Genomic DNA, 67,242 nt, shown 5'->3' on the forward strand with positions numbered 1-67,242 from the left:
TGTCAAGGCTCATAGTGTCAGAGCCATGGCTACGGTGGTAGCCCACTTGAGGTCAGCCTCCATAGAGGAGATTTGCAAAGCTGCAATATGGTCATTTGTCCCACACATTTATATCTCATTACTGCCTGAGCAGACGTGATAGCCGGTTCAGACAGACAGTCCTGAAAGATTTGTTGGTGTCTAGAATCCAACTCCTCCACCCCCAGGCCCCAGTTTTGTTTAGTTCCAGGCTGCATCTTTGCAGCTAGTATGTACATATTTTCAGGTTAACTGACTTCCAGGCCTCAATGTTTTGAGTCCCTTTTCTTCTAGCATTGTTGTTTTCAGTGAACCTGGTAGCTAGGGATTCCCAGCTGTGAGAACACAAAGCCCTCCTTGTCCTCGGAGAAAGCAAAGTTACTCACCTGTAGCAGGTGTACTCTGAGGACAGCAGGCCAAGTATTCTCACATACCCTCCCCACCTCCCCTTGGAGATGAATTCTTTACTTACCATATATGACTGAGGGGCCTGTGCAGGGGGAGGGGACGCTACTAGAAAGTTCTTAAATGTTGCTAGTCAGCGTCCACACCGGGCTCCGTTGGATGATGTCACCTAGCTGTGAGAATACTTGGCCTGCTGTCCTCGGAGAACATCTGCTGGAGGTAAGTAACTTTGCTTTTCGCTTAGCTCCTCCTTTCCTCTAGAGAGTATACATATTCAGGTCTTCCAGTTTCTTCTCATATGTCTTTTGGTACAAGCCTCATACCATTTTTCTCACTTTCTTCTAAATCGCTTCAAGTCTTTATACATCCTTAGCAAGATAGGGCCTTCAAAATTGAACACAGTACTCCAAGTGGGGCCTCACCAAGTACTTGTATACGGGCATTAACACCTCCTTTCTTCTGCTGGTTATGCCTCTCTCTATGCAGCCTAGCATCTTTCTGGCTATAGCCACCGCCGGTCACACTGTTTCGTCATCTTCAGATCCTCAGACGTATCATCCCAAGGTCCGTCTCCCTGTATGTGCATATCAGCCTTCACCTCCTAGCCCCCTTGGATTTCTACTTCCCAAGTGCCTCACTTTGCATTACATTTTAACTGCCAAACATTAGACCATTCTTCTAACTTTCGCAGATCCCTTTTCATATTGTCCACTCCTTCCAGGGTTACAAATCTTGGAAGCAAAGTTAACAGGCTAGTAATCCATACAGGTTTAAAGCAGAACACACACAGAGAAACAGAAGAGGGCTTTAAGCAGAACAACCCAAATCTTGGTCTTATCCGCAAAAAGCAAAACTTACCTTCTAAATCTTAGGCTATGCCGCTCACAAATATATTGAATAGAATAGATCGTGGGGGGGGGGGGGGGGGGCAGCAGATTGGGCTTAGAGAGAGAGATAACAGACCAGGGAGAGGGGGTTTAGCTTTGGGTTTAGAGGGAGAGATACCAAACTAGGGGAGGGGGGTTGGGTTTAAAGGGAGAGATACCAGACCAAGGCAAGAGGGGAATGGGCTTGGGTCTGTGTTTAGAGCAGGGGTTCTCAGCCCAGTCCTGGGGACACACCTTGCCAGTCAGAGTTTCAGGATACCCACTATGAATATGCATGATCAATCCAGAGATGAGTGGGCTATGTTCCCCTACCAGCAGGTGGCATTAAAGAGAATGCCAGAGCTCTGCTATAAAGGATACTGTGCAGCAGCCTCATTTTCAGTATTCTCTCTACCTCAGCAGGTGGATGGACATATCCTGTGCAGCTCTCTGGATTGGGATTTGCGCCTAGCCTGTTCCCTCAGGTTGAGTTGAGCTAGGGGGTCGTGGCTGTGCTTGGCCAGTACAGGGTACACCTGGTGGTGCCAGGTCCTTCCCCTACCCCTTCTCTGCCTCCAGTCCCTTGTGGCATTCCATCGCTCTAATCTTCTGCTCCTTGACACTCCTGCCTCTTTCAAAAAAAAAAAAGCAGAGAGAAGTAGCAGAGCGATATAAAACAACAAGGTACCAGCTCTGTGCTGGCCACAACAGGAGTTGGCATTATATTGTCCTGTCTTTGTGCTCTGCATTTCCTTCTTATACCAGTGGGAGCTGTTCGTTCAATTTTGTTTGCCTCTCATGTCACTGAGCAGGGATGTTTTTTCCCTGTGGGTGCCCCAGTTCTACCATTGTTCTTTGCTGGCCCTTAATCTCGAAGGCTACCGTTTGTACTTGAGGAGACCGCACCATGATTTTGGCAGGCTCTGAGGCAGTTGAGCCGTTGCTGACACCATCTTGTGCCGGGGACTTAGTGCTTGGTACTACACGTTCAGTTCTCCCGAAGGCGCAGGCAGACCACTAGTGGAGGTGCGCGGGCTCAGTTTGGTAGGTCAGGTCTCTGACCCAGATTCCTGCTCTCAGCTGGGCCTAGTGGGGGGGGGGGGACTTTGTTGTCCCTACGTTTTTAGTCCCAGTAGACACTTGGTTTATTGGAGCCCACTCTCTATTTGCATTTTCCATCCCACATTCGAGTGTTTGGCTCTGCTCTCTAATATGCAGCACTTGATTTTCCACCTTTGTGTGGAAGTTGCGGGTAATTGAGTTTCAGGGACTGCAGGCCAATTGTCACGTGGGACAGCTCAGGTCGCTGGTAACATTGCTGGTTTAATGGCAAGTAATTTCATTTTTTGTCATGCCTTACAGTTAAAGGTTCTTGACTGTCACGTTTTCCAAAGCAGGAACTAGGATCGTGGAGCACTTGGGCCACTGCCGAGGAGCGGCCAGTGGCAGGCCAAACCACACCACACAGGGATAAGACAGAACTCTGCCAGGGATCGGCTAGACTTCACCTGCACCTGGCTACCCTTCCTCAAGAGTTGAGCCCCTGGGTGCAGGTGGCCGGCAAGGACTTGCAGGACAGGGCCGGAACTGGACCCCAGCAGGATACACACAGGAGGCTAGGCAGAATACTAGATAGGACTCTCAGCCCAGACAAGGGACAGAACTGAAAGCTGCAAGCAGCCACTGAAACTGGGAACCAACCACTGACAGACAAGAGACAGAACTGAAAGCTGCAAACAGCCACTGAACAGGAAGCAAACAACCTAAGAACTACACACCGGAATACAAAACAAGAAACAAGACTGGGAAACAAGCAATACAGAACAAGAAGCTACACAAAGACTAAACTAGAATCAGGCAAGAATTACAGACTATAAACTGGACTAGGCAGAAGTGCACAAGCACCCCAACATACCCAGGGCCTTAGGCGATGCAAAGGCAAAAGCAGAGAGTTTCCAAATGGCTAATAAGCCCAGCAGCATCTGAGATTCAGCTGCAGCAATCACCAGGCAGCTACGGTTGCTGTGCAGCGCCTCAAACAAGCCAAGCAAGTCTGGCAGGCTGGAAGATCCTGACTGGACTGGGCTGAAGTCTGGAACAGGAAACAGCACACAGACAATCCAATGCAGCCACCAGGTCTGGCCACCAGAGGGCAAGAGGAACACAAACCAAAGCACAGGCAGAAAGCATACTGAAGCACAGAGAGGCTTAACACACACAGCTGCAGTATAGTGGAGTAATCAGAGCCATGCTGGAAACAGCCAGCACACAGAGACAGAACTAACTCAGGAAGAATAGACAGAAGCCAGCTCAGAAGCTGACCGCCGGAAATAAGGCGAGTCTGAGAGGGGTCATGACCACAATCGTGACATTGACAAATGTATGTGGAGAGATGTTTTCTTTAATCTTCCCTGGTTTAATCTTCTCTACCGCTCCCCAGTACCTCTCGTCTCTCCCTACGCCCCCCCCTCGGGTACTCCGTTCTGTGGATAAATCTCTCTTGTCTGTTCCCTTCTCTTCTACTGCTAATTCCAGACTCCGTTCCTTTTATCTCGCTGCACCTCACGCCTGGAATAGACTTCCCGAGCCTGTATGTCTAGCCCTGTCTTTGGCCGTTTTCAAATCCAAGCTAAAAGCCCACCTCTTTAAGGCTGCTTTTGACTCCTAACCACTGCTCACTTGCCCTGTACCCTTTTATCCCCACCTCTTTAATTCCCTTACCTCTTAGTTGTTCTGTCTGTTTGCCTGTCCTATTTAGATTGTGAGCTCTTTGAGCAGGGATTGTCTTTTCATGTATGGTGTACAGCGCTGCATATGCCTTGTAGCGCTATAGAAATGATAAGTAGTCGTAGTTATGAGGGAATTCTCTGGTTTCCTGTGTTTAGAAGACATTTAGCAGCAGGGAGACGTATTTTGTAGTTCTCATCATAAGATGGTATTCAGGTGAAGCGCTATGCTGCCATCTGGGTTTGCCTGCACAAGTGCTCCATTCTCTTGTAACATGCATACATCCGGCCCTTATTGCTGTTGTATGTGGCCCTTTAGAATCCAATTTCTGCTGCTGGGTTAGTTCAGGATAATATCTTCTAAGGGTTAATGTGGCACATTGGATAGAAGTGAACTTCATTCCTCTGCCAGGGTATGTTGGACATGAGTATTTACAGCTTTTTGTCTTATATGCTTGCTGCATCTTAAACTGAAGGCAGTGAGGTGTCCCCTCCGAAGGGACACCACCTTGTAAGTGGTGGAGGGCTTCGTGTTTCAATGACTCAGAGGGCTATGCTGAAGGGTTACCCATATCAAACAGGCCTCTGAGGAGAAACCAGACAAAGAGTGTCCCAAATTAGGGAGAGGGGAAAGATGGTGACCTGAAGCTTGTACACTCAACGGCCCAGCTGTCCTCTGAAGTTCAGTTTTTGTTCACTTGAAATTTCCTCTCTGCATCGCAGTTGTCTTAACAGAGGAAGGGGGACAATGGGGGGGGGGGGGGGTCAGCCGCCGATGACCAGCATTTTGTCCCCTGTGCAGCAAGTGTGGGACCGCTGTGTGACGAGCTGCCCATAGATGACTGGATTGATGAGTCCTTTGATTAGCGCCGACGAAGGAGCGTCGATGCTCTGGACCTGGAAACAACTTCATCGCTCAAAAATCATTTAACCACCATGCCCAAAGGAGTGGAATAGTGAGTCAGGAGTGTATGCTGAAACGGAAGTCGTTTACAGCTGAACCCATGTCGGCGGTGCTACTCCTAAACCCTTAAGAGTTTATCAGCTTGGAGTTTTTGGCTCCCATGGAGGTTGCATTGAATGTCATCTGGAGGGTGCTCCAGGACCTGACGGTGGTAGAGAATGACTTTGCTTCAGATAGTCTTGTTAATGAGCCACATGGATAATCTAATCGAATCCTTTGAGAATATACAGCAAATGAAGTTCTACTGAAGTAGGAAACGGTTAAGATTTGAAAATGATAAAAGACCAGAAAATTTTGAACAAAATTAATATTGTTACAGATGATTAATATCGAGATTGTTGTTTTCCAGAGTTCCGGGTATGATCTCCTAATGTTTTTTTTTTTTCCTCTGAAATGATTCCTCTTAATAAATTAATTCAAAAGGAGTGAAGCCTGTGAAACTGGGATTACTTTAATCAGCAGGAATTGGATTGGAGATTCAAGGGTTTGTATTGTTAACAATTTCTGGTTTTAAAGGGAAAAAAAAATGAAATCAGGTGTATTACTTTCACTAATATTGGACAATAAGTATGTTTCCAATGAAATTGATGGACTATGCACCGTTATGGTCTTGAGAAGAAACCAACCAGATGATCAATGTGGAATAATGATTTAGATAATAACTGGGGATAATCGGGTTAATACCACGTTTTCTTTGTTTGCTGTTGTTTAAATTGATCTCCTTGTCTTGTTTCACTCTCCCTATTTATTTTGTGGTCTAAGAAAGAGAAAGATTGTATAAAATCCATTTATCTTGTTGAGATTTGTTTTCTTCTAATATTGTTTTAATGTACAATCATCTCTGTTTTACTGTTTTGCAAGTGATCCTTCTAAAATTAAAAAAATTATAAATAAATGATTTAAAAAAAAAAAGGCAGTGAGGTGTTTTCTTTACCCTTGGTTTCCTCCCTTGCTAGCGTTTGTGAGCACAGCTGTCCTGTATTGTTTAGTGTTCCCTATCCGGGGCGGTGGTTTCCTGGTACCAGGGAACCAGAGGTATGGACTGGCCTTGACCCATGTCTTCTGCCTAGCAGCTATGCATTATGATCACATTTACAACATATTTCACACTGGAGGTTCTTCTCCAAGGTTCTGGTGTTTGCTAGATTTACACCCTATTTTCCTGCTCTAGGCTTGTCCCGCTTTCTGCTTTCACAGAGCAGGGCGGTACAGATGGTATCAGGCCTTCTGCTGTTGCCTCATGTTTCGGGGGAGAAATGTTGTATTGGGGTTCATTGATGACGCTTGGGCTCTCCCCCCAGAAATTTCTTGGGTACCATGGTATTCCGGCACCTTAGGGTCTGACAGGGTGGCATTTTTCTCCAGGTGCAGTGGTTGCTCTCAGTAGTTTTGGGGTGGCTAGCTTTCCGCCCGAGGGTCTCAGGTGCAAGGCTGATTTCTTCAGGTCTTTAGAAGCTGTAAGCTCAGCTTTGGTTCCAATGGGGAAGTTTAGGAATACAAATCCATAAGCACATAAGTGTTGCCATACTGGGGCAGATAGAGGGTCCTTCAAGCCCAGCATCCTGTTTCTGAAAGTGACTAATCCAGGTTACATGTACCTGACGAGCTCTCGAAACAGTACAATACATTTTACGCTGCTGATCCTAGAATAAACAACGAATTTCCTCAAGTCCATTTAATAATGACTTATGGCCTTAATTTAAGGACGTTATTTAAAAAAAAAAGGAAGGGACTCCGCTAGCCTACGGCCCTTTCTACTTTCTATGCCCATGCAGGACGAGGTCAATTGATCATTTATAGGTGTCGCTACGTCACCTTGCTCTTTTCAGGTCCCTTGCTATGTGTATGAGTGCCGGGCCTTGCACCATCTCTGGGCGTTTGGCCTTGCCCCACTTTGGGGGTTCAGAATGGTTCTGCTGCTGGAGGTCATCCTTGGCTCAATCTGTGGATGTCGAGCATTCTTCCATCTGATCATGTTGTGCTTGTTTCCACTTCGGAAGCCCGTGCCCCGTGTTTGAGGTTCGTACTTTGCTCCGATTGTGGAGGTGGCGCCTGGCTCCCTCAGGCCATTGTCGTTGCTTTTTTCTTTACGTTGGGTCTTGCGCAGTTTCTGGCTGTGGAGCTATCTTCCATCTAGCAGTTGAAACTCTAGCTCTTTGGGTGACATGACTACACGCCCTGTCTATGGTGGGTGGGGTTATACCCTGCTCCTGGATGACTGGTTTTCCTGTTTGTGGATGTCGGGATGGTTCCTGACTCCAATTGGAGGCTTTGTTCTGTTGCCGGGTTTGGTTCCGGTTTTGGCTACAGACTTGTGCGCCATCTTGGGATGCCGGTGCTTCCTTCTTTCTTCTTACATCGAGCCTTGCTCCTTCCCAAGGGCAGGACTGACTCCATCGGCTGGAGTCGGGACATGCTCCGTCTCCGGATGTTGTTCAGAGGTCGGCATCTGGTTTCCATGCCTCTATCAGTTTTTAGAGCCCGGCCTTTCACTGTAGCTCTTTTTTTGAGTGGGCTACCATTTGGCAGGTAGCATTTTGCTCCTTTACCAGGAATCAAGTCTGGCTACACCTCGGGTCATGGAGTTTTACCATGTACCAGGCGGTCTAGTCAGCATCCGTCCCTGCCTGCTGAGCCGGTTATTTGGCTCTGCCGGTCGGGCTTGGCCTTGACTCGAGTGGTCAACTGGTGCTGTTTCTGACTTTAACACCTAGTTCCTCATCTGGCTTGTGGGTTTGCAGCCAGCTCTGGCTCTGCAGTCTTCCTCCTGCTCTGGCGGCCAAGCCCGGCTTCCCCACTGGTAGCCGAGCTAGGGACCCTTGCGGTTGGCACCCTTACTTTCTCTCTCTCGGGTTGTCAGGCCTTGGTCTTTTCCATGGAGGTCGGGCTGTGGACCAGCTTTGCTGGTGAGCCTTGCTCTTTACCAGGGGAGCGAGCCTGTTCTTCCCACTGACTTTGAGTCATGTGCAGTGTCCACCTAGCCTGCCCCACTTTCTCGAGGTTGAGCATTGTTCCAGCTTGGGGTACTGAGTCTTGACTGTTCAGTGACGGGTACACATGGGCCACCCAGGTCGTTTGGAGTCTAGCTCAGGTCTTGGTGAGCTGTTGCTCGCTGTCAAAGTGGGATCCTTGATGGCTGGCGTGGCTGTTCTGACACTAGGTGCCAGAATGCTCCCATAGTCTTGGCTCCCATCTTTGTCTGGAGGTGGAGCCTGGCACCCTCTGTGTCAAACTTTCTCGTCCTTGAGCTGAGGTGGTTCAGGCTACCTCCTTGCCTGGTACTCAGGTCGTTTTTTTCAGACTCTGGGCACTCCCGCTTCCCTTAGTTCTGTAGACCTTTCTTGCTTAGTCTTGAGAGGCCTGGTTGCACAAGATTTTTGCCCCTCATTCTGCCTCTGCTCCTGGGGTCTGGTGCCGGCACTGTCTCTTGAGGCCAGTTCTAGCTTGTTGATCCCACCCCACTTGGGGACTGCTTTGGTACATCCCACTTGTCTTTGGATTGATCTGTGGGACGCTATGGAAGGTAAAATAAGTCCTTACCTAATAATTTTCTTTCCATTAGTCCCAACAGATCAATCCAGAGGCCTGCCCTTTCTCGTACTTGTCTAAGCCATCCTGACTGGGTTTCTTTCTTTCTTCCAGATCTGTCTTGAGAATTTCCTGCATGGATTGTGTTATCTATCTCGAGGACATGGTCCTGTAGGAGGCTGGTACAGGGAAAAAGGTTACAGTTGCTGCAGACAGGGCCGCCGGCTCTTTCCCTGGTTGTCACAGAGGCAGGAGTGTACTTCATGGACCTATGTTCTCCTTACTGCTTTGGTATCAAGCATACTGAAAATGAGGCTGCTGTAAAATATCCTTTATGGCAGAGCTCTGGCATTCTCTCTATCTCCACCTGCTGGTAGGGGGATATAACCCACTCATCTCTGGATTGATCTGTTGGGACTAATGGAAAGAAAATTATCAGGTAAGGACTAATTTTACCTTCTGTGTCATTTTACAAGTGGAAATGGCTTTTATAAAATTGTGTGGATGTATATGTTAGTACATGTTAACTTAAGAGCTCTGTCTGTAGATGGTCCTGAGGTCTGCATTTGGGTGGAGCTGTTGTATACCTGTGTATTTTATTTTATAAAATAGGTGTGTGCCCACATTAGAGTTCATGCACATAGTTGCACTTTTCTTGAATCAGGTGTAACTTTGTGTGAGAGCAATTGTGTGCTGTTGGGGATTATGTAGAGCGCCTGTTGTATAAAGGCAGCTAAACATGAACCTTGTTTTTTTATAAAATAGAAGTGTGGGTTGATTTTTTTTTTTGCGATTAGCCCTCTGTTGTAATACAGGCATGCATCTGGTGCTGATTATCCTAGCCCCCAGGCCTGCATTGGAAATTATCCACTATAATTAGACAAGGCATCCTGAAATAAGAAAGATTTTAATTTATTCTTCAGTGCTGCAGGAGTGTTCTTCACGAAAGGGTAGTGGTATTAGCGTTCCAGAGGGAAGGCCCAGTGACACTGAAAATCCTGGACTGGTGTCTAAACCAATGATATGAAAATATGGAACTACGGAAAGCAGTGATGCTCTGCTGATCTTAGATCTAAGTGGAGTATACGGAATCGTCAACAAGGTTCTCTGTTTGGTTAATGATCCTGTCTAATCCTTCCAAGACTCAAATTTGCATATTTAGAGTCACTAGGCATTCCACATTTTTCTTTCTTTCCCCTCATTGCTGGAACAATCTCCTCTTTCTCTCCTCAGCAACTCCTCCTTTAAAAGTTTAAATCCGAACTCAAGACTTGGCTTTTATAGCAGGCTTTTGGAATACCAGAAAGATTGTTACCAGCCTCCCCTCCCTCCTTTTTGTTCACCTTCCTTCTATATGATGTTTTTATTTCCTCACCCCCCAGTTCCTTTCTCTACCTGTTTTCCCTTTGTCCCTCTTAGGGGCTCATTTCAAAAGAGAAAAAACATCAAAAAAATGCATAAATCTGCATTTGGATGTTTTTCCTCACAAAACATCCAATTGGTAGTTTCAAAACCAATTTTAGACGTTTTTTCTATGAAGCCGGTCAGAAGTGCATTGAAATCACAAGGGGCGTGTTAAGGACAGGATCTGGGCATTTCTAACACTTGGACGCATTTCTGTCATAATGGAACAAAACAAAACCATCCAGGGCTATAAGTTGTATGTTTTGGTCTAGACCTGTTTTATTAATGAATAAGCCACAAAATGTGTCCTAAATGACCAGATGACCTCCCCTTGCTCCCCCAATGTTCACTAACCCTCTCCCACCCCAAAAATGTGATTAAAAACATTACTTACCATCCTCTATGCCAGCCTCAGATGTTATACTCAGGTCCATTAGAGCAGCATGCAGGACCCTGGAGTAGTCTGGTGCAGTGCGCTGCAGACAGGTGGACTCAGGCCCATACCTCTCCCTACCTGTTACACTTGTGGTGGAAACTGCAAGCCCTCCAAAACTCACTGGAAACCCACTGTCCCACATATAGGTGCCCCCTTCACCTACAAGGGCTATTGTAGTGGTGTACATTGGGGGTAGTGGGTTTGGGGGGGGGGGGGGGTGGTTCAGCAGACAATAAGGGAGCAACGGTGAGATGTGTACCTGGGAGCATGTATTTGAAGTCCACTGTACTGCCTCCTAGAGTGCCCCATTGCTCTTCTGGGATGTCTGTGTGGTCAGTCTACTAAGAATGTTGGCTCCTCCTACATCTCATTTGATTGTGTGCATTTTTCACTTGGACGTTTTGTTTTTCTGAAAATGGACCAAAAAGATAAACGCACAGAGCACAAAAACATCTAGCAAATAGCCATTTTCAAAAAAAGGACATTTTTCTGTTTTCAAAGTGGCTATATTCCTCATTTGAATTTTGGACGTTTTTAGCAAAACATCCAACATTGGACTTAGACATCATATCGAAAATGTCCCTCTTAGTGTGACTTTCTTTCCTATTAAAAATGGAGTTCCTTTCCTTTTCCTGAATGTTTTGTAGTATTTACACTGCTCTGCCCTGCGTAGCCAGTTAGAACAGTATATCAAGCACAAATAAACTAAACTATAATTAGCATTCATGATAAGTAAAGTGGTATACCACCAGTATGATGCTGTACCTTATGGATTAAGAATAAGATTTTAGAAGTTATTCTGGATTCATAGGTAATCAGTGTTCCTCTCACAATAGAGGAGTTACATGATCATATTTTTTGGATTTTGTTATCAGTTTCACAGCCATGTTTTTCACTATTTGTAATTGTTTGATATCTGATATCTGTATACAATTATAAAGTGCATTGCAATAATCAAGCTGGCTGCTTATAAAGCTATGCACTAAAATGCAGAGAGCTGGTGTGGAGAATAAGTTTCTTACCAAGCAGATCATCCTTGGCTTATAAAATCTTTGTCGAACCAAACTAGAAATATGCGTACGAAAATTCAAGTTTTGATTATCACCACCAAGACTTTCATGGTTGGTCCAAAAGTGATTTTGCTACCTGCGGTTGTAAAGGGAGTGTATAATTCAGGGGGTTCCACTCTGAAAGAAGAGGGCACTGCAGGATTTTTCGAGGTTTAATTTTAACTTATGTAAGCTAAGCCAGTTTGCTATCTTATCAAGTTTGTGGCTCAGAGTTTGAATTTCTTGTAGACAGTATCTATGAATAAAATCTGTATGTTGTCTGCATCGACATAGGACATAAGGTCTAATGATCTGAACATGTGTTAGGCCAATAAAAGTTATCTCAATTTGTAAAAGATGTTCCCTTGTCAATGAGAGAGGAACTCCATGCACACATTACCAGCTGCCCCAGTCTGGTGGGTGATATGCCACGGTAAACTAGGCAAAGTCCCTGAAACGTAATAGTTGTGCATTTAATAAAACTAGGTGAAATATCTCCGAGCCTTAAATAACTGAACACAGAAATGAATTTAAAGAAACCTAAAATTTGTGTTTTGTAAAAAGTATTCCTTATCATCCCATTAGTCCTGTCCACCCAATGGGTTGTGACCCTTTCTGACCAGCAGATTAAGGTACTGAATCTGAACTTTTCCAGTGACATCACCAGTATAAGGGCTGGTGCCTGCTGGAATCCTTCACTATTTTTCTACCTGCAGCAGGTGGTAAAGCTGGGCTGGTGCTGTAGGTAGGTCCCTAGGGCTGGTCTGTGATCTGGTTTGCTCCTGGGGTTTGGACCATGGTCCTTATCCGAATAAAGCCTGGAGTCTCCTGCCCCAGCTTCATCCCATGGGCTCTAGCTCGTTGGGTTAGCTGGGAAAGGTTCCTACAGGGCCTCAGTTCATAGGGGAAGCGGGTTCATTCAGTTGGTCGCATTGGTGGTAGTAGCCCGGAGGTAGCAGTGGCTCCGTAACTGGGTGGCAGATGTGGCCTCCAAGGCATGGCTCAGTATATTGCCCTTTCAGGGGTGCCTTCTCACCCTAAAGACTTGGTGAAGCTGGTAAAGGATCTGGGCGAGGTGAAGCCTCAGCAGCTGCCAGAGTCGGCTTGGATCTGGCCTGGCAAGCCCTAGCCTCAAGATTGGGGGAGATTTCATCAGGATAGAAGGCCAGTTGGTAGCTCCTCTGCCCCCAAGGGTATTAAAGGGGCAATCCTTTTCTGGGTGTGACAAGGCCCAATGACTATGGGCCTACACCCTGCCAAGTTCCCAGTGATGTTCAGGCTGGCCCCTCAGTGGTGGTGTTGGGAGGGAATGTAACTCACCTAGAGCTACTACTGAAAATGGTGTGAGCAAAATCTAAATAATAAATAAAGTTTAGTTTAAGATCAGGCTTTTGCTTCTTCCTTGATGTAGTGCATTCTTTGATATCTCATTTCATCCACCTCAGTGCTTAAGGGTTTTTCGTTGGTCTTTGTTTTTCAGTTCTAGTGCTTTTGAGACCCTTTGGGAGGCCACCTGAAAGGGTCTACCTTTAAAACAGTTTCCTTGTGGCTGTTGGAATTGCTAGCATTGTCTTTTAGACAGCTTCCTATTTATGCCTTTGAAAAATGTAATCTTTTTGAACATTGCCTTCATGTTGTCTTTCAGGTAGTTTCAACATTTCTGCTTAATGAGGCAGTGTCCCTTCAGGTTTTACTGAATCCGGATGGAGGACAAAACATAGGATGTTCTGCATAAACTGTGTGGTTATTGAGCACAACAGAGGCCTTGAAGTACCGATCGCTTCTTTTGGCTGTTCAAGGGGCTTTCTATAAGGTTGTGATATGTCAAGTGCATTACCATGGACTCCATTTAATGGAGTTGTTTTCAACCGTATGAAAAATATAGGGTAGTTAGGTAATGTTTGTGTGAGACAGCAACCATTTTCCATTTAAATTTGTAAAACCTTTTAGTGGAGTTTTTCCTGGAAGCCAAAATTGTCAAGCAGATTCAGAATCACTAGAGCTACGGTTACTCTCTCAACTGCTAAGCTATGAGGGCAAAGGATTGATAGTGGGGTGTAATAGAGGCCCCTGGTCCTGCACAATCAACAGTGGAGAGTTCCCTAGTTTCATGAGTGCTCTTACAGAATGTTCCAGCCATTAGGAGGCTACAAGAATCCTGGTTTCCCTGATCATACCCAAGAATCATCGCTATAAGGGACTGAATGATATACCTACATTTTTATTTCTTACATTATGGCACTAGTATGGTGCTCCTTTCTTATGGGAGAAAGTCTTTTGCCAAAATTGTGTCAAGCAGCACTCCTGTGCACTCCAAGTTAGATGGCTTAAATGGGATGTGGCTAATCCTAGTGGCTCCAGACGGTTGTACCCATGGACATTTGGGCTCCTTCTTGAGATTTATTCTTGATCAGAGATAGAGAAATGAATGCAAAGTTTGTGTAGATGTACTGCTTTTACAGTATTCCTCCTCCTCTTTCTAAGAGCACAACATACCTTGAGTATATTTTCCCTAATGGAACAGGTTCAACAGTATTGGCTTCTAAGAGGGAAGAGAGTTCCTTGGTATTTGCCGATGTAGAATAAGACCCTGACACTCAGAGAGCAGTTTGGTGGAAGATCAAATTGATAGCTATCTGTACCCCAGACAGACATAAGTACATGAGCACTGCCATATTGTGACAGACCAAAATGTCCATCAAGTGCAGTATCCAGCTTCCAACAGTGGCCAAGCCAGGTTACAAATACCTGATAGGATCCCTAAAAGAGTAAAATAGATTTCATGCTGTGTAGTAAAGGAATAACAGTGGGATTTTCCCTAACAGTTTATTTACTTTTCTTCCAGTAACCCGTCAAACTTTTTAAACCCTGCTCCACTAACCACTTTTACCATACTTTCTGGCAATAAGTTCCAGAGCTTAAATTACACATTGCATAAAGAAATATTTTCTCCAACTTATTCAGAATATACTATTTGGTAATTTCATTGTATGCCCTAGTCTTTGTACTCTTGGAAACAGTAAACAAATTACTCATATCTACCCATTCCATAACAGTCATTTTATAGACCTCTCTCATATTTCCCCTCAGCCAGTCTCTTCTCCAAGCTAAAGAGCTTTTCCTATCTCCTATATCATTTGGTTGCCATTCTTTGTACCTTTGTTAAGTTAGCTATATCTTTTTTGAGGCATGACCAGAACTACACCAAAGAACAATACAACAGTATAATAGTTCCCTTATTTTCCATTCCTTTCCTAATGATTCCTAAAATTTTGTTTGCTTTCATGGCTGCTGCTACCCACCAAGCAGAGGGTTCAATGTATCATCACTACTGGCACTTCAATCCTTTTCCGGGGTAGTGACTTAATGTGGAACCTTGCCTCATGTAGCTAGTTTGGGTTGCTCTTCCTTACATGCACCACTTTACACTTGTTCATATTAAGTTATATTTTCCAACTGGATGCCCAGTCTCACCAGGTCCTCAATGATCAGAGGGTATTAGGGGTCAATCATTTGTAAATAAAAGCCGAGCCTCCTGGGCAAGGTCTTGATAGCGGAGGAGTGCCTTTGTGTGGAGGCACTACTGCGGGTAGAGGCAGCAGCAGCATCAGCGGGTCCTGTGATGGATCTTTAAATACTTTTGCCTTGCCGCTGCTCCCTGCGAAAATTTCGATAGCAGAGGAATTGTGCCTTTGTGTGCAGGAACTACTGTGGTTAGAGTCAGCGACATCAGCAGCGGATGCTGTGAGGAATCTTCAAATACCTTTGCCTTACCACTGCTCCCTGGGAAGATCTTGATAGCTGTGCACTACTGCAATTAGAGGTAGCGTCAGTGATGTCATCAGCGGGTCCTGTGGGGGATCTTTAAAGACCTTTGCCTTGCTGTGGTACACGGCCATGGGGCCAAAGGAGCCCATCCCTTCAGAGCACAAAGGAGCAGGAGAGTTTCTTTTCCATGGGGAAGCAGAAAAGGAATGGTAAAAATGGCTGATTTGATGCCGGTAAGTGGTCCACTGGAGATGCATGTTTCTACTATTGCTTCTCTTCCCGGGATTCCTGCAACGGAAAGTTTTTCTGATGCTTCCTTCTCTGACGCAAGAACCCCACCTCCCCAGCGCGCAAGTGTGCGGGAGAAGTTGTTACCTCCAGAATTCGGAGTAGCAAAACTCTTGCAGCAGATTCTTCAGCTGTTGAGCCTTTTCCTGCTTCCCTTATGATTTCTCAGCAATTATTGCCTAGTCCAGTAAACTTTCAGCTGATTCTTTTTCTTCTGAAGTTGACCCTGTAGTGTTACAAGATCTTACTTCAAAAGATATTGGCTCTTCTTTGTCCCGGATGGGGAAAAAAAAAAAAACTTTGTAGGAGAACTTGTTATCTAAATGCTCAGTAGAGGCTTCTTCAGAGCATGAGAATCACATCATAACTCTTGAACAATCATTAAATAAAACTGATTCTCACGTCAAAATAGTTCAGGCTGTTTTAACAAATGTGACCAAAGATAACCTTTTCATTCATCTTCAGATGGAATCTATTGAGAATTTGCAGTGTGCAAGGAATTTGAGGTTGCTCAACTTCCCAATCATTATCTGCATTAGAACTTTTTGAGATGTATTTGCGTGATGTCTTACAAACTTCAAATTTTGACTTAGTTCAGGTTGTAAAAGCATAGTGTGTGTCTAGAGTTTCTAAAGAGACTAAAGGAGAGTGCTTTTGATGTGATTAACGCACCAGGTAGCTTCAATGTTTACAAGTTTTTGGAATCCTCTCAGAATACCATAACTAAATGTGCTGCTTTATTGGTGGTTTTGCAATCTGAAGAGTATAAGTTAGAGATTCTTAAAGCATATTTTCCTTTAAAAAAGGTCAGTTTTGTGGTTAACCTGTTCAATTGTTCCCTGTCTCCAGACCAACAACTTCAGAGAAAGGCCTTTCTATGTCTAAGGGCTAAGGTTTTGGCCGTGGGAGATGCTTTTTTCGCTCAAGTTTCCTTGTAAATGCCCGATAGACTTTGAGAAGTCATCATGTTTTTTTGGATCCTGTTCAACTGGAGGCTTTTCTGGCTGATAAGGTAGTTATTACAGACCAAATTAGGGCTGAAGTATAGATCTTTATTTTGGGGTTGTGACTAGGTTTTTTTTTTTTTGTCCTGCTTCACATACTGTTGATATTTTCTTATTGTCCTTTTTTTCTCCTCCTAGAAATTTTCCTTTTGATATGGACTTGATATTTGATTAGTATTTTTCCTGATGTGAAATTACTTTTCTTTTCCTGTATTTTTTTTTTTTTGCAATTAAAAATTTTTTTTTAAGAAAAGCTGAGGCTCCCACATACTGGAAGGAGGTCCATCAAGGATACTGAAATACTGGCTGTGTCTTCCTGGGGACTTAGGAAGGAACAGAGAAATTCACATGAGAGCAACAATAACCCCAAATGAAGCAAATACTACAGGAGACAATTCAATGGTTCTGTTGAAACAACAGACTAAGCCAGTCCTGCATAACAACAGCATGCAGTGGTGCTTCTCAAACGCTTCCAGAAAACTGCACACCTTTTCCTGTAGAGTCCTCCAGGGCTCAGTCTTCCCACATTGCGTTTTCAATATATATATATATTTTTTTTAAGCTTCTTTTGCCACTCTCGCTCAATAGTTAGGATTCTCACCTTATATATACATTGATGATATTCATCTCCTAATAGCCTTGCCATTTGGGATCAACCTTTTCAAGTCTATTTCTGCTGGCTTGAATCTGATATCTTCCTAGTTCACTTACAATACACTGTCTCTGCACACTCCCAAATGTGAGGCCATCTGATGCTCAGGTCATGCTGTCCCCCTTTACTCCATCCCCATCCTAATGGAATTGCCCTACCTCTCAAATTTTGTTACATTGTTTGGTGTGATGTTAAAGACAGACACTTTCTCTCCACATATTTCAGCTATGGTATGTGGTCTGCTTTTTTAACACTTTGGAAAATTCAATCACTTTGACCTTATCTTGATAATAGAGTACTGACCTCTCTTACTCATGCATTGTTCTTGAATAAACTTTACTATTCCATAGCGTCCCACAGATCAATCCAGAGACTTGTGGTTATGTCCCTCTACCAGCAGGTGGAGAGAGAGAGAACTTCAGAGGTTTAGTATATGTGGTCATGTGCAGTCACCTTAACTTCAGTATTCTCTCCATCTAGCAGGTGGATGGTCATGTCTTTGCAGCTCTGGATTGATTGGCTCCTGGCCTGGTCCCCTGGGTCTAGTCGAGCTTCTGGGGTCTGCGGTGACTTGGGTGCACACCTGGTGGTGCCAGGTCCCTCCCTTCCTCCCCCATCAACCCCTCCTCTCTGCCTGACTGGGGTTTGTGGTTCTCACTCTCCTGACTTTAAAAGGAGTCTGAGGTTTCTTTTGTTCCGGCATCCTCTCCTGCCCGTTTGGGCACTGTTTAAAAAAAAAAAAAATCTCAGTCTGATTTGTCCAGCACGGCAAGTTCATTCCGGTTTGCAGTACCGGCTAAATGGTGTGAGGACCAACTTGGCATGTGACAGCGATTCCCAAGGGGGTGAGTAGTCATTATCCTATCTGCGCTGGTGGGGCACAGCAAAAGCAGCTCCCAGTGTGGGAGCCACTGGGCTGCTGCAGTTTCCAGTGCTGGAGATCCACTGTACCGCCCAACTCCGTGGAGCGGTGTGCTCCTTCCCTCCCAGCTCATTTTGGTGGGTGCCATCTTTCTTGCCACTCCACATGGCAATGCTGAAGCCCCAGCGCTCCCCTGGGGCCTAATTTGCTTGCGATTGAGGAAGTTTTATATGTAGACTTTTCGGAAATGTGACTGGGGTGGATCACTCCCAGTTTCTTCATATTTGATATTTAAGGGCTTCTAAGAAAGGAGGCCTAGGGTGGTTTGCAGACTCCTGTGGGAGTCCTCGGGTCTCCCACAGCTTTGAGTCTCCCGGAACTTTCCAGGGGCGAGGTCGGAGACCTATTAGTCCCCTGCAGATGTTCTGCGGCAGCGAGAACCTTAACCTGCAGCTCGGAAAGTACTGTCTGAAAGTCTTCTGGTAGAGATGCCTGTCCTTCACTAGGTGATTTTTACACTAAGAATATTTCTGGACCCTCCTTGAGGAGGTTCAGGGTGTGTGTACATCATTAATGGAGAGGAGAAAGGGATCAGGATTAGGGATCCTACTCTAGGTTTTTCCCTCTTCCCCTTTCTCAGAGCATGGCAGTATACAGTTTGTTTAGTTAGTCAGGCTTAGGGCTATTGACTCCATGTTTCTGTGAGAAATGTTACATTTTGAGGCTAGTGCAGGCCTCTCACGTTTCTGTTTCCATGGTAATCCTGCACCCTCTGTGCTGCCTTGGTGGCATTTGCTATGTGTGTACTGTTTATATCAAACTAGTTTTATGCAGGAGGGTGGCTGGCCTTTCAGCCTGAAGGTTACAAGTTCATGGCTGGTTTTATCCATCCTATTAGAAACTGTGGGCTCAGCTAGGTTTCCAGTGGGGCATATTTTATTTGATTCTGTCTTATTGCTTGCAGGGGCAAGCAGTTCTTGCATGACTGGAACAGTTATCAGAACTCTACTGTACTAAAGATTGCCCTTCTCTCTCTTTGCACACTGATACTGGCCACACTGCAGCTTACTATCTGTAGTGGGCAATGGTGCAACAGCCATATTCTGCTACACCATCTGTCTCTGGATCTCAGCCACACTTGTTAGCTCCAATGCGCAGCAGTTATAGTGCACAGTCACACCAGCCAATTCTTGTCCCTATCTGCTAGAAGTTAGCACTGGCTTAGGCATCAGACCCAAGTCACATTTGGCAACCTGCCTTTTGGAAGTAATCTTGGGACTGGAGAAGATCTAGGGCAGTTGAGTAAAGACCTGAGGGACTTCCAAGTCTCGGAGACTGCCAGAAAACGAGTTTAAGGATGATTTTTAATCCGCTTGGTTTTGTCGTAGGTTTTGTAGGGCCAGGAAAACCACTTTCAGGATTTCCACTTCCACTACAACAAGCCACCTGGCTGCTGGTAGAATGAGCTCTGTTTCAACTCCAGGTCAACCTATGCCTGCTGCATCTTCATCATTGGAATGGATGGAGTCTCAGTTCACTCCTCAGGCAGGACTCCTGTACTGGTTTCAGGAGGAGTGGACCAAGATTACCTCAGCTCAGATGTGTCTTAGTTTTTCTATCGCACAGTTACAACCTGGACTTCACACTACAGATTTTTCTTGGAGTCTAAATGCAAGCTGTCAGGCAGTTCTTGCCACCTTGCCAACATTTCTTCCTTTAGGCACAGTTGAGTCTGTCCCCAGTTGCAATTGGGGAATGGGAAGTTGTTCCTGTTGCTTTGTAGTTCCAACCAGGGAGCTTCCTTCCAGCTGAGTTTGGACATCATAAGAGTCTAGGGTGTTTACGGTTCAACTTTTCACAATGGGAACCTTGCAGTGTGTAATAGTTCTGTCTGGTGAAGAGAGCTTCTAGCCTCCCTGGACCTCAAGGAAACTTGCTTTCATATTCCCAGTGCTGCTTGCTGCAGAGGGATCTTAGCGATTTATGACCATGTCATTCAGCCTTTCCATGTTGCCGAGGACATTTTTGCAAGGTCATGGTGGTAGTGGCAGCTTTCCTTCGTGTGGATGGATTGACAGGTTCATCCATACCTCGTGACTGGCTGATTTGCAAACGTCATCTAAGCTACCTACTCGTCTTCAGTCCTTAGGATTGGTAATCAGTGTCATCAAGAGTCAGCTGTTTCCCTCACAAATCTTGGCTTATCGGGGGGGGGGGGGGGGCGCGCTGTTCCATATAGGCTTGGGAAGTCCTTTTTTTCCCCTTTTGCTTCTTAGCAACAGATGCCAACCCAAGTCAGGTTTTACTTTCCCTACCAGGTCCAGGATATGGGAATAGGTTCAAGTTATGGGCACAAGGTTCTTTCTTGGACATTCCCCCATGGGCCCGAGTCCGTATCAGACCACTTCAGGGGTTCCTTCTCTGCTTTGGTCCCCATCGCTACAGTTCCCTTCAAGCCAACTTAGTCTCAATGGGTGATTTTAACACAGCTTTCTGCTGATATTTCAGTTCTCTCTCCCTGGAGGTGGCTATCTGCAGCTTGCAGGCTGCTAGGGTGTGCCATAGCTGGCGGCAACAGATTTCGGATCCCTTCCAGAAGGCAGACAGTTGACCGCCTCCTCACTTGCCAGATGAGTCGAGGTCTGCTTAATTGCCAGTTTTCTTCTATGATTTGTTTTGGGCGTCAAATACGTTTTTGTCGGTCACAGCCTGTCATTTGATGTAGTTGTGCTGCTTGATGGTGAATGCAGCTTCTAACAATGGCTGGTTCAGCTCACTTTTCAGGGCAACTATTGTTTGAGGACTCCATGAAGTTGGTGGAAGACCTGGGTGACAGACTCAGCGTCTTCCTGAGGACATGTCTACGAGTTCTTTTCAGTGGGGTCAGGCTCGCCCTTATCTTTACAACACCAGGGCTATCATCCTGGGCAGCCTAGTTTTCTTTAGCAATCCAGTCCAGGCAGGTTCTCAGAACTCCCAACTTCATGCGAGATCCTCTGGATTTCTACTGGTGACAGGCACACAGTCCTGTCTTTTCTGCATACGGTGGTTTCTGCCTTCCATCCCATTCCACCTTTTTCTCTTCCTGCTTCTTGGATGTTCACCATATACTCCTATACTATTTGGAAGTGACCAGCAAGTTCCATTGGTCAACTCTTTGCTTCTTGCTTTGCTCGGGACCATAGGAAGGTACCATAAGAAGGCTTACCATTTTTAGATTGGCAGATGTGGGCATAGCGGTTTTGATGTCATGAGGAGCAGATCTTTTGTAGAATAGGTGTCGGTGTGAAGCTGAAGAGCTGTTACACATAAGTGCTATTTTATTCAAAATCCTTTTAGGAGAGCAGCTGCTCCTCTTGCACCCCACCTAGCTAAGTCTCTGCATAGTGGGGCAGTGCCTGGGATGACCCACTGAGCAGAAGTGACTTCCTACATAGCCTTATGCACTTAGCAGATGTAGCGGTGGCAGGATCAGAAGCAAATTCAGAACCTGAGAGCCTTAGGTATATAGGAAGGTGGCAACTCCTTACGAAACACCCACACTGCGGTAGAATCATCAGATTCCTGACCTGCTGAGCAGAAATGCCTCCCGGCATACCCTCATGTTGTCCTCTGGCTAGTCACAAGAAAGGGGATCTGGCATCAAGAGCTGCAGTGTGAGAGAGGCAATTTCTTCAGCTGGCCTCTGTGTGGGGCAGTCTCTCCCGTTGCGGGTGGCAGCACTTTCTTCCAGAGCGCAGTTGACTTCCTTTTCCATGTCCCGTCTGGCTTCCGTGGCTGCCCTTTATAGTTCGGCCACTTGGTCCTCTGTCCTGCCGTGGATGGCCTTTGCAGATCGCCCACTTGATCTGCTGTCCTTCCCTTTCCAGGCTTTGCAGGCTTGGTGTGGCAGCGCTAGGCATTCCAGATTTGACGTGGCAGCTCATGTAACTGAGGCCAGTGTATCATTGCTCCAGTCTGCTGAGGTTGTAGTACCCTGCCCCACTTGAGGACTGCTTTGGTACATCCCACAAGTCTCTGGATTGATCTGTGGGATGCTATGGAAGGTAAAATTAGTTCTTACCTGATAATTTTCTTTCCATTAGTCCCAACAGATCAATCCAGAGGCCCGCCCTTTATTGATCTGGGTTGAGTGTTTTCTTCTAGTTGCCTCAGTTTCATCAGATTCCTTCATTTGATTTTTGGCTACCAAAAAAAAAAGGACAAAACAAATCAAAACTACTACTACTACTAACTAACATTTCTAAAGCGCTACTAGGGTTACGCAGCGCTGTACAATTTAAACATAGAAGGACAGTCCCTGCTCAAAGAGCTTACAATCTAAAAGACAAGAGAACAATCTAAGGACAAGTGTACAATCTAGAGGACGAGTGAACAGTTAATCTGATAGGGTGGATAGATTGGGGCATTCTATATTTCTCGAACCCTCCTGCAGGAGAGGTTGAGGAGCCCTGCATGGGCTTTATGCAGGCAGGAGAGGGCTTCCTCTTTCGTCTTCCACTGCTTTGGTATTGACAATACTGAAGTTAAGGTGACTGCACATGACTACATATAGTAAACCTCTGAAGTTCTCTCTATATCCACCTGCTGGTAGAGGGACATAACCACAAGTCTCTGGATTGATCTGTTGGGACTAATGGAAAGAAAATTATCAAGTAAGAACTAATTTTACCTTATAATGCTCTGTTGGTTGTCTCCCTTCTTACCAAGTTCATCAATTACAGCCTGTGCAGAACACTATAGTAAAGCTCCTGTATAAACGCTAAAAAAAAAATAAAAAAAAAGAGACTCCGTTTCCCCTCTATTATACAAACAGCATTGGCTCCTGGCTCCAAATTAACTTCAGGATTTGTTATATTACTCTTGCGTCACAGTGCTTATTACTTTATGATGCAACTGTTTATTATCTTTTGATCCCATATCATCCAATGTTCTTTACTTAAATCTTCCAGCATCAATTGTTTGGTTATCCCTACTGCAGCCCATGTGCAACATCTCACCTCCCATGAGTCAGCTTTCTTCTGCTATGACAATTCACTCTGGAATGGTCTTCCAGCAGATTTCAGCTTCTCAGCCTGCATTCAAATCTGCGTTAAAAGACTTGGCTCTTTCAGCAGGCATTTGAGTCATTACATGAGCTTTTCAATAGCCTCCTCCTTTTTACTAGTCATCTATCAACCCTCTTTCCTTATCACCTCCTGGGGCCTGTTATTTATGTATTTCAGTTAGTGGAGTGGATCAGGTGGATGTAAAGCGTCTGTTCATGCTTTCCAAAAATACTAGGACTAGGGGGCATGCGATGAAACTACAGTGTAGTAAATTTTAAACAAATCGGAGAAAATCTTTCACCACCCAACGCTTAAACAAACTCTGGAATTCGTTGCCGGAGAACATAGTGAAGGCGGTTAGCTTGGCAGAGTTTAAAAAGGGGTTAGATGGTTTCCTAAAGGACAAGTCCATTAACCACTACTAAATGGACTTGGGAAAAATCCACAATTCCAGGAACAACATGTATAGAATGTTTGTACGTTTGGGAAGCTTGCCAGGTGCCCTTGGCCTGGATTGGCCGCTGTCATGGACAGGATGCTGGGCTCGATGGACCCTTGGTCTTTTCCCAGTGTGGCATTACTTATGTACTTAGGTTTTATGTTGTGCTATGCTCACTCCTCCATCTATTGCCTCAGCATATTTGAGTATTTCATGTCCCACTCTAATAACGATTATGTAAACCACCTTGAAAGCTCCTGATGATATGGTGAAACAACAAATGCTTGTATGAATAAATAAAAATTCTAAGCTGGAGCTTTTTACTTGCACCAGGCTCCATTTCTTGAGCTCACCCATTTGTTAGGGTTTGTTGTCCTACTTGTCCTGAGAAGCAATTTGAAATAAGTTATAATATATTATTCTAACCACTAGGGTAGCGCTCTTTCCATTTGTCCCTGTACCAAGTCACTAAATACCTAACCCCAGCTTTGACTTGATAAATACATACAGGCAGGCAAATACATATATTTTTTTGCAGCACCAAGGTCTGGCTCAAATTAGATACCGTCATCTTGATTTTGATATTATGAAGTCAGTCTTTCAGCATAATTTGCACTAGATATTTAAAACCAACACAAGGATGGACTCAGCTGTTCCTACTGATCCAGAGCCATAAAAAAAGAAATTACAGTTCTTCAGGTACCATTAACTGCTTAGAAAGGTACCTATACTGCAGATACGTCGAATAAATATAAGTAGTAGTAGTAAATATGCTTCATAAGCCCACAGGTGATGTAGAAACACACAGTTGTCAGGCAGAAAAGGAAAACACAAAAGCACAGGGAGGAAGTGGCCTGCTATATGCAGATACAGATTTATTAGTTCAAAACTATTACAGTATTTGTGTGACACAGAGTTTGCCCAAGAGGAACAGCTGTTCATACATAAATGACGACAAGTAGAGGACTCTAGAGTGGTAGATTGTATACAAACTGTTACTGAGGAAGTTCCAGCACAAACATAGCAGCAGACACTCCCTGTTGACACACACAAATGCACTAAAGGAGAAAATTCCTGTTCTTATGTAGGGTCTAATGAAAACAGCATGTCAAAAGTCACTCTGCCCACACCTGGAATGGAGGCCAATTCCCAACAAGTCACAAAGTCAGGTCCAAGTGCCAAACCCTGACCTACAACTAATGCACACACTGCTGCACAGAACAGTAGGAAACAGATGACAATATTGCCAAGTACAGAAAGACCTTCCTCACTTTTATTAATCAGATCCCCAGTGAGCAGCCGCAGCCCCACTAGATACAGCTGTAAAACGGTTGTACCAGAAGGACTTGGGGCCTTATGGGCAACGCACAGCCAGGCCTTCCACAGGGGCATGCCTAAGATCTGCTAATGTAGCATGAACACACTCAGACAAGCCAGGCATCCTTGTGCAGTAGATGCACCAAAATCAACTTGTTTACAGACACAGACTAGCTAGGCATCCTTTTGCAGCAGAACACTTAAGACTGGAAGCTATAAACCTTTTCAGAAACAAAAGAAAAAATAGAGACAAAAATGATACAATAGGGCTATCACTCACACTTCAACTAAAAACAATCCTACTGGAAGAGCACAAGTTTGACTTCTGTTACTAATGCAGCCTGCAGTGAAGGGGGAAATAAAAAGCACAGAAAAAAAATATATAATCCCAAGTCCACTACCTATCTAGCAACAGCCTCCCCCCTTCACTTCTCCAGATAGTTAATTTGTCTCCCTCTACAAACCCCCGACAATGGCCCAAAGCCTAGCAACCAGCAAGGAAAACCAAAATCTGACACTAGTAAGAATCTCAGAAAATTTACAGACTTCACCGCTGCTGCACTTCCCAATTGGTACACAAATAAAATGACTCTCTAATCTTCATCAAGAATAAAAAAACAACCAGTTTAAAAATTAACTATTCAAGAATAGCTTTAGGAGCTGTATTGAGTAAACTGATTAAAGATGGACAGGAATTAATACCAAAAGGTATTTAACAAAGGGGTAAGAAGAACTGATCCCATGACCCAAGAGCAAAGACATGAAAGTGGAGCAGGACATACTCCTGCAAAGTCCTTCTCAAGCCAGTCCATGAGCAAAGCTCTCTACCCTTTAATACAGTTTCTCAAGCCAAACCTCTCAGACGCAACTGTGAATATCTTCACAGCCACAATAAATATGCATCCAGGGGAAGCAGTGGATGCAGATCTTTCATACATGTTCTTCGTTTAATATCCTGACAAACTAAGGGCTAGTCGGGGAATGCCTTGAGAAACACTGTTTTAGGATATGGCGCAAGCACATCTATGTCACGCAGATTCACTGTGAGAATCTAGAAAATCTAAGTGACTGTGTTCTGAACCACTGCAGATAAAAATGTATGTGCTTCAGATCACCAGATATGTACCAGAGCAAAGACTCTAAAGCCAATCTGCTTTCCAGGATAATCATAATACGCTTAAGAAATCTAATGCACTGAACATCCAGCAGCATATGCAGGTTTATTCATGCATATTCATTGTGGATATTCACTAGCCAGTCTGGTTTTCAGGATGAGTATTCAAGGACCTTTATGAGAACCACCACTCTATTCTTCAGCAGACACAGATGTATGGTTTTGTTCATACAAAGTTCTAAAAGCCCATGTCTCAATGTTACATCTAAGTACGTAACAGTAATCTACTGTACATGTCCATAAGACATGTACAAGGTCCATGTTCACCCATGTGATACTGGACAAATCTTATGGGATTCTCAGTCGTATCCTGTGACCCCACAGCAAGCCAGGTTTTCCGATATTCAGAATAAACGTTTACAAAATCCACATATATTAGGGATTTCATGTGTTATATGAAGGAAGGCACAATACAAATATATGTAAAATGTATCTCCTACACATTGTTGATATTCTGAAAGCCAGACAGGCTGTGGAGTCACCAGGACATGTACAGAAAATCATGTTCCAGTGCACATTATACACTTACACAAACGTTTCAATATCTGTGTCTAGTAATGCACTATTATATCAATTGTTGGTCCGAACATACATAAGTCAAACAGCATCCATATCTGTCCAAGTTTTTTCTTCATGTGCTTCAGAGGAAGGGAATGAAGTAGTTACGTGCATTGGCTATCCAGAGACACATGGATCAGGCAATGCCCCACAGTATTAAAATACCACAGCCTTCCCATGCCTCTGCAGTCATGAGAAAATACCAGGATATTCATAGCAGAGTCCCAGGCTCTAAGAATGGTTTATAGGGCACTATGCATTGCCATGATGTACATCTGGTTTAAAGCTAAGCCAGCATTTACAGCCTCCAAAGAAGAGTGTCTTGGCTGTCCCTCAAATACTTAGATGTCAGACTTTAGCTAAACATTTGCTGAATTCTGAAGGGAATTGTAGTTTATGGTCCTCAAGACCTGCAGCTAGCCAAAATTGGAAGAAGAATTTAAGACAGGGTAAAACACACCTCAACTGCAAATGAAGTTAATGGCACTGTAGCCCAACAGAGGCCAGTTCCATTTGAGTTGCAACCACAACTCCTAAAACTATTCTGAGCTCCTCCCTCTTCTGGCATTATACAAGGTGTGGAAGGCTATTCTTTACTGTAGGTAGCAGTACAGGAGTCCGAACTTAATATACATACAAGTCACAATACAGTGAAAAAGCCTCCCTTCTAGCTCAGCCAAGGGAGGCATAAAATAAGGGGGAATCCTTGATAAGGAGGTAGGTTTTAACTCAATAACCTCAATATGCACTTCCTTAATCCCTAAAACCTCAAGCCAGAGGTATCACCCCTCACCATATTTGTACAGTTATGCCAGAGGCTGCACGTAGAAGTCAGCTGAATTGTGCTCTTCCATGAAGAACTTTGGACAAAAAAAAAAAAAAAAAGAGGAGAGGATCCAGTGGAGCAGAACAGCGCAAAGAAAGAAAACCCCATGGGCCTACTGCAAGAAACTCCAAAACTCAGTCCCCACTTAAACCCCACATTGGGGTCATTATTGCACAAGTCCTTCAGCTCACACATCCAATAAATAACAAGCTTGCAGGAGCAGGTAGCTCATAAATACACTCACTCAAGAGTGATGGCACAAGACCAGCTCAAGTCCCATCACCTCCTGCTGCCGGCAGCAAGGGAATGCACATAATTAAGCAGCAATTAATCTGTATTCTATGCCGGCATCTACAAACCCTCCTGTAACACCCCCTGCAAGCAGCAGCAGAAGATACAGCTCATGAATTCATCGGTGAAAGAAGGGCTTTCTACCTGAAGCAGCAGTTTGCCTTCTTCAAATGGTGGGATCCCTTCACCCAGCCTAATACACAGGTAGAAAAAAGGCATTCTGTGCAGTACCTGCACAGTGCAGGTTAAAGAAGGAGGGAGGAAGTCATACTGCAGGTCCTACAGAAACCAAGCTGACATTAGATGAAGCAGAGCAGCCATCAGTGATGTGCAGCTGTCCAGCAGGGCTGGCAGGAAGACTAGGACACAGAGGAAACGAAAAGCCAGGGACAAGGCAGCTGCCAGTGCAGGCGAAGAGTCCAAGACTAGCATTGTCTCTCCCTGAACAGTTGTGGGGGACATCTCAACTGTGCCCATCTTGTGTATGGAAGAAAATGACCCAGAGTTCTCCCAAGCAGTAGTCCCTGTTGATATATCCATAGCTTGCTCCTGAATTCCAATGACTGGTATGACCATCTGAATATCACCACCAATGTTGTCTCTAGTTTCTGGGAAACTCATCACATCCTCCCCCTCATTAGCAACATTAAATGGGAAGACAAGTAGTGCAGCACTGGCGTCTGTCTTTGGCAATGCAATGTCCATAGTGTCTTCTTCCTTGGACAAGTCCCACCCTGCCCCTTCATGAGGACTCTCTGTTACTGTCCCTCTTCCTGGTTCATCACCATTACATTCTTTTTCTAGAAACAAAGGGACTTTCTCCAGACCTTCAGTGTAGTTTCCATCCGATACAGGGATCCAGTCTTTATCTAGTGACAAATCTTCCATAGGATGGGGTGAGAGATCGCTGCCTGGAATGACCTCCCCCTCCTCTTCCCCTGGGCAGCATAGTAACTTGTCACTGCTAGGTGGCACTCTCATACTCTCCTCGGGTTCTGCTTCATCAGACAAGCCACCTTCCCCATTAGTGTAATGTTGTGAAATCTCTTCCACCAAAAGGCTGTTTCGGGGCCTGGCAGGGCCTCCATATGCACTCTGAAGGGAGGCCCTTAGCAGCAGAATCCCTTCATCTTCAGGCCCGGATCCTATACTGGACTTTAGCTCTTCTTCAGCACGTAAACGATTCAGGTGGGAGAGGTATAGCTGCTCCATCTCCTCCTCCACTACCAGGTCCTCGCTGTCATATTCCCCAGCCACAGGCAGCACATGAGAGAGGCCCAGATAGCTCTGTTCATGCTGCACTTGTGCAAGTCTTTCATGGAACTGTGCCTGTGTGTGGAGGCCAACATCTGCTTCCCTGTTTACAGACATATTCTTGTTCACACCAGGTTCTTCTTTTCGCTCCTTGATTTCCCTGAATGCACCATTCTCAGATACTGTAGATGTCACCTCTCCAGCTTCTTGCTCCATCTCTAAGGTGGTGGGCAGCTTGCTCTGGTCTGCAGCACAAGTCTTTATTTCAGTATCCATTGGCAGATTACACTTAGGGAAGGTCACAGACTGGTCACGGTCAAAGTCATTCTTCTCCAGAGATGTACCAGTCACCATTAGCTCAGGAACCTGGAGACAAATACAGGAAAAAAAAAAGTATGGAAAATTATGACCAATCAGCAGAGAACAGATATAAAGCCTGGATTCTGACCACTCTAGCTCCAGCCCTCCAAGGATGTAAGGCATGCTATCACATTCAGAACAGCAGTCTAAGTCCCTACTATATCTACAAGTCTCAGAAAACAAAAGGTGTGGTCACAAAGCCCTCAACTTATGAGTTTTTAGCATCCTGTTCACTCTATAAGACCCTCCCTCCACCACCAGGCTATACAGCTTTCTGCCTGTACCCTGTGAAAGGCACCAGTGAGGGGGGGGGGGGGGGGGAGAGTTTTAATCTTGATATACATTAAAAAGTGAATGAGCAGGTACAAAGCAAAAAGCATATGGTGTAAACTGGCTTTTACATTCTTGGAGGCTCACAGCAATTGCAGTTTGGGATCTCGACAACTTCATAATACTGCTATACAGAAGACGACGGCCTAGTATAATTAGATGAAAAGGAGCTGCAGCTGAATCAGCGAGAGAGCTAGGCACAAGAGATGGTTCTACTAAGACAGACACTGCCACATGAAAAGCAAGGGATTCTGGGAGTTTCAAGTCATTCTATCAGTTTAACACACACTCTGGCACAGAAAGGAATGAGGTTCTGCAAAGCTCTATTACCCTCTTTCAATCACAAGCATGGCCAGGAGGGGATTAACTGAAAGCGGTAATCCATGGATTAAACGATCTTAAACAGATGTGCTAGTTATCCTCAGGTGTATACTGTCAGGACGTTATATTTAGCTTAACATTTTCCACAAACACATGCTTCTCATTACTCTCTGTATGTTTTAGTTTAAAAATTAAAAGGTGCAACTACAGGCTTTCATACATAAAGGTAAACAAGTAAACTTTAAATACCTAGGTTCAAATATTTCTCAAATGAAACATAGTAGACATGCAAATGAATTATAATTTCATACAACAGCTACAGAAAGTTACTTATGCTTTGATCAGGAGTGGACTTTATGAACTACATAAAATGTAGGAAAGGGGCCATGTATTTGAAATTTACCACCATCTTACAGTCAGCTTCTCCATTACTACAGAATGCCAGGTCAAGAGGTGAAGAGCAGGAGAGTTCTCCACTTCATCTGCTGCTACCACTTAGGCAGCAACCAGAAGGCAAGTACTTTAATTTAGCATTTAAAAAAACACACACACACACACTTATGGATAAACTAAAAAAAAAAAAAAAAAAAGAGAGAGGGGAGGGGAATCTTTAGACCTAAATCACATGACGTTTGTCCAAATTTTCTTCCCAAAATGTTTACACAAACAAGACAATGCCTGAAACAGCCATCTATAATTCCCCAAATACATTTCATTCCATAAGCATTTTTTTTTTTTTACATGGGCTGCTCCTCTTTTATACTGACCATTTATATTTAAACTACTGCCTAAATATCTTTCCCATTTTGAATAATAAAGGTTTACAATCTTAATGTGACCAAAAAAGTAAACAGAGGATTAGCCATCTTTTTTGGTGTCATAGTAGAAAGGATATTTTCAGAAGTCCAACTAAAGAATCGACTTCCTTCATAAATCTGAACAAACCGAACCACTTCTCCCACATATAGGCTCAAAGCAGCATACCAAATAGAAAAAAACATGAATAAAATTCAATTGTAATCTTTTCTGCTCTTCCCTGAAAGAACTATCCTAATTAACCATTTCCTAAAACATTAGGAGTTGGATCCAGTTATAAACAAGGTATTTTCCACATACATTTAACAATGCATTCTCCCCTCAGGTTTTCCTCCGCATTTTTGGCATCCAGATCGTGTCAGGCTGACCTACTATACCCCCTGTACAAGTCCAAGAGCTAATTGGGGAGGTTCAGGACAAATATATTCCACGTATTAGAAAAAAGGGAAAAAAGACTAAATGTCAGCCGGCGTGGCTAAACAGTAAGATAAAGGAAATCATTAGAGCCAAAAAACAATCCTTCAGAAAGTGGAGAAGAGAACCAACTGAAAGTAACAGGATAGATCATAAGGAATGCCAAGCCAAATGCAAAGCGGAGATAAGGAGGGCAAAAAAGGACTTTGAGAAGAAATTAGCGTTGGAAGCAAAAATACATAGTAAAAATTTTTTTAGATACATTAAAAGCAGGAAACCGGCCAAAGAGTCGGTTGGGGCCGCTGGACGAAAATGGTGTTAAAGGGGCGATCAAGGAGGACAAAGCCGTAGCGGAGAAATTAAATGAATTCTTTGCTTCGGTCTTCACCGAGGAGGATTTGGGGGGGGGACACCGGTGCCGGAAAGAATATTTGAAGCGGGGGAGTCGGAGAAACTAAACAAATTCTCTGTAACCTTGGAGGATGTAATGGGTCAGTTCAGCAAGCTGAAGAGTAGTAAATCACCGGGACCTGATAGTATTCATCCCAGAGTATTAATAGAACTAAAAAATGAACTTGCGGAGCTACTGTTAGAAATATGCAATCTGTCCCTAAAATCGAGTGTAGTACCGGAAGACTGGAGGGTAGCCAATGTTACTCCGATTTTTAAGAAGGGTTCCAGAGGAGATCCGGGAAATTATAGACCGGTGAGTCTGACGTCGGTGCCGGGCAAGATGGTGGAGGCTATTATTAAGAATAAAATTGCAGAGCATATACAAAACATGGACTGATGAGACAAAGTCAGCACGGATTTAGTGAAGGGAAGTCTTGCCTCACCAATCTAATGCATTTTTTTGAGGGGGTAAGCAAACATGTGGACAATGGGGAGCCGGTTGATATTGTATATCTGGATTTTCAGAAGGCGTTTGACAAAGTGCCGCACGAAAGACTCCTGAAGAAATTGCAGAGTCATGGAATCGGAGGTAGGGTATTATTATGGATTAAGAACTGGTTGAAAGATAGGAAGCAGAGAGTAGGATTGCGTCGCCAGTATTCTCAGTGGAGGAGGGTAGTTAGTGGGGTCCCGCAGGGGTCTGTGCTGGGTCCGTTGCTTTTTAATGTATTTATAAATGACCTAGAGATGGGAATAACTAGTGAGGTAATTAAATTCGCCGATGACACAAAATTATTCAGGGTCGTCAAGTCGCAGGAGGAATGTGAACGATTACAGGAGGACCTTGCGAGACTGGGAGAATGGGCGTGCAAGTGGCAGATGAAGTTCAATGTTGACAAGTGCAAAGTGATGCATGTGGGTAAGAGGAACCCGAATTATAGCTACGTCTTGCAAGGTTCCGCGTTAGGAGTTACGGATCAAGAAAGGGATCTGGGTGTCGTCGTCGATGATACGCTGAAACCTTCTGCTCAGTGTGCTGCTGCGGCTAGGAAAGCGAATAGAATGTTGGGTGTTATTAGGAAGGGTATGGAGTCCAGGTGTGCGGATGTTATAATGCCGTTGTATCGCTCCATGGTGCGACCGCACCTGGAGTATTGTATTCAGTACTGGTCTCCGTATCTCAAAAAGATATAGTAGAAGTGGAAAAGGTACAGCGAAGGGCGACGAAAATGATAGTGGGGATGGGACGACTTTCCTATGAAGAGAGGCTGAGAAGGCTAGGGCTTTTCAGCTTGGAGAAGAGACGGCTGAGGGGAGATATGATAGAAGTGTATAAAATAATGAGTGGAATGGATCGGGTGGATGTGAAGCGACTGTTCACGCTATCCAAAAATACTAGGACTAGAGGGCATGAGTTGAAGCTACAGTGTGGTAAATTTAAAACGAATCGGAGAAAGTTTTCTTCACCCAACGTGTAATTAGACTCTGGAATTCGTTGCCGGAGAACGTGGTACGGGCGGTTAGCTTGACGGAGTTTAAAAAGGGGTTAGATAGATTCCTAAAGGACAAGTCCATAGACCGCTATTAAATGGACTTGGAAAAATTCCGCATTTTTAGGTATAACTTGTCTGGAATGTTTTTACGTTTGGGGAGCGTGCCAGGTGCCCTTGACCTGGATTGGCCACTGTCGGTGACAGGATGCTGGGCTAGATGGACCTTTGGTCTTTCCCAGTATGGCACTACTTATGTACTTATGTACTCCCCTCTCATTTACAGATTATTGATTTTAATATACTGCCTTTCTAGGGCATGGCTTTTTTTTTTTTTTTTGGGGGGGGGGGGGGGGGGGGGTAATGTTTTAATCAACCTCCTAGGAATCTCAGTTTGAACTTACTGGTACTTTCAGTATGAAGAAACCGGCATACTTAGACCAGCATACCAGTCCTTGAAAGATGTTATTTAAGAGGTCAGGATAATTTGAAGTTTATTAAATAGCATCCATCAGGTTTAACTTCAGGTGTTTACATGCAGAGGTACAGTCCTGTATCAGGTGGCTTAGTTCTCTCTCTCAGAAGAGTAGGAAAAACTCCACAAAATCCCAAGACAAGCCAAACAGCAGAGGGGAGAGGGGGCCAAAAGACAGAGATTTAAGTCCAGGTCAAACATGTAAATTAAAAAAAAAAAAAGACCCAGCACAGCAGTGTTTGTGGAATGCCTATGTCAGAGGTCCTTAGAGTCAAGAATATTTTATACGGTAGATATATTTGATATGGTGGTGGTGTACATACATAAGAACATGTGTTACACAAAGCACAGAAGAGCATAAAAAAAAAATCAAGACACCGTTCCTTTTTGCCATCTTAGCTCTTTAGTTTATCTTTTGGTACTCCCCCCACCCCACATCACATCTTCTCAGCATCTGGCCTAAACCAAAGCAGCCATTGCAGAGAAGAATAAGAGGAGGTAGTACCTACACTACACTTCTCTTGGTATGCTGGTATGAAAGATGATGTCAAGTGCAGGGAGGTAGACAGGCAGGCAACCGAGCCTGGGTTTCACCAGAATACTTGAACTCGTAAATCTCCTACCTGTTTGGAATAGGTATGCCAGTACAAAAAAAGACTGAATAGCCATCAGCAGATTACTAAGCCATAAATTCATTTGTAAAGTTCTGATGAACTGAGTACTATAGAGGGAGATAAAAAGAGTTTAATATAGACAAATATAGGATGACAACTAGATTAAACTGTAGTTATTATTATAATTGTACTTGCTGAATAAGTTTGCAGCAATTAGGATTGCTAGTAAAGCTTATATAATAATAATAATAAAAAAAAAAAAAACAGGACAACACAAAGATTGAAGGATTTTTATAGTGTTTTATCAGGCTAGTCAATAAAGTTGTGATTTTTCCAACACAAAAAACTGGTCCTATTGTCATCTGCATATTTTTTGTGGGCAAGCTAGTATTTAAGAGCAGCTCACAGCCTGATAGAGGAAGAAAACAGAAGAGATAAGCTGCCCAGTTGATATCAGAGAACTTATCCAATCATGGATAACAAACGCTTTTAATGTGGATGTTTGGACTGTATCTTATGATGTTTGGTTTCGCAGTATAAATTTGGTCTCTTGAAATTAGTAAGGAGTTGGACCCCCTGTATCTCTCCTTATTTTGAATGTACAGGTCTTAGAGGCCTCAAATATAGAGATTTTAAATATATCAATACATGAATTGATGAATTACATATATCATGACTAAAACAAGTCCTTTTGTGATATGGTTCATTTATTTTTATGGTATCTGATGGTTCTACTGGATCATAGTAAGTGTATTATGATCCAATAGGGCCAATAGGCCAATTCAATTTCAGAAATTATTATGTGATCATGTTGCTACTAACTGGGTTTCTGCCGGGTACTTGTGACCTGGATTGGCCACTGTTGGAAGCAGGATACCATGGGTCTGACCCAGTATGGTTATTCTTATTTTCATTGGTTGTTTGCATTTATATTTATGTTAGATGGGCATTTAATTTTAGAATTCATTATGAATACTCACATCTAAATGGCAGTTTGCACCTTTGAAACCCTATTGGTCTATTTGATAGCCCTTTTATGGAATGCTATCATTTTTCATGATAACATCAAACATATAAACAGCAAGTGACCGACTCACCTGCAAATGCGCAGTACAGTCGGAACGCTGAGAGTGTAGAAGTCCAAGCCCCGCCTCCACCAGCAGTACAGCCCAATAGGGAGCAGGGCTTGGACATGGGCGTGGAAATCAGAGGAGGAGGGAGCAGGGAGGGAAGGAGGGGGAGGAACTGAGGGAAACACGCTGGGGGGAGGGCAGGGGAGGCCATAGGAAAACAAAAAACTAGCCCGTTGTTACGGGCTTAATGGCTAGTTAAATTTATAACTTATGTATGGTAGTATTTAGTGTAACATTTTAACAAATGTTACTTTTCGTATGTTGACCTAATTTGGTTGTGTGAATTTATTTTTCGTGTATCTCAAGTCTTTATTTTAACTGTCTTCTTCATCTGAACAGAGAACTGGACTCCTGATGTACGCAGTACTGCAGCAACAAGGCCCGTGTTGAGTCATGCCTCTAAGTGAACTGTATGTGTGTTGAATTTTAATAAACGTCATGGATTTTTAAGAAATTTTCTTAGGATTCTTTTTCCTCACCTACTGCTTGTTGACTCTCTCCTTTTTCTTTGGCTTGACCTATTTTATATTAATATTTACAAAATAATTCTAAAAACAAGTGTACAGCTAGTGTAACTGGTATTAACTCTCTTATTTACTAGAGAAAGTAGCTTGCACTCTGCTAATGTAGGACAAGTATAGTGGAATATCTCATTTTAAATATATATTTTTTAATTAGACAATTTTGTTTTTATGTATTCCCAAGTAGTTGTGATTGATTTAGCTTATACAATTCCTACGTGTTTTTGAAGACTATTTATCCAGACCTTGACAACTTTCTCTGGTCTTAGGACAATACCAAAATAACACCTCATTATCCAAGTCCTAATCAATACTTCATTAAACATCCTCAATGAATATCAAAAGCAAAATAAGGAGAAAAAGAACCTTAGAACATGTCCCATATACTGGTTCAACAGGTCACCAGTCCAAAAGACTCCTATCATCATCAATTCACACATCCAAAATCTTAATCTTGTACATGAAAACCTATCTTCTTAAATCAAACTCAATGAAGGCCCTTGTTTTGGAGTGCTTCAACTTAATTTTCCTTCAGGCAACTCTTAGTACTATGCTTAGCAGCCAGCAACATCTCTCAGGAAAGCTTAATAATCAGACTATTCTCTTATCTTGTTTCTCCTTATCACCCTCCCTCCCTTTAAATCAGCTATTCTCACATCAAACCCCCTACCCCCAGCAAGCCAGTAAATAGCCTACTCTAGTGAAACAGTTCCTGCACCTGATCAGCTGGGACTTGTCAAGTATGCTTTAGTTCATGCCTTTGTTCTTACACTGATAACTCATCCTGGACAGCGAATAAATCCCACAGTATTCACACTCTGCGTGGTGGTGTTTAGTGTTTTCTGGTTTGGTTCTCCCTCCTTTGTCCTTTTCTTGAGTAATCAAATGCCTCCATATCAGCTTTTGTAGGTAGGTTCTATGTTTTTAGACAAAACTTCACCTTGAGTGCTGAGTACAGTTCTGAAGACCACAACCAGAAAATGACTGAAAGTAGAAGCTCGAAGATTAATCAAAATGGGGAATGAACTGTACTAAGGGCCATACACAGATTGAAGAAAAGACAGACATTGTAGAAGAAAAAGAAAAGAAAGGAGACAGACTACAAATATTAAAAAGGTCTAGCAGGCTTCAATAAGAGCTATCAGAAAGTACCCATTTCACAATTAAAAAAAAGGTCTAGCAGGCTTCAATAAGAGCTATCAGAAAGTACCCATTTCACAATTAAAAAAAAGGTCATTATATGAAGCTGAAGAGTAGAAACCTCAAACAAAGAACGTGAGAAAATACTTTCACTGAGGGCAGAAACACCTGGCAAAGACACAGAGGAAACTGGAGACACAGTAGCAGCCTTGAAGCCAGCCTGATATTTTCACAAACAGATCTGACTGGGAGAAAGACAAGATCACAGATCAAGTACAACTTCTGAAAGAAGGCATACACAAATGGACAAATGAGATGGACTATGTAGTCCTTTTCTGCCAAAGTCTATATTTTGATATAGGCTTCCTAGGGGACAGTATGCTTGAAGGTAGGGAAAATTTCTGGTCTGAAGAACTGTGGGTGGCTTTTAGGAAACTGGAACTGTTTGCCCTCATTACAAGTGGCCAAACAGTCCTCCAGATTCAGCTGCTTCAAGAAGTGGGACATTCCTACCACACAAGAGCACTCAGTCATATATAGACAACACACACCAGGGAGTAAAGAGCCTTCATTATGAAGCAAGAACTCACCTGCTTCCACATACAAGCTGATGCTCAAGAGTGTTAGCAGCTCAGGTTGGGCAAAGGCAGCTTTATCTCTGCATCCTTGTGACAATCCATTCATCAGAAATGGCTTACTGCCCCTTTGATGAATCCTGCTCAGAACGGGTGTGGTTAACAGACTGTGACCACATTTTGCCGCTCAATTTTAGCCAAAATGGAAATCAGGAAACAAAACTGAGCTGCACCTTCTGAAGCCTGTCTCCACCACCTGTAGGACTGGACTGTCCCCACCACCCCCGGAATTCCCTTAAAAACAGTGGTGGTGTAGTGGGGGCAGAAGCAATCCGCACTCACCCCTGCCAGCTCCACTGTCAACATGGCTGCCGGGACTTCAAGCAGGTATTTGGTGGGGGGACGACGACACAGACCTGTTCCTGCTGAAAACACACTTGTATTTTTGGACAAAGGGATCAAATTAGGATTTTGGGTCGCTTTCAGACCAAAACTCAGTCACAGCGTCTAAGCTGAATAGGACAAGGTAAAGAGCTGCAGACCTAGTAGTATTTGGGGACTCCAGTGTACAACCAGCTCTTCCTTAATAGCTATGAATAAGCACAAGATGACAAGTCTCATCTGTGCAGATCACTACATTTTGCTATCAAAGAATAAGCAATAATAAAAATTTCATTCACCTTCAAATGAAAGAATTATGGAATCCTTTTACTAAGCTGCAGTAAAAAGTGGCTTCAGCACACCCTTAAGGCAGTTTTTACTGCAGCCAGAAAATGGCCAGATTTTTAAATTAATGGCCATGCACTAATGCCAGTATCATGCAGACATTAAAAATATTAGTGTGTGAGCCCTTACCAACACCTATAAAAGTGGTAAGAGCTCACTAGCTAATTTATTTTCCTGTGCTAATCAGTTAACATGTGGTAACATAGATGCTCTGATTAATGCAAAAACACCCACTGTCCACCTCCCAGACACCCCCCCCCCCCCCCCCCCGCATGATTATTTTAGCATTAGCAGTTTGTGTGTGCAGATTTTAAAGTTACTGCAGAAATGCCTGAGCACGTCCCACAGTAAGCCATTTTAAGCTGGGGCAAGTGCATGTTAGCACTTACCATAGCTTAGAAAAAGGACCTCTATGTTGTCAACTAGTGGTGACGCTTTCTTTGATACTATAGAATCCGTCACCATTCAAGGCAGTTACAACTACAAAACTTCACTATTTCAAGAATAAATTGCAAAAGTTTCTGAAGGAATAAAGACACTAGTGGTCATATTATCACCTGCTAAGAAAGTGCTAATCCAACAATTCTGAGTGTCATTTGAAATTGTGGAGGAATCTGTTATTGCAAAACTGGTTAAATATGCACACTTGTGTTGTTTTTGTCTTTCCTTTTTGGGCAATCAGAAGAATTCTGGATTATGAATACTTTTTTTTAATTTATAGACTATATGCTCAGTTCAATGAACTTTCGGAACAAGTGTACAAGTGACAAAACCAAATGAAATATATAAAAATCTAAATACTGTATACACAAAATCCTGACAGCCATATAGTACTTTGTGAAATCAAGTATGTAGGTACCATCTATTCTTGCCCATCAAACTCTACCTATATGCACTGTGTGTCTGCATATACAGCATCTCCAGATACATATATTACACCTATCCTACAAATGCATGTACTCAGAGCATCAAGGTATTCCGACCTGCATCACGTGTTCTGCTTTCAATGGGCTGGGCTTCGGGAGCTTGCTCAGATCATCCCACCCTGCCAAAAAGAAGGATTCTGGATCATACTCAGTACAATTAAGGTACTTCACTAGAGCATCTACAGCTGACCCCACATTCTTCAAAAACAAATGTAATTATTTCATAGACAAATTAAGCAGTATATTTTGCCAGCCGTGCAGCTTATTGCTTCTCATTGTCTTGTTCAAGGCCAGAGGGACTAAAATAAAGCTAAGACAAAATATTCCTTATAGCCCAGTGTTAATAGCTTATCCCAATTCAGACAGGAAATGTCAGTTTACCGATTCTTCTAGTGACTCAAGTACACACACTGAGAAAGCTACACAGCTCCTGTCACAGTGGGAGCCTAGTGCTGGGACAGTGGCTTATACTGACTGCTTCCCTAGCAATGGATCCCTGTACCACCCTAACAGGGAACAAAAGTGCTCTCAAGCAACCATACACTTACCACTGCTGTCACTCCCATTCTCAATCCCAAAAGGCTCATCAGACCTATTTAAAAAAAGAGAAATAGAAACAATTTTAGATTTGACTCATTTAAATTACATTTATGGACAGAAAGACAAAATTATTGGAAAAAGAAATTAAAGGAAGACACCACGAAGCAACAATGGTAGCGAACAATGCAGAGTTTGGCTCCATTCTGGAAACATTTAAAGGCATTGTTATTTAGAGAATCTTTTAATTTAAAAACTGAAGACTTTGTAGCAAGAACTCACATAGACCATTGCCTGATAAAATAATTGTTGTCAGAAGCAGAGAGAATATTTAAGTGTTTGTTTTAGTGATATGACTATTTTATGTAATTATTTATGTATATAATGATTGTGAACTGCCCAGTATGGAGCATAGTGCAGTATATAAACTATGGAAATAAATAATTAACTAGAAGCGGCTTAAGACTGCAATTTCCTAGGGCAAGTCATAAAACCTGATCTCAAGCTGCAGAGCCCCCAGGTAACCCAGTTCTAGGAGGAAAGTTGTGGGATAGCCCCAGACTTCTTAAAAGCGCATTATGTGATTTTCAGCATCCATTTCAACGGACGCTGTGGGATACAGATTTAAAGTCGATCAAAAAATCAAAAACCCTCCCGGAACCGGGTACCTTGGCACTGGGCAGCTCGAGTCCTACCATTTGTGCGAATCAGGTGAAAAGAGAGAGGGAGGGTGAACCTCACCTACTCCGCGGTGGTTTTAGGCAGCTCTTGAGTGCAGGAACCGTAGGGCAGGTGGGGGGCGGCAGGATTCCCTCCCCCGTGCCAGGCAGTAGTAGGACCCCGTAGTTGTGGCCCTGGTTGTTGGCCCAGAAGACCTCGTTGGGCGTCTCGTAACGGAGCACGAACTCCAGGCGTCGGCCAACACACGGCAGGCAGAAGGCGAAACGATCGGTGACACCGTCCGACGAGCCGGGCACGTAGCGAGCCGGGTGGTCACGGAAGGAGACCCAGCCGTCCCAAGAGGCGCGCACCACCACCATCTTGCTATAGGAGAGATTGCGGACACGAACTAGGCCGCGCAGGGCCGGCGGCTCCCCTTCCTCCTCGGCGGTGGAACAAGGCCCCAAGCTCTCCAGCTCCAGCGCCGCTCCGGTCTCCAACCGCTCCAGCAGCTGCTGCTCCGAAACCGGCAACGAGAACTCCAGACACGGGACGGGCAGCGCAGCGGGACCTGGCTCCGGCTCTGCCTCTGGACAGAATTTCCGCAGCTCTAGCAACGGCAAGCCCAGAGCGTCGGCAAAGCGCACCCTACGCGGCCCGGCCGAGGCCTCCGGCCCCGCCGCCTCATCCGCCTCCTCCTGCGGGCTCCGAGGCCGAGGCGTCGGAGAACAGCGAGGCAGCAGCCGCCGTCGCCCGGGCGCCGTTGTGGCCTCCTCCTCCTCGTCGTTTTCCGGCTCCCCTGGGCGTAGGAGCCGCAACAGAAGTGGGGAGGCCGCGCCGGCCATGGCCGAGCTTCTAGTAAGCTGCGGCGACGGCCTCCCCTCTCAGCTGCGTTTCAAGCCTCGGTTTCGGGACGCAGCCAAAGGCTATCGCTTCTCACCTTATGGGTTAAAACTGACCAATCAGCTCGGGACGAGTGAACCAAAATGAGGCTAGAACAGCACGCGTCTGACGTTGCATAAATACAAACAAGGATCAAGGCGGTTTGTTTGGGTTACGTGATTAGATAGATCAAGGAGGGTTGACAAACCTCTTTGAAAGCAAAGGACAAGACGTGACCTGAGGGGTGGGGCCTAGGAAGCAGGTGTGTGGTGGCGCTTGGCGCTGGTTTTCTAGGGGCGATAGTAGACGCACAAACTGCCTGGAGTGCATCCTTGATACTACTAAGCTCTGTGTTGATAGGAATGTTGTTGGAGAGGCTGAGCTCCAGTGTACTTGGTACTTAATTTCTCCAGTGTCTGGTAGAGGAATTTGATCTCAAGATAGGTGTGGTAGCCGTGTTAGACCACTTTTTTTTTTTTAATTTCTCTTTATTGTTGTCAGTAACATCCAAGTATGAACATGTACATTCCGCAAACAGGAGGTAACCCCTCACCGTTGACAGAGTAAACAACTAAACATCATTAATCCAAAACTAACAGTTACCTCCCCGCCCGCACACCGCAGAAGCCACTGACTATTAAAGGTAATAAATAGAAATAAAACAAAATAAAACATGAAAAAGAAAATAAGATGATACCTTTTTTTATTGGACATAACTTAGTACATTTCTTGATTAGCTTTCGAAGGTTGCCCTTCTCCGTCAGATCGGAAATAAGCAAATCTTGGTAGATGACAGTATATATAAGTGAGCATCAAAGCATTTCAGTGTCTCACCCATCCACCTCCATCCCCACCCTGTTAGATTGTCACTGAAATGCTTTGATGTCTCACATATATATACTGTCATCTACCAAGATTTGCTTATTTCCATCTGACAAAGAAGGGCAACCTTGGAAAGCTAATCAAGAAATGTACCTGTTATCATGAAATGATTATGTCATAACCACACTATCTGTAAGCCACTTTGAGCCTGCAAATAGGTGGGAAAATGTGGGATACAAATGCAATAAAATAAATACATACTAAGTTATGTCCAACTAAACTGATAAAATCAGCACAAACATTAGTAGGCATTTTAACCGGTACTTAAGAAGGATGCCTGAAGTAGATCTGGAGGCATTGATTTGAAATGTTTTGAAACAAGGCAGTGAAACAACCATATAGCTAGTGCATTGTATCAGAAAGTGAATGTAGAAGTTAAACGGTTGATTAATTGACAAGGCAATATACAAAGGTACTGTGAGCTATGTGTGAATGCAATGTGAGAATGTGAGTTTTGAGAGTAGAGGTATTAGGCATATGTAATATAATAAAGAAATAAGTTTAAGATATTTAAGGTGTAAGGAGTACTTTATATAAGTAGCAATAAAAAAAATGTATCATCTTATTTTCATTTTCATGTTTTATTTTGTTTTATTTCTATTTATTACGATCTCAACATATAAATCGCTTGGGAATCTCCACCTAAATGCTCCTGACCCTTGAGGATCCGGAAAATATTGACAATCATTTCTAGTTGCTGAAGAGTGGCCAAATAAAGATGTTTTCTACAAAGACACGGATTAGTGGAAGTTCGGTTTTTTTAAGTTGAAATTTATTTATTAAGTTTTCAAAAAATGTATAAATAAACAAAAGCAACACAGTCCTAACCAGGATGTCTTAAAAAGTTCTATACAATGCAATATCCTTAAATATAGAATGCCATTACAGACGGTTAAAGAAGGACAAAACAGACAGGTTTACTTATCAAGGAGTTAATTTACAGTTGAAATTTGACAAAATTTGGCTATGTGGAAGTACACCATACAAAGACTTTTTTCTTTTTTTTTAATTTTAGTTTTGGAAGTATTTTTTGAAGTGTTGCATGTTGGGATTATATACAGGTAGACTGAATTTGACCATCGCCCAGAATAATACAAATCAATGTGTGCTCCGACACAGCCACGGGTCCTGTGTTAGAGTCCACATTTCTGCTGTGTTAGATCCCGATTCCCGCTGTATCCGGCTTTTACCTTTTGCCATAATCAAATGGTAGTAACAGTTGAGATATGGGACATCCATTAAAGGATCAAAACCTGTTGAAATCCCCTCCCATTATCGTTGGGGGTACCCTGAAATTCCTGTAGATGTGATAACAATGTCTTGTAAAAACATTTATCATAATGATTAGATGTTGCAGATGATCAAAGGCTGTCAGTTTATGAACATATGTGCTATTTGTTGGATTATTTGTAGTAAATAATTAGCAGATTTTAGTACACACAGCTTCAGCTTTAGAAATGTTAATTTCTTTCTTCATCTCTCTCTCATTCACCCCTGAATAATTCACTGCTGAGTCACTTTAAAGTTGAAGTAACAAAACATCTGTTTACTCACAGTTTGTAGTTAGATTATAATCAGACAGGCTTATATATACATATTACTATACATTTGTCTTATCAGCTCCTTCCATGTGCTTAGATGGTAATGGATGCTCACACCACCATAGATCCTCTCAGGTTAGGAGAGATCATGAGCTCCATGTGCTCCATGTGCTGCATCTGCTGCATCTAACCCCCACAGGAAGTTGCATAGCTGTGTGACCTCTCTAAGTAATTCACATCAGAGGTCACAGAGTAATCACAGAGAAATAATAGGTGACAGGCAATGCATGTAAAATACAATTACATTCCAACAAACCCCTTCTCATGCATAACTGTCATGCAATTATTTATTCATACAAAGTCCAAGCTTTATACGCAGATTCACAAAATGTTCTCTGGGTAACGGTTTGGTCATGATGTCAGCTGTCATCTCACTGGTGTGACAATAGTGTAGACTGATGACCCCTTCTTTTGCCAACTCTCGCACGTTGTGGTATTTCGTTGCGATGTGCTTGGTGCGTGACTGAACCTTGTCATTCTGTGACAGTCGGATGCAGCTCTGATTATCTTCCATTATCTGGATTGGTCTCTTTTCAGCTATTCCAAAATCCAGCAAAAGTTTTTCAATCCACATCAGTTCTCTGCACGCTTCCGATACGGCCACATATTCAGCTTCTGTAGAAGACAGACTCACAATACTTTGTTTATGACTGGCCCATGAAATGTGTACATTTCCATACATAAACACATATCCACTTGTGGATTTATAATCAGAATGATCCCCTGCCCAATCTGAATCACAGTAACATATTAGTTTTGGATTACTATTGGCTGAAATCTTTAATTTACAATCAATGGTACCCTTTAAATACCTTACCATCCTTTTAACTGCAGTCCAATCTGATTTGGTAGGTGAGCTGACCCTTCTGCTCAAAATTCCTACTGCATTTGCTATATCAGCCCTGTATGTGGTAGCTAGATATAAAAGCTTACCTATGGCTGATCTATATTGGATGTTATCTGGTAAAGGTTCTCTTACTGTTTCATCCTTCAGAAAATCAGTGATCATGGGAGTGCTTACAACTTGGGCATCTTGCATACCTAAACTTTCAATAAGCTCATTTATTTTCTGCTTCTGGCTTAGAAGATAAGAACCATCATTTTGTTTCTGAATTTCTATACCAAGATAGTATGACACATTACCAAGTTCTTTTATCTCAACATTGTGGTTTAAACACTTTACAATGTCCTTGTACTCTTGCTCACTTTTGCTTGCAATGAGCAGATCATCAACAAAAGCTAAAATGTATGCATATTGTCCATTTGTGCACCTAGTGTACAAGCATTTATCTGCTTCACCTTGCTTAAATCCTAAATTTGTCAATATTTCATGCAATTTTTCATTCCAACATTTTGCACTTTGCTTTAATCCATAAAGACCTTTGTTTAATTTACACACTAGCTGTCTTTGTTTTGTATTTATGAAACCTGTTGGTTGTTCCATGTACAAGTCTTCAGTTATATCTCCGTGAAGAAACGCTGTTTTCACATCAATGTGTTTGACTTGCATGCCTTTTGAGACTGCAATGCTCAGAAGTGTTCTGATTGTCGTGTGTTTCACTACAGGTGCAAACACTTCATCAAAATCTTCTCCATATTTTTGAAGATATCCCTTTGCCACTAATCTTGCTTTATACCTTTCCACTTTTCCTTGTGCATTCCTTTTTAACTTGAATACCCATTTGCATCCTATAGCTTTCTTGCCAGGAGGTAATTTTGTAAGAATCCAAGTATTATTTTTATCCAATGCATCAATTTCTTCTTGTGCAGCTTTATGCCATTCAGCAGCTTCTTCTGCTGGCATTTTCTCAATCTCATCCCATGTTAAGGGCTCTTGAGCTTCTGCTGACTTTGTTAGGTAAGACAGTCTTGGGGGTGGAACACCTTTGTTTTCCCTGGATGAGCGTCTGACAACAGGTTGGTCTGACCTTTCCGCATCCTCTAAATCTGAGAGTCCTTCTCCAATTGATTCCCCTTCTCCAACTGTACTGTCTTCTTCAATGATCCTTTCTGTGTCTGCTTCCTCTGCCTGTTCCTCGTTAGATACAGGTGAGTTGCTTTCAGACATCTGCCTTGGTATGGCATTTATATACACTGGCATGTCTATTATGGTTCTAGTTTCATATTCTGGATGATAAGGCTCATCTGGGATAATCCAGCCTTTATCAACCCTTTTGTTTTCATCAAAATATGTAACATGTCTTATGCCAACAATGCCAGTTTTCAGATTCAAAATTCTATATCCTTTCTGTCCTGGAGCATAGCCAACTAAAATGCCCCTTTCTGTTGTGGAATCCAGCTTATGCCTTCTTTGCTTTGGTACATGAGCATATGCTGTACTTCCAAATGTTCTTATGTGTGACAGGTTTGGCTTCCTACCATGCCATGTCTCATGTGGTGTGCGCTCAGCGCCTTTAGTTGGCATTCTGTTTTGTAGGTACACTGCTGTGAGAATGGCTTCCCCCCATAGTCTTTTAGGGAGATTGCTATCTGACAGCATACATCTGGTCATTTCCACAAGTGACCTAAATTTTCTCTCTGCAACAGAATTTTGCTCTGGTGTATAAGCTACTGTTGTGATATGTTGAATGCCTTCTTGTTCTAGAAATGTGCGCATGCTTTGCGAAGTGAACTCACCACCATTGTCGGTCTGAAGAACCTTTGGTTTTCTTTCAAATTTGTTGCTCACCATGGCTACGTATTTCTTCAGCATGTCTGTGACTTGACTTTTCTCTTTCAGCAAATAGGCCACACAATATCTAGAGAAATCATCCAAGAATATTAGCACAAATCTGTTATTTCCCAATGATGGGATATTAAACGGTCCACATAAGTCACTGTGTATTAAGTCCAGCACTTTATTACTCCTATTTCCTGTGTATGCAGGAAATGAGGGTCTCACACCTTTTTGAGTAACACAGTCTATGCATTTCTCCATTTTACCAGCATCTGCACTTATCTGAATGCCAGTGGCTAGTTGCTTACTGTAAAGATCCTGGATCACCTTAGAATCACGATGTCCCAGGCGGCGGTGCCAGATTTCCAGACTACATTTTCCATCATTCTTCCTTACTTGCGCCATATGTGAGGCTTCACCTGAAATGTTCAGCTTATAAACATCATTATGCATAAAAGCTTCAGCATACACTTCATCATTTTTAGAGATTGTGCACTTACTGTTTTCAAAATGAATCACAAATCCCTTCTTATCTAATGTAGATACACTAAGCATATTGCAAACTGCTTGGGGAATATACAAGACATCACTTACAGGAATTTCTTTAACTTCATTAGACACTTTGCATTTTAAGAATCCAATACCTTTTGCTTGGATCTTAGCAGTCCCTGCGTTTGCAGTTTTAAGAATTCCTTCTTCTGGACACATTTCCTGAAAGAAATCCTTACAATTGGTTAAATGGCATGTGCTCCCCGAATCCAAAATCCAAGTACTTTCATTTGAATTATTATTTACCATAGTCAAAGATTTTTCTGCCATTAGAAAGCCCTGGTGTTTATCTTTGTCCTTCATACATTTCCTGGTTTGAAAATTCTTTAGTTCCATTGGCTTAGGTGAGCTAGAGGGAGTGTTTTGTGTTTCCTTACACCATTTAGATACATGTCCCTCCTTTCCACATGAGTAGCAAATCAGCTTGCCCTTGGGTGGAGTTTTCCCATAGCTCCGCCTTCCTCTGTTCTTTGCCAAGAAATTTGTTTCATTTCTCTCTGACTTGCTTTGAGAACACATCTCCTCAGAATCATTTATTATGCATTCCTGCCTTAGTTTTGATGTTGCCTGTTCAAAAGATTGCCCTTCAATGGCCTCATTTACAGACCTAAAAACATCAAACTTCTTTGATAGTGAGGTAAAAAGAAATGCTCTTTTCAATGCATCACACATGGGAATTCCTGAAAGTTCTAGCTTTTGAAATGAAGACATAAGATGCATAATGTGATCATTACATTTACTTTTATCCCTTAATTTGGTTTCATTCAACTCTGCCAACCAAATTGGTTGCTGCTTTGCATATGTAGTTGCATACATAGTTCTCAGTTTATATAAAATGTCCTTTGGTGTATCTTTTCCCTCCACTAATATGGCTTGTTTCTCTGAGAGAGCTTCCAAAAGCATGCACTTCACATAATAGTTTGCATTGTCCCATTCAGCCATATTTTCAGCTGTTCTGTCTTGGTCTAAGCATATATGTAATCTTTTTGCTCGAAGGAGACATATGAATCTTAGTTCCCACTGCCGATAATTAAACTCAGTTAATTTAGGCACCTTGAGAGAATAGAACAATGGTGAATTTCTTCCCTCAGCCATTTTCTTAGCCTTCTGTCTGCTGTGTGGGGGGAGAGAGAGACAGACTGAATCTTTCCTTTAAAACTTAAGAGAAAAATGTGGCCTTTTTTCTGCCTGGTAATATTTCTCTTCTTTTTCAATTCCTGAGCCTGGGCCCATAACCCTTTTGTTGGATTATTTGTAGTAAATAATTAGCAGATTTTAGTACACACAGCTTCAGCTTTAGAAATGTTAATTTCTTTCTTCATCTCTCTCTCATTCACCCCTGAATAATTCACTGCTGAGTCACTTTAAAGTTGAAGTAACAAAACATCTGTTTACTCACAGTTTGTAGTTAGATTATAATCAGACAGGCTTATATATACATATTACTATACATTTGTCTTATCAGCTCCTTCCATGTGCTTAGATGGTAATGGATGCTCACACCACCATAGATCCTCTCAGGTTAGGAGAGATCATGAGCTCCATGTGCTCCATGTGCTGCATCTGCTGCATCTAACCCCCACAGGAAGTTGCATAGCTGTGTGACCTCTCTAAGTAATTCACATCAGAGGTCACAGAGTAATCACAGAGAAATAATAGGTGACAGGCAATGCATGTAAAATACAATTACATTCCAACACTATTACATATCTGGAAAAACAGAGAGGGGTTCGCACTCTTCACAGCAATCGAACATATATATATGGGATATTTATTAATTATATATATATGTGTATATATGGATATATACAGTACGTGGATATATTTAACTTTACATATTAGGTTTATATTTTTATATTATGTCTGAAATTTTTTGTTTATAACTTTTCATCCAAACAATTGTTTTATTTAATACTAGTAAAAAAGGCCCTTTTCCAAAACCAATGAAACGGGCGCTAGCATGTGGTTTTTTTTGTGTGTGTGTGTATGTGTCACAGAGTTATTTTTTTTGTGTGTGTGTGTGTGTGAGTGTGTGAGGGTGCGGTGTGTGTGCAGGTTGTTGATGTGTGTCTTTTTTTGTTTTGTTTTGTTTTTTGCTTGGGGGTTGGGGGATGTGCTGTGCTGTGCTGGCAAAGTGGGTTGGATTGGTGTGTGGCTTTGAGGGTGTGTTTCTGTTTTATTGTGTGTGTGTGGTTTTGTCTGTCAAGGAGGTTTGTGGAGGGGGGTCTTTCTGTTGGTGAAATGTAAATGTGGTTGTAGGGGGGTCAGCCTTTGTTGAGTGTTGTTTTTTTTTCCATGTTTTTTTTTTGTGTTGTGCTAAGGCAGCAGTGTTGTTTTAGATGGGCGGAAGATAGAGGAGCATGTTCTTTGTCTGTCGGTATTTTTGGCCATTTCAGGGCTGTTGTAGGGGAATGCTGGAAGAGAAATGTGCTGTTGGAAGCAGCGCCATCTTTTTCCATTGGGTTGGGGTTCTGGGCATCCTGGAGGTGGGTGACGACTTGCCTGAGGACGGGGATGGTTGTTTTAAGTTGGCGGAAGGGAGAAGAGCACGGGCCGTCGGGGGGTGATCCGGTATGTTTGGTCCATTTCAGGCCAGCTGCAGGGGAATGCTGGAACATTTATGCGCTGCAGGAATCAGCGCCGTCTGGGAGACAGCTTGCCTGAGGCTGGGGATGGTTGGGCACGTCCTTGGCCGCTTCGGCAAAAGGGGAAGGGGGTGGGGAGTTACCTGCAGCCGCCTGAGAAACCATGTGTTCTTTGTTTGTTTTGTATTATTAGTTTGCATTTCTGTTGAAGAAAGAGTGGATGCCTTTCGAATGATGGAGGTGGTGCGTCGGTGTGCGGTTGTTTCGTTAGTTTGGCAGCCAGTCTCCAGCGATTCCTAGGCAGGGAAGGAGTACTCCTCCCCCTTCCTTGGTCGCTGTTTGCTGCTGGCTGGGTCGCGGGTAATCGTTCCAGCTGGGCCGCAGCTTGTCCTGTTCGCCCACGTCCCAGATGGTGACGGGCACGTTGTTTTCCGGCTCCTCTGATTCCATGTCAAGCGATCCCAAATATAGTCTGTGCTATAGGCCCTCTGGCACTCTTCAGTACTGGCATTAGGCATTTAAAAATTTCTCCCCCTCCCCCCCCCCCCCCCCCCCCCCCCGGTCTATTTTTGCACATACCCACAGCAGGAATATTCTTCTCTCGTTCCAGCGGTGGTTCTGTGCTCTCCGTGATGCACAGATAATGAGCCATTCTGCTGGGGAATGCTCCTCCCTTATTGTCACGTAGTTTCCTCTGATTGGTCCATCTTACGTTGCCTAGTGTTGCCTGGGAACAGTGTTGTGATGGTCCTTTGTGTTTCAGAATGTTGAGGGTGTTTTTTCTGATTGGTCCATCATGCGAGGGCGGGGCAGAGAGACATGGTCAGTGTTGTGGCTTCACCACCATGAATCCATGAACCCTTCAGTGAGTGACTGAGTGACTTCAGAACGTTGTCTTCAGAACGTTGAGGGTGAGTTTTATTATAGTAGATATATTAACTCTCACAATTTTTTGTTATAATAGATTGGATGAATTTTCACACATCATTTTTATATATCTTTATGTATATATTTTTGATTTCTATTTGAATGCATTTTATATATATATTTGTACATATAGATATACATATGCATTCATATTATTATTCCAAATGGATGTTTTTATTTAGTACATTATGATTTCCATTAGCAAAACATTCTTTTGGACTTTTTTGAGAATTATTTTGGGTCAGATACAGGGTATGTTCAATATGGTTCGTTTTTATGGGAGGAGTTTTCTAAAATATAAAAATAATTATAAAAATATTTTCATCTAATTTTTATTAAGTTGATTTCATTACTAATTGAATTATTAGTTTATGGGATAGGTTTCATTTCACTCCAATGATGATATATCAACTTTAAATTGTTTTTGAGTTAGATAATTTTATTTTATTTTGTAGATATTAGCCTATCTATTAAAATTGATCTTTGTCCCATTATTATCATTATTTTTATAAATGAAACAGTGTTTGACTGTTAGGTTTTTAATTTTTTAAAATAAATTAATTTTTATATAATTTTGAGTACTATCTTCAAAATAATACTGGCATAGATGATTTTTCGTTACGTTTAGTTATAAATTACTAATGGTTTGTTCAACGTCCATTATTTTATTTAAGTTTTACAAATGGATTAAGTGATGCTGTGCTAGGTTTTTAACCAGATGATCATTTACGTATGTTTTATTAGTTAATCTGAACATCGTCGCTATTTCGTTTAAATACAAAATATATCACGGGCATAGTCGAACTGTCTATTGATTGTGTCTTAATTTTAATTGTAGAGTATTGCAGACTTATTTAACGGTGATTATTTTAATAGCACCTCATAAACTGTCCAAGTGACAGTGCTTTTTAATTTTTTGATTATTTCAGTAGCACCTCACAAATTGTCCGAATGACGGTGCTATTAATTGTTACGTTTATCTATTTAAGATGATTAGCTTAACGGCTCTTTTTCCATCAATCACTTTTGTATTCAATTAATTAATTTATTTTATACTAGGTGTAGATTTTTAAATCCATTCTTGCTTGATCATTCGTCCGTTCATCTGCCCATTAAATATATCCAATCAATGTCGTCTACTTCACTTTTTTTGCCATTTAATTTGAGTAGTTTTTGGCGTTCGCCTTTTTGCTTTCAATTTTGCAGCAGTGCGTTATACGAAGTGCTTGTCAAGGTAAGGTTATCACTTGTGTTCATATATTTTGGGAGTATCTTGATATTTTTAACTGCCGGATACATTTTTATGGTGGTTTTTATATTTTAAACGACATTTTTGAAACATCTCATCTGCTCCCATTAGTTTTTAAATCTGGTTGGGAGGTTATATTTCATCAAGGTTTTTTTATCAATCATGATTACATTGGTTTTTCAAACTGGGTTCGGCATTGAACTTTGATGCTTTACTTATAGGTCGATACCTCACTACGTTAAATGATCATACCCCTATAAGATATGTGCGCTGCTTTTAGTCTTTATGGTTATTTATTTTTAAATTAATTATTTCACGGTTCTCCTTTTTAATTAACTCCTTCTTCTTTTTTAATTAACTTGTTCTCCTATACAATTAATCGATTTATTATATATTAGATGTAGACTTTTAAATTCATTTTGGTTTGATCATTTGCACTTTTATCTGTCCATCAATTATATTCATTCAGTGTTATTTACGGCTTCATTTTTTGCTATTTATTTTGAGTAAGTTTTTTGGCGTTCGTTTTTATTTTTCTAACTCTGAAGCTGTATCTACTATAATAAAACTCACCCTCAACGTTCTGAAGACAACATTCTGAAGTCACTCAGTCACTCACTGAAGGGTTCATGGATTCATGGTGGTGAAGCCATAACACTGACCATGTCTGTCTGCTGGGGACTCAATAAATTGCATATGTTCGAATAATGTAACTAACAAGTGATAGTGTGTATAAGACCAAAGCATTCAATGCATGTGTCCATTCGGAAAATAAGTAGAGCGAGGAATGAATAACGCTGTGAATGTGGAGTGAGAGTGTGCTGATCGTAAGCCTCAAAGCGAAAGGGGAAAAAAACATATATAAGTGTAATAGCAAGTTCAAATAATAAAATGTGTATGAGAAACTCATATTAAAAAATTCTTGACCGGAGTACTTTATGGTAATGTGAAATAATTTTAATGGCCATATTCTGAACTGTTTGTAGTTTCTTCAAATTTGATAGTGAACAACCAAGATAAATTATGTTGCAGTAGTTCAGTCGTGTAGTCAGTAAAAAAAGAGCAAGTGAGTGGTAGGAAGATCTTGCGCTTCCTTAACTTTCACCAGTTCCTTTTTCGTGTTCTTAACTCCAGCGCCCTGGCCTCCACTGTAGCTCCTGACTATGACCCCACCATCCTTCCCCTCGACACCCTTGCAGCTTCCGGGCAGACTAAAACTGCTTCCCTTCGTTCTACCCTTCAAACCACTCCCTTTTCTTCCTCTCCTGCACCTCTCACCCCTCACCCTGGTCCTCCCTCTCTCCTACTTCCTCCATTCACTCACTACCTCTGCCAGAGAACCCTTCCCTTTCTATTTCTTCCTCCCCTCCCTTCCTCTATTGCCCCGTTATCTCCTCTTTCTCCCTGTCTCTCCTCTACCTGGTTCTCTTTTAACCTCCCAACTGCTCTTTCTCTTTCCAAGGCACCTGCCTCCCTCAATCCCTCCTCCTCATTAGTGGACTCCTGGCCTTCTTTTTTGGTTAAGCATCTCTCTCATCACTTTATCCCTCATCTTCGCCCCCTCTTTTGTCCTCTATAGCTGATGGTGTTATCCCTCCCTCTTGGAAACACACCCTCATTTGTCCCCTCCTCAAGAAACCTCACCTTGATCTGTCCTTGGGTTCTAGCTTTCATCTTATTTTAGATCTACCCTTCCTCTCTAAAGCACTGGAGAAACAGGTACATCATCAAATAGTCCAGCACATTGAGCACAGCAATATTCTTCACCTTTATCAATCAGGTTTCCGCCCCAACCATAGCACTGAGACATTATTACTTGATCTGTTTGACCTCATCCACACCTCTCTTGATCAACACTGTTCTGACATTCTAGTGTTTCTTGACTTGTCCTCTGCCTTTGACCTTGTAGACACACACTACTCCTCTGTCGCCTTCATTCTATTAGCATCTCTGGCACTGTTCTTGCATGGTTTTCCAGTTACCTCACCAGTCATTCCTACCAGCTGTGTTCCAACCACTCATCCACCTCCCCTCTCTCCCTTCTTTCAGGTGTACTCCAAGGCTCTGTCCTTGCTCCCACCCTCTTTAACATTTTTCTTGCACCCCTGCTCACCATCATCCAAGATCACTCCTGCATGCCGTTCTGCTGTGCAGACGATGTTCCAATTTTTTGTAGGGTCTCTGACACCTCTGTCACCCGTCTCAATGACTGCCTGTCCCAAGCATACTCCTGGCTTAAAACCAACCTCCTTTATCTAAATAAATAAATAATAAATACATAAAAATAAATGCCACCAAATGTGAGTCCATTCTCTTCCCTTCCTCCCGTGATGTCTCTCATCCTGCCCTGTCTCTCAATGGTCACTCACTCCCTTTCAAATACTCTATTAAGAACCCTGGTGTCCCCTTTGATTCTAATCTCACCTTTAAGCTTCATGCCCCTTTCTTCCAGCTGCCCTCTTGTGCCCTCTAATTCTCACTTTCGTTATGTCACACCTCGACTACTGCAACTCCCTTTATGCTGGCATCCCCATATGCTCCCTCAAGCACTTGTAACTTGTCCAGTTCACTGCAGTCAAACTTCTTCATAATGCGCACCGGTTTGATCACATTACCCCTCCCTTCCATACTGAGCACTGGTTTCTGATCATCGCCTGTGTAAAATTCAAAATTCTTCTTCTTGTGTACACATCCCAGTTTCTCTCTTCCCCTTCCTACCTTAACAATCTTCTCATCCCTTATGCTCCCCTCCACTTCCTCCGTTCTGTCGATAATAATCTCCTGGCTCTTCCTTCACCTTCACTTCTGTGCTTGAATATTTCCCATGGCTCTGCATTTAGGTACCTAGGCCCCAGACTCTGGAATGAACTTCCCTCCATATCAGGAATCAGCCAACAATCTCTTCCTTTAAACGAGCCTTAAAGACTCACCTGTTCTCCACATTTTTCTCCAAGACTAACTAGGCCGCTCCCTGTTCCATTCCTCTATTTTATTTTCAAATTTGGTAAACCACTTTGATGCCTATGTGTAGGCCTTTGGCTGTATAGCAAATCTGCTGAAATAAATACCATAAATATAATAATTAAGATAAAACTATATAATAAGGCTAAATCCTACAGCTAAGCAGGATCAATAACTTGGCCAACTAAGTGCCATTTCAGACTGTGCTGAGTATAATGAACCTTGTAGGACAATTTGAGATCCCACAGTAGCACCTCCAGAGTACTCCTCAACTCTGATAAAGCATGGCCATCAACGTTACCAACAGATAAAGACATCATTACTTCCCTCTGCATTTAGAAATAATTGAAGTGCTCAAACAAGAAGATGCAACCCCTCTATTCTCCATCGAGCAAATAAGAGGCACCATTGCCCCCCACACTTGGGAGGCATAGTTTGCTTTGTATATATTCTTCTTGTCTACACTGAGCAAGTCATCATTGAGTCTTCCGTTGTTACAAAAATGCAATTTAACTCAAACCATCTCTCTATGCCTTTTTACGTTGTCATCAAACCTTCTGAATTTTTAGAAATGCTTGACAGTATCCCAGTGTTCGCAACCATTATTGAAAGGTCAGTGCCTTCTCCCCATGCTGCAAAGAATCAGGTGTGGCGGTCAGGCCGTGTTTCAAGACTTCTTATGCTCTTCTGTCAACTGATTCAAGAACCCTTTTGCCTCTTGCATGTTCTCAAACAGCACAATCTGCCCTGTGTGTGTCACTTGTCATCTCACTGGGTAAAGCGACATGAATTTCACCACATTTTCAAAGTATACAGTGCATGTTGTTACTCATGTCTTATATTTTGCAAATACCATGTACTGGTTCACTATGGGTTACAGTATAAATAAGCCAGTCAAATTAACCAGGAAGCTACAAGACATAGAACTCATTGCAACAAAAAATTCCACACAAATACTATAGGATCCAGTACTTAATTATCTGCTGTAATATACTTCACAAAACAAAGTTTTCAAGGATTTACGAAATATTACATAATTATTAAGAATGCGAATGTCCAATGGCAAGGAGTTCCATGTCAATGCTGCCTGATATTGAATAGAGGAATCAAAAATCCTTTTTTATTTAATCTGATTTATGGGAGGAAAGCGTAGTATAGATTTATTTCGGGTTCTACCTATTGGAGCGAATGTCCTCCTTTTGGCTGCCACTGCAGCTGAATAGTTCCTCCAAAAACATGCTCAGACCACGTCTCCTTCCCATATATATGTCTAACACTGCAATATGTTCATATCTTGCCTTTGTAAAATTGGGATTTGAACATAAGAATAGCCACACTAGGTCACACCAATGGTCCATCTAGCCCAGTATCCTATTTTCAACAGTGACCAATCCAGGTCACAAGTACTGGGCAGAAACCCAAACAGTAGCAAGATTCATGCTACCAATCGCAGAGCAAGCAATGGCTTCCCCCATGTCTGTCTCAATAGCAGTGGCGTAGCCAAGGGTGGGCCTGGGTGGGCCCAGGCCCACCCACTTTGGGCTTAGGCCCACCCAGTAGCAGCGCACCTATGATGTGACTGACAGGGATCCCCTACCCCACCAGCTGAACACTCCCAACAAGTGTCCCTCTTGCATACCTTGTAAATAACAGATCTTCGCCTGCAGAGAGCAGAGACTGATACATACTGCTCGCACCGGCCCCAAAGCCTTCTCTGTGATGTATTCCCGCCTATGCAGAAACAGGAAGTTGCATCAGAGGGAAGGCTGAGGGGCCAACATGCAGTATGTATTAGGTGCTGTTCGCTGCCGGTGAAAAACTGCTATTTAAAAGGTATGCGGGGGGGGGGGGGTGTTTGCAAGATCATATGGCACGCAGGCGAGAGAGGGAGAAACCAAATCACTTGTGGAACAGGGCGGAGTTCTTATGACCATCCATCTTGGGCACAGGCCCACCCAAAATTGGGTGTCTGGCTACGCCCCTGCTCAATAGCAGACTATGGACTTTTCCTTCAGGAACTTGTCCAAACCTTTTTTAAACCCAGATACGCTAACTACTGATACCACATCCTCCGGCAAAGAGTTCTTTGAGTGAAAAAATATTTCCTCCTATTTGTTTTAAAAGTATTTCCATGTAACTTCATTGAGTGTCCCCTGGTCATTGTACTTTTTGTAAGAGTAAAAAATCGATTCACTTCTACTCATTCTACACCACTCAAAATTTTGTAGACTTCAATCATATGTTCCCTCACGCTAGCACAGGACCTGCAAAACTAGAAAAAAAAAAGCCATATTTTCAGGCCATGTTAAAAATGGGCTTAGCACACAGGAAAGTCCTGCGTTAAAAAGTGCTAGGCCTATGTCTTAATGCATTTTAGTAAAAGGATCCTTAAATGCATTTGTAAATAATGAACGTTACAATATAAATTGTAATTATTGTATCTATTATCAACTATTATTGGTTGTTTTATATTTTTTAATTTATTGTCTAGTAAACCTAAAATTTACTTCCTATTTAATCGAGGGGGTTGTTAAATGGCTTAGGGACCTCAATACACATACATTCGGCCCTGGGAACCAGACAGGGATGTCCACTTCTTCCTCTATCTCATCCTTGTAGTGGAGACTCTGCCATTCAAGGTTTTCACTTAGACTCGTCCATTGAAATCCCAGGATACAGGTGATGTGTTGATACTATGTCTCAAAGCTGGTCATGGTTGTTCTGAAGAAAGAATGAGGAGATTTATGGGAGCTTCTTTGGATTGCAGATTAACTGGGATCTCTGTTTTATCCCATTCACATGGAAATGTTGGAAAATTTCCAGAATGTTTCTTTTAAGATTATGTTACATTTCATTATCTAGGGATTGGGGAGGCAGGAAGCTGTGTCAGTTCATGCTGAACAGTTTAACCTTCTTGATTGAGAAAACAATCTTATTTCACTAGGTGGCACTCATTACCTCGATAACTGTATGGTGGGATAAATCTTATAACAATGATGAATTTACCTATCTAGTTCACACTTTTAGAGATCCTCCAACAGATATACAAACCTATGTATATGTTGGACTAGCAAGGTCCACCTGCAGTTTCATTTGGATTGGATAGGGCCCCAGAATCTGGTTCAGTGTGCTAGTTACCCTGGTTGAGAGGGGGTTTGGAGCCATGTTCGTGGAACACTGTGGGCACGTTTTAAAATCATGTTTATTCTGCTTGTTCTTGTTGCTCTTTTTCATTTTCTTCTTCTGTTTGTTGACTGCCACGGTGTAATGAATAAAGGGAATTGTAGGAGAGGAGCAGAATCTGTCTGGCAGGTGAAAAAGACTAACAAGGGTGGCAGTTATCTCTAAGTGGCTGCATGATGGCACATGCTTAAAATGTCTTCCAGACCTTTCTGAGCTCTTGGGGAGCAGGTCTGACCTGGCAGTGTCATACAATGACGTCACCTATGTGTGACTCTTTTATCCTGCTTGCCATGGAGAATTTGTTACTGGCTGTGGTGGAATGCAGATGACAATAACTTAGGGTTTAGGTAAAATTGGAATATTAGGATGTTCTCAGACATCCGGTGGTAACTGCTAAATATGCATGCACTCACTGTTAGTCATTTGTTTTTTATTTCCTCAAGATCGTGACCAAACGTTTTATGAGTCAGAAAGTTTGGATATTTCCTGATTTTAAGTACACAGGAACATAGAAAGTTATTTCTTCAGATGAGGCAACAAGTGCTTTTGCACTTGGTGATAAGTTTATCTTGAGATTTCCTTGTAAAAGTTGTGTAACTTTAGGTTTACAAAGATTTAATTTTTTTGACCTTGATCAGTTGAAAATATTTTCGGAAGCAAAAAAGTTGGAGACCCCTGTGCGTACAAGTACAAAGGAGTAGATGTATACTTTAAATAGATTGATTCTCTTTCAAGAAATTGTTTTTGTTATTTTTAGCATGAATATCCTTGTTTCAGGGATTTTTTTTCCTTTGGATCTCCTCTCTTTATTGTGGACTGTTGTAGCACTTATCTTTTCTTCTTTTACTTATTATTGTGGAAGCTTTCTTTATAGTGCTTTTCATATTCAAGTGAATACTTGTAATGTTTATGTTTAAATGCAATAAATAACATCAAATATGCGCATGCTAACTGTGCACTAAAAATATGTCTATTTTTCAAGGGGGCATGTCAGGAGAACAGAGTGGGAATTCTTGCACTAACCTATTAATGCATCTACATTACCATGCGCTAACTGGTTAGCGCATGGATACCGCATGAGCCCTTACCGTCTACAAAATGGGTGGTGGTAAATGTTCACATGGTCATTTCCAAACATGACCACTTGCTAATGGCATGACAATTAATACAAAAAATGAAAAACAGGCCAATTTATGGCAACAGTAAAAATGGCCTTAGATCACAGGAAAGACCCGTGTAAGGGCACAATAATGTAATAATAATTGTAATGTGCTAGCCGGATAGGGGAGGATTCTATATATGGTGCCTAACAAATCCATGCAGAAAACATTTCCACCTAAGCGTATTCTATAAGCAGCGCCTAGATTTAGGCACAGTATATAGAATATGTTTTAGTTGATATCCTAGCACCTAAAACTACGCGCATCCATTTACACCAATGAAAATGTGGAATAAATCCTGGCATGTAAATTTAGGCGCAGAGGGCCATACTGTCTAACAATGCGTGTAAATTTTGGAACGCCCACAAAACACCCATTCCCTGCCCATAACCACGCCCCTTTTTGCCTTTGCTTATTAAAATTTAGGTGCAGTGTATTACAGAATACACTTAGGGAGTTGTGCGCGTAAATTCTAAATATTGCCAATTAATGCTCATTATTGCTTGTTAAGTGCTGTTAACAATGCTGATTGGCTTGTTAAGCAAATTAAGTTAATTGCTTTGTTACAGAATATGCTGAGATTTAGGCAGGCTGTATAGAGTCCAGGGGATAGCGCAGGAATGCCCACTCTCTGCCCATGACATGCCCCTCCTACAAATATTTTTTAAAAATCAATAACATGAAGTTAATGTGCACAAATAGGCAAAATACTGCAAAACACTGTAATGCATTTCTGAAGTAGCCTGTTAGCGTGCGCTAACCGTACCTTAAGGACTTAGCGCCCTTTATAAATAAATGTCCCTTAAATAAATAAATGGCCCCTAAATAAATAAATGTCTTCAAATATTTACTAAGTAGGCACACACTTTATACTACAATGAGAATAACAAAGCAAGCTCTATGCTCTAGGGCAAATGATGCCCTAAGCAAAACAGACATTATTGTGAACTTCAGACCCAAACTGGTAAGAGTGCTTTACAGCACAGCGGTTTACTCTGAAGACTTTACCTAACTGGAGTCTATTGATCATCTAATAACTTGGTATCATCCAGTGTCCATTTCTCTCTCAACCAGAACTGTGCTACCCTAGGTGGATGCCTAGGCTGCCTGGTGGTAGAACTGGCCCTGATGCAAAATAGCTAGACCCTTTCATTTCAGATACATGTTTTAAGCTTCAGAGATTAAACTTGGCATGGATTAGTGGAACTGAGATGCATGCAAGCTTTCTCTAACCTGCCCCACTTATTAGCATAGGGAAAGTGAGGACATTCTCTCCACTCCTTACTCACACAGTTTTGCATATATGATTATTCCTGAGGGAATTTTGCACAACTGCACAGTGCAGAATTTGGGCAGAATTACCCTCCCCCTACACCCAAATTCTACACATGCTATGCAGAATTCTGGGTAGTCATGGGCAGCAGCGGCTCTGCTCACTCTCTCTTCCCCTCCAGAGCTAAGCTCGCGTGGCAAGAAGCGGAGAAAGTGAACCGTGGCACAGCAGGTCACTTCCTCCTCCTGTGCCAGCTTAGATTTGACTGTCAATAGGTGGGGCATGCACTCTGACAGGCCAGTAAAATTTTACTTATTGAAACACAAGACACAGAGGTTGTATGTAATGAAAGTGGGAGCACAGGCCACAGCTTTATTTAAGCTATTCAGTAACCAAATTTAAGGAAGCACCTGAACCCATGCAAGCTAGCAGTCCACCTGTAGCCTCTCCCCGCCTTGCAACCAGCTAGAAAGATATTCCGTACTTCATGTATACCTTGGCCCGCCTTGTGATCTCTTCCATCTAGGCTGAGTACTGCTTTGGTTTTCTATCCATACGTCTTTGACTTCCTGCGCCCACCGTGCCCCACTAGACATGATAAACAGGACTTCTGCCCCTTGCCAGCCCTCAGGCTTATCTTCCAGTGGCCCATAATCATTTGCCTGGATGCTGTTGCTGAGTGCATGTTTATTTGGGCTCGGGTGCCTCCATCACACCCCGTTCAGCAAAGCTGATCTGGTTCTCCCTAAGACAATCAAACTAGAGGACAAACAGAGCAGCACAGGAGCTTCAGCAGCTTTAACAATAGCATACTTCCAGAGCTTCCTGGAAATCATTGATCAGCAGGTCCAGAGCCAAAGATGCACTCGGTCAGGTTGAAAGTTCCCAACGATCAGTGGGATGGCCCATTGATGCCAAATGTTTTTCCCAGCCATGGTGAATGCTCCACTGTCCAACTCAACAGTTCACTATTTCCAAATTCCTAGTCTAAAGCTTAGAGCTGGTCCAGCACAGTCCGGATAATGTCAGTCTAACAGATCTGTGTTCCCCTGAGGAGAACTGACAGCACAAAGAGAGTCTGTGTGATATTGGTCTGATGTCGTTGCCTCCCAGGTGTACAACAAGGGTGTCCAGGGACACAGAACTTGTGAGCAGCTCTTGCGAATAGGGCAGAAGTTGGTGCCAAGGCATACCAGAGAGTCCAAGCCATTTGACTTTCAGGCAAGTGGTTCTCAGTCCCATATTGTGACGATGTGCCCTCTAGAGGCAGATAACGTGCTTTCCATGCAAGCGTTTCCACAGCCTAAGCTGTTGATTATAGTTTACTATACCACCATCACAGGAGCCAACTTTTTTAAATTATTGGGGGAGCTACGCCCAGTGGAAATAACCACTCCCTGTACACATACAAGGAATTTTCTCAATACTAGGGGTGATCAAGCACCCACAGAGTTGGCTCCTATGACTGCCATTATCTAACTTGCAGATCATAGCGGTGTACAATTTCTAAAAACAAGAAGAAAAAAACAGAAAAGAACTACAATATGAATAGGACAGACTGGAAGGGACTCACTCACACAAGAAAGAGATCAGTTCAGAGAGGAATAGGGAAGGGGGAGAACAAGGAAAAATATAGAGTAAAAGGTTAGTCCAAGAAGGGATAGGGTGGAGTAGTATGGAAAGAGAAAGAGAGAAAGAAGTATTACAGGAACCTGGTGAAAAACGATTAATACCTCAGGGCAAATCAAATGCTTGGTGAAATAGCCAGGTTTTTAGGGCAGTTTTAAACTTTTTGAATGACAATTCTGCGCGAATCCAGCCACCTTATGCTCAAACACAGATGTGGTCAATGTACAAGTTCAATCCAACATTTCAAAGGGAAGTGGGGGAAAGTCAGCTAGCAAGAATCCGATAACCAAGATCCAAGGAGAGAAAATGACCATAAGCATGAAAGACGATAACTTCCAATGTACCCAAGCCCTAGAGCTTACATCAAGTCTTTGAAATGCTTGCCCATCAGGCAAATTCTCACACAACCCTACTGCACAGGCATAAATCATTCTTATGAAAATGAGTCTGTGTAAATAATACGGGCCTCTGACCTCATGCCCTAAAGCACCAAATGCTCTACCTCTTCGGCTGGACACTGCACCACGGACCTGCATAACCACTGCAAGGTTTCTCTCTAGTAAAGAAGCAGCAAGGACATGAGTCTCTTCCTGCCCATTGAAGATAACCAAAATGACAGGGGGAAGTGAATAGAAGGACAAGGTTGTAGCCACAGTTATCACTGTCGCTTGCCCTACGCAGCCTATGATAAAAGGGTTGATGACATGCAGGGCTGCCTAAGCAGCAACCAAAAGAAGTGAAGCTGCTCAAGTCTGGTTCCTAGAGTAGTAAGAGGGACAGATAGGTGGGACAGCTGTATTGTTCCTGTTGTCCCAAAGACTGGTATTAGGGGCTACAATCCTGAGTGTATCCATACTTCAGAGCACACCATCTACAGAGTCAATATCATGCTGATGATCCCTAGGATGAAGAAGAAATATGTCACTCTCTGAATAGCTAAGAAGTATGAGAAAAGGGTACCTATCGTGTGCAACATCACAGTTATCAACTGGAACTCTGTGACCCCTTGTGAGCGTGGATATGGATTCACCCCAAGTGGGCCATTCTCCGGGTACGTGAGAAATGGGGTATGGCATTCCTGGGAGAGCAAACAATTATGTGAGATATAGCAAAAAAATAGTCATCCACTGGACCTGCTTATGCCATCTATGCACCTATGGTGGAGAGTAGCAATTTATTTGTTTATTTAAGATGTCATTTATTTATTTAAGATGTTATTTAAGCCATTTTGAAACAGCAATACCCTCCCATGGTATCATTATATATGGTTGGAATCAGTAAGCCATGTCTGGCTGCAGATTCCTTTCTTTATCCTGTCCTGCCCTGAGCTGGATAAGTCTATTCATGTATTAGTTATCAATGACAGCACTATGTCAAACCTTTTTTTTTTTAAGACATATAGCCCATGAGAAAGCATGCTGATCCCAACACAGTAAACAGGGTACTGCCAGGAAGTCAAAGATAAATGAAATCCGAGGATGCTAGGAGAATTTTGGCTAGATGTACTTTAATTCTAATTGCCCATGTTTTATTTTATTCATTAGGATTTTGTTCCCATCTAATTGAAAAGGTTCATCCAAGCTGGTGTACAGCAAAAAATCAGCTGGACAAAGGATATCAACGAGTTCAGCAGAATACTTCAAATAACTGTACAGTAAGATAAAGGAAATCATTAGAGCCAAAAAACAATCCTTCAGAAAGTGGAGAAGAGAACCAACTGAAAGTAACAGGATAGATCATAAGGAATGCCAAGCCAAATGCAAAGCGGAGATAAGGAGGGCAAAAAAGGACTTTGAGAAGAAATTAGCGTTGGAAGCAAAAATACATAGTAAAAATTTTTTTAGATACATTAAAAGCAGGAAACCGGCCAAAGAGTCGGTTGGGCCGCTGGACGAAAATGGTGTTAAAGGGGCGATCAAGGAGGACAAAGCCGTAGCGGAGAAATTAAATGAATTCTTTGCTTCGGTCTTCACCGAGGAGGATTTGGGGGGGACACCGGTGCCGGAAAGAATATTTGAAGCGGGGGAGTTGGAGAAACTAAACAAATTCTCTGTAACCTTGGAGGATGTAATGGGTCAGTTCAGCAAGCTGAAGAGTAGTAAATCACCGGGACCTGATGGTATTCATCCCAGAGTATTAATAGAACTAAAAAATGAACTTGCGGAGCTACTGTTAGAAATATGCAATCTGTCCCTAAAATTGAGTGTAGTACCGGAAGACTGGAGGGTAGCCAATGTTACTCCGATTTTTAAGAAGGGTTCCAGAGGAGATCCGGGAAATTATAGACCGGTGAGTCTGACGTCGGTGCCGGGCAAGATGGTGGAGGCTATTATTAAGAATAAAATTGCAGAGCATATACAAAAACATGGACTGATGAGACAAAGTCAGCACGGATTTAGTGAAGGGAAGTCTTGCCTCACCAATCTAATGCATTTTTTGAGGGGGTAAGCAAACATGTGGACAATGGGGAGCCGGTTGATATTGTATATCTGGATTTTCAGAAGGCGTTTGACAAAGTGCCGCACGAAAGACTCCTGAAGAAATTGCAGAGTCATGGAATCGGAGGTAGGGTATTATTATGGATTAAGAACTGGTTGAAAGATAGGAAGCAGAGAGTAGGATTGCGTGGCCAGTATTCTCAGTGGAGGAGGGTAGTTAGTGGGGTCCCGCAGGGGTCTGTGCTGGGTCCGTTGCTTTTTAATGTATTTATAAATGACCTAGAGATGGGAATAACTAGTGAGGTAATTAAATTCGCCGATGACACAAAATTATTCAGGGTCGTCAAGTCGCAGGAGGAATGTGAACGATTACAGGAGGACCTTGCGAGACTGGGAGAATGGGCGTGCAAGTGGCAGATGAAGTTCAATGTTGACAAGTGCAAAGTGATGCATGTGGGTAAGAGGAACCCGAATTATAGCTACGTCTTGCAAGGTTCCGCGTTAGGAGTTACGGATCAAGAAAGGGATCTGGGTGTCGTCGTCGATGATACGCTGAAACCTTCTGCTCAGTGTGCTGCTGCGGCTAGGAAAGCGAATAGAATGTTGGGTGTTATTAGGAAGGGTATGGAGTCCAGGTGTGCGGATGTTATAATGCCGTTGTATCGCTCCATGGTGCGACCGCACCTGGAGTATTGTGTTCAGTACTGGTCTCCGTATCTCAAAAAAGATATAGTAGAATTGGAAAAGGTACAGCGAAGGGCGACGAAAATGATAGTGGGGATGGGACGACTTTCCTACGAAGAGAGGCTGAGAAGGCTAGGGCTTTTCAGCTTGGAGAAGAGACGGCTGAGGGGAGATATGATAGAAGTGTATAAAATAATGAGTGGAATGGATCGGGTGGATGTGAAGCGACTGTTCACGCTATCCAAAAATACTAGGACTAGAGGGCATGAGTTGAAGCTACAGTGTGGTAAATTTAAAACGAATCGGAGAAAAGTTTTCTTCACCCAACGTGTAATTAGACTCTGGAATTCGTTGCCGGAGAACGTGGTACGGGCGGTTAGCTTGACGGAGTTTAAAAAGGGGTTAGATAGATTCCTAAAGGACAAGTCCATAGACCGCTATTAAATGGACTTGGAAAAATTCCGCATTTTTAGGTATAACTTGTCTGGAATGTTTTTACGTTTGGGGAGCGTGCCAGGTGCCCTTGACCTGGATTGGCCACTGTCGGTGACAGGATGCTGGGCTAGATGGACCTTTGGTCTTTCCCAGTATGGCACTACTTATGTACTTATGTACTTATTATGACATAGGGGTGCTACTTAGAAATGCCCATAAAACACCTTAGTAGATAGCATGGAGCAGTGGTTCCCAAACCTGGTCCTGGAGGCACCCCGGGCAGGTTTTCAGGATACCTACAATGAATATTCATAAGAGAGATTTGCATGCACTGCCTCCATTGCATGCAAGAGATTGAAGGGGGGCAGACTCAGGAAAGATGTCAGGAAGTATTTTTTCACAGAGAGGGTGGTGGATGCTTGGAATGCCCTCCCGCGGGAGGTGGTGGAGATGAAAACGGTAACGGAATTCAAACATGCGTGGGATATGCATAAAGGAATCCTGTGCAGAAGGAATGGATCCTCAGAAGCTTAGCTAAAATTGGGTGGCGGAGCAGGTGGGGGGAAGAGGGGTTGGTGGTTCGGAGGCGAGAATAGGGGAGGGCAGACTTGTATGGTCTGTGCCAGAGCCGGTGATGGGAGGCGGGACAGGTGGTTGGGAGGTGGGAAAAACTGCTGGGCAGACTTGTACGGTCTGTGCCCTGGGAGAGACAGGTGCAAATCAAGGTAAGGTATACACATGAGTTTGTCTTGGGCAGACTGGATGGACCATGCAGGTCTTTTTCTGCCGTCATCTACTATGTTACTATGTTATTTATTGTAAATATCCTGAAAACTTGACTGACTGGGGTGCCTCCAGGACCAGGTTTGGGAACCAGTGGCATAGAGTGCAAGGAGAAGTGGAACATGTAGAGAAATCAGATAGTGACATTAGTAGGATATAAAATGAGAACCCACTTGGTATGGTCTCTGCTGGAGAAGCAGTGGCTAAGGAGGTGCTGCTACACTATTGGGGCATTTTCAATATGATGTCTAAGTTGGACTTCAGATGTTTTGCACTAAATGTCCCAAATCTGAATAGAAACATAGCCATTTTGAAACAGGAAAACATCTATCTTATTTTTTTTTTTTAATTTCCACATGCAAGATGTTTTTGTGCTCTGTGCATTTATCTTTTTGGTCCATTAAAAAAAAAAAAAAATCATCCAAGTGAAAAATGCACAAAATCAAGCCAATGAGACGTAGGAGGAGCCAGCATTCTTTAGAAGACTAGCCACACAGACATCCTAAGAGAGCAATGGGGTACTCTAGGGGGCACTGCAGTGGACTTCAAATAAATGCTCCCAGGTACACATTTCATCATTGCTCCCTTATCTTGTCTGTGGAGCCCTCCAAAACCCGCCAAAAACCCATCACCCCCACCTGTATACCACTACAATAGCCCTTATGGGTGAAGGGGTCACCTATATGTGGGTACAGTAGGTTTTTTGTTAGTTTTGGAGGGCTCACAGTTTCTACCATAAGTGTGACAGGTAGAGTGAGATATGGGCCTGGGTCCCTTTTCTACAGTCCACTGCACCCACCACTACACTACTCCAGACCTGCTTGCTGCTCTAATAGAAGTGACTATAATATCTGAAGCTGTCATAGAGGCTGGTATGTACTGTTTTTATTCACACATTTGGAGGGAGGGAGGTTAGTGACCATTGTGTAAGTAAGGGGAGTCATTCCGGATTCCCTCCAGTAGTCATCTGGTCATTTAGGGCACCTTTTTGTGCCTTATTCATTCTAAAAACAGGTCTAAACCAAAATCATTTAAA

At 42.8% G+C, this 67,242-nt stretch overlaps 1 protein-coding gene across 1 annotated transcript; it reads right to left on the reverse strand.

Annotated features, from left to right (window-relative positions):
- Nucleotides 1-24,303: 24,303 nt before the first annotated feature.
- On the reverse strand, nt 24,304-41,207 carry PPP1R3F (protein phosphatase 1 regulatory subunit 3F). The gene is made up of 4 exons (XM_030194022.1): nt 40,390-41,207; nt 39,660-39,703; nt 39,169-39,230; nt 24,304-29,243 (listed from the first exon to the last, which is right to left on the reverse strand). Exons 1-4 carry the CDS (start codon nt 41,151-41,153, stop codon nt 27,903-27,905), a joined length of 2,211 nt encoding a protein of 736 aa, XP_030049882.1. The 5' UTR covers nt 41,154-41,207; the 3' UTR covers nt 24,304-27,902.
- Between the last annotated feature and the right edge of the window lie 26,035 nt (nt 41,208-67,242).

The sequence above is a fragment of the Microcaecilia unicolor genome, chromosome 2 (genome assembly GCF_901765095.1).
Source record: "Microcaecilia unicolor chromosome 2, aMicUni1.1, whole genome shotgun sequence".
NCBI lineage: Eukaryota > Metazoa > Chordata > Amphibia > Gymnophiona > Siphonopidae > Microcaecilia > Microcaecilia unicolor.

Bases quoted from the DNA above. Each gene is read 5' to 3' on its own strand.
- PPP1R3F (XM_030194022.1), bottom strand. From the start codon at position 41,153: ATGGCCGGCGCGGCCTCCCCACTTCTGTTGCGGCTCCTACGCCCAGGG. The intron at 39,231-39,659 runs GTAAGTGTATGG...TCTTTTTGGCAG, and splicing joins GAATGGGAGTGACAGCAGTG to GGTGGGATGATCTGAGCAAG. The intron at 29,244-39,168 runs GTCGGAATACCT...ATTTGTCTCCAG, and splicing joins AAGCAGAACACGTGATGCAG to GTTCCTGAGCTAATGGTGAC.